The sequence below is a fragment of the Antechinus flavipes genome, chromosome 6 (genome assembly GCF_016432865.1).
Source record: "Antechinus flavipes isolate AdamAnt ecotype Samford, QLD, Australia chromosome 6, AdamAnt_v2, whole genome shotgun sequence".
NCBI classification, from domain to species: domain Eukaryota; kingdom Metazoa; phylum Chordata; class Mammalia; order Dasyuromorphia; family Dasyuridae; genus Antechinus; species Antechinus flavipes.
This window is the reverse complement of record NC_067403.1, coordinates 212333642-212405730: the sequence shown is the minus strand read 5'-3', so window position 1 is coordinate 212405730 and position 72089 is coordinate 212333642. Positions and strand designations below refer to the sequence as shown.

Below are 72089 nucleotides of genomic sequence, written 5' to 3'. Positions count from 1 at the left end.
CTCTCTCTCTCTTTCTCTGTCTGTCTCTCTCTTTCTTTCTCTCTCTCTCTCTCCTCTGTGTTTTCCTCTCTGTCTTTTTGTCTCTCTCTCTTTCTTCCCATCCTTTTTTCTTGTTCTTTCCCTACCCCATCTGTTGGTCAATCTCTCTCTCTCTCTCTCTCTCTCTCTCTCTCTCTCTCTCTCTCTCTCTCTCTCTCTCTTTCTCTCTCTCTCTCTCTCTCTCTCTCTCTCTCTCTTTGTATGTCCGTCTCTTTCTCTGTCTCTCTATCTGTCTCTCTTTGTCTCTCTCTCCTCGCTTTCTCCTCCCCACATGACCCAGCTTCTCCACAATGCAGCCCTCCTGGGACTGTAATTATTGATAATCAGAAGTAATTATTGGTGAGAGTCAAGGTTATGCAGGAAACATAATATTGTCTCATAATCAAGTTCCCATCCTGATTTCTACCCTAGGCTCTTTTCAAGCTTTGTTACAAGCACTTGAAGAGCCAAGAAGTTGTTTTTTAACTGTCAGAATAAGCTTTTTTTCTGCCCCCCTCTGCTGTTGATTTTCTCTAGAGGATTTAGCATTGAATAAATTGGAGCCTCAAGTTCCAGGTTGAGTTCTTCCCTCTACAAAGTAATTTGCAGTGATCTTCCTGATAGTCCAGTATTTTGGTTTGCTTTGAACTGAAAGCACAATACCTTCCTTTACTGATCCTTTATAGCAATGGGATGGGGTTGAGCAAATTATCTTGGTTCCAGGATAAAATGCCTTCCATAACTTGGGCAGGGGGGAGGAAAGGAGGAGTGATATGGAGCAATTCTCTGGAAAATTCTCTCAAAAGCAACTTAAAAGTTTGGGTTTTGTAATCTGTCAGGTTCTCACCACAGTCATAGGGCTGATATTTTCCTTGAGCTACATTTTCCCACACTTGGAAGGGAAGTCACTGGGGGACTTGTATTTTTCCATTCTCCCAGGAGCTGTTGCAAGGCCACTGAGTTTATTTGAGTAGAAAGGAGGAGCTTCAAAATCCTAGCCATAGAGACAAGATATCATGGCTGAGACATCTAAGCTTGCAAAGAGCAGTAAAGGATAAGTGAGGACACGTTTTGGGTTACTTAGAATAGGGTTATAAAAGGTGGGTCTTGTTAATTTGGATTGGGTTACTTAGAATAGGGTTATGAAGGGTGAATGTTCTTAATTTGGGTTGGGTTATTTAGAATAGGGTTATGAAAGGTGGATCTTGTTAATTTGGATTGTTACTTAGAATAGGGTTAAGACAAGCGGATCTTGTTAAATTGGTTGGATGAATTAAATTGTTAATTAAAATAATCCTGACCTATAAGAGGAAAGTCCCTCCTCCTTTCCTATCCTTCCATCCAGACTTTGATAGGAAATAAACCTACTCTTGCCACACAAGTGTAATTAGCCACCAACTACCAGGTACCCTAGGTCTGAGGAAGCATGAGTTGCAAACTCATGGAAGAAGATGAGTGATGGCTGAGACAGCAGAGTTAGATTTTGTTGTTGAAAGTTTATTTGCCATTGCCAAGAAGAGGAACACTTGTTGGCTAGTCTGCAGAAGCCAGCATTAGTAATGTTTCTGATTCTGGTGGTCTGAATCTGGTTGTTTATATAAATGTCACTGAGATAAAACTCTTGTAAGGGAAACTCAGCATGGGTTTATCGGTTAGACAGTCTGATCTACGATATCACTCATAGTGTTTTACAACTTACTCCTTCTTGTTATTAGATATGTATTCATATGTCTCTCTCTTGGGATGTACCTTTCTGTGATTGGCCCTTGAGCAGTGCTGGGAGGATGGGGATCTCTTATTAGAGCTCCCATTGGTTTATAGGATTTGAACTGGAAGAGATCATCTCCTCTAACCTCCTTGGTTCATAGATGAGGGCCTAAAAAAGTTAAAAGACTTTATCAAGGTCATTTGTCAAGGTCACAGCTGGTACAGCTATAGAGTTGGGATTTGAACTGAGCGTCTCTGAATGTAATACCTGCTCAAACTCTCAGCCAAGGCAGTCTAGGCTGGGGAGGTCCTAGTCTGGTTATTCTTTGCCCTAGCCTGGTCACCTCTCAAAGATTGTGCCTAATTCTGGCATACTCATTTAAGACAAAATTGTGCAGATCTTTAACATTTTTAGTGATGTCTTAAATGAAGGCGTACATAGATAGCATATTCATTGAATTGGAATAAGATGGAAAGGATATCTGATTACTCCTGAAAGTCTTGACAGCCTAGAACATTTGATTGAATCTATGAAGATGAAATACAGGAAAGACAAAAGTAAAGTCTTATATTTAGGTTTTAAAAAATCAACTCCACAAATACTGGGTGGAGGAGACATTATAAAGTATTAGTTTGCTGAAAAAAAGGCCTGGGAGTTTGGAGCTTAATAGAAATCAGTAGTGTTCTCTGGTAACCAAAATAAATTAATGTGATTTTGGACTGTGTTAAGAAAGGTGTAACTTCTAGGAATGAGGGGTGATTATCCCATTAATTTGGTCAGAACATATGTGGATTTTTGTGCTCAGTTTTGGAGATCACGGTTTAAAATGGATTTTGATAAAATGGAAAACTGTCTTATGAAGGACACCACCAGGATGGTGAAAGATGATGGTTAAAGTAGCTAGAGAAGATTATGCTATGTAGGGAAAGCTCAGGGAAGATGTCATAGTCATTTTCGAGGATTTGAGGAGGTATCACATGGAGGAGAGATTAAATTTTTCCAGTTTGTCCTGAAAGAAGTTGTAAAGAGATCAATTTGAACTTGATATTTAGTGGAAAGCTTCCCAACAATTAAAGCTGTTTAAAGTGGGAGTGGGCTGGCTTGGGAAGCACAGAGTTACCTTTCCCTAAAAGTACTCGAGCGAAGGCTAGCAGATTGTTATTGGGGCACATCATAGAAGAAATTCTGCTTCATATCTGGATTGGATTGCATGAACTCTGAGATCCCCTCTGTATCTGTGATTCTGGGTTTCCATGACTCCAAAATCTAGTGTTTTTTCTTTGTCATGATGCTAACTCTTAAATCTAGCCTCTATTTTAAGACCTAGATAGAAATAAAAAGCTCAGATGAATTCAGTTTATATTTTAGCAATTTCTTCCCTTCCAAATCTGTATACTAATGCAGCTTCTGATGAAGGGGAATGTCTGACCTGTTTTGTCTAGAGGGTTATAACTTTCCCTTGAATATATCTCAGACTAAAGAAATGGGTACTGGCCATAAATATAATCCAACCTTCTTCTATCTTTCCTCTTGGTCCATGCCTGATTACTCTTAGAAAATACCATAATCCTACTATGGGGCTATAGTCTTTTCTACTTATCCACGGAAACCTCTGGAGTCTGACAACATTTTTGGGTTAAGTCAGAGCAGGTACATTTTCTAATCTCTAGAGGAAGAGTGAGTGACTGAGTAAGGGTGCTATTATAAAGGCTGTCATCTTCAAAATGATTTGTGGACCGGGCTCTAGAAATGCTGCAACTTGATGGATGGAATAATTGGGAGCGGCTTTTTGTTGGTATGTCATCTTAAAAAGTTTGCTTTACATAAAAAGAAAACAAAATAACAACCACCACTAAAGAGAAAGCAATGATTAGCCTTCATAGCACATACGGTTTACAATGAGATAAACAACAGTCAATCAATAGGCATTTACTAAGCAACTGTTATGTGCCAAACCCTCTACCAAGCATCAGGGATGCAAAGACAAATATCTTAGACTCTCTCCCCAAAGAGATACACACACACACACACACACACACACACATTTATTTTGCCAGAACAAAGGTCATTTATCCATAAGGGTTTGTCATCTCTTTTAGACAAGTCAGTCCACTAGATTTTGTGTTCTCCTCCAAACTAGAATATATATATATATATATGTATATAGATAGATATATACATACATATAGAAATATGTATACATATATATATATTCTAGTTTGGAGGACTATATCTATATCTATATCTAGTTACAGTTATTTTATGTTTTCAATTAACAAAAATTAATTTTTTTCTCTTCCTTTCCCCAATTGGGAGCAGTGGAAACTCTTATCAAATACACACAATTGAGCAAAATAAGTTCTAGCCTTGGCCATGCCCAGTCTCTGTCTCATTCTGTATCCTGAGTTCATTACCTTTCTGCTAGGAGGTAGGTAGCATGTTTCATAATTGGTGCCCTGGAGTTGTGGTTAGTCATTGCACTGATCAGAGATCTTAAGTCTTTCAAAGTTGTTGGTCATTATACTGTTGTTATTGGAAAACTGTTCTCCTGGGTTCTAAAGAATTTACATTCAAAGAAGAGAGAAGATATTATACATAAATATATGTAGAATATCAACTATGCTGCTGTTATAATTCAGCAGGGTTAAAGGTTATTTGGAAGGGAAAGAGACTGAGACATTGAAAAACTTTGAACTCAAAGAAAACATTACACACATTAGAAAGAATCTGAGACCTGAAGAACTCAAATGCACACGGTAGGGCCAGTGATATTTTGCCTAGACTATTGATTATCTGTCTGATAATCAGTAATGCTTGTAGGAGACAGACAGATTGTTAGAACTATAGCACTCTAAGGTCAGAGGACCTCAGGATCCCTGCTACATCTTCCTTAAAATCTAGGGGAAGAAATATTATTATATTCCTAAGGCCAGAAGAGTTTTAGAATCATTGACAAACTGTTAGAACTATAGCACTCTAAGGTCAGAGGACCTAAGGATCCCTGCTATATGATTCTTAAAATCTAGGGAAAGAAATATTATTATATTTCTAAGGCCAGAAGAGTTTTAGAATCATTGACAGACTGTTAGAACTATAGCACTCTAAGGTCAGAGGACCTAAGAATCCCTGCTATATCTTCCTTAAAATCTAGGGGAAGAAATATTATTATATTCCTAAGGCCAGAAGACTTTTGGAGTCATTGACAGACTGTTAGAACAGCAGCCCTTTGTAGTCAGAGGGCCTCAGGATCCCTGCTATATTTCCCCTAGAGGCTGCACCCCATCAACAAGATGACTCAGAAATTCCAGCTGAAAAGACTGATGTCAAGCCTCCTGAAGCCAGAGGTTGGAGGGGTCAAAGCTGCAGCTGTCTGTTGTAGAAATGGCCCTAGAGAATCCAGCTCACTGACTTGTCCAAAAGAGATGACAAACCCTTATGGACAAATGGCCTGTCTGGCCTTGTCTGGCAGCAGCAGCTAGCCACAGCATGGCCGGCCTGGTTTAATCCAGCAGCAGCTCAGTGGCCCAAGAGCCTGCTTGGCCCAGACTCCGAATAACCCATCAGGCGGAAGCCCTTGGTGGTGGTGAGAATCAGCTCCAAAACTGGCCGAGTGCCTGACCAGCCTAGTGTACCGGCCCACCAGCTGGGCTGTGAGGAGTGCAGTCTAGCTGAGAAGTGGGGCCATCCATCCGTTCCTGAGAGCTCTCCACTTAGCCACTTTTAGAAGACGCCTCCCTCCCTCCCAGAGAATGAAAAGAGACCTGAGCCAGGTAGTTCTGAAGTGTCTTGGCCACAATAATAACAGGAGGATATGGTGCTCACGGTGAGTCACTTAAGGTGCTAAGCACTTAGAGTTATTAGTTCTTTTGATCCTCACAACAACCCTGGGAGAGAGGGATTGTTAGTCTCCATTTTACAGTTGAGGAAACTGAGTGAATGAGGGGAGTCCGTAAGTGGGCATAGATCTTTACATTATTGTCTATTAGGGTTATGGACACTTCCCCCCCTTTCCCCTGGACTACGTGTATTTGTTTGCTGAAATTTGGGCAAAATGCTTTTTAACTTCGTCTTTGTTATATCATTTAAGTCAATGCCCTTATAAAGAACTGTATGACTATTATATACGGGATGTATATTGGTGATTGTTATGGGAAAACATGCAGGCAGGGGTTACAGTATTTGAAGATCAGTCACCCTCAGTGATGCTGGAACTCTGAGAGCAGTAGGGAAGAGGGGTATCAGATACATGAAATAAATGCAGGATAGTTTTGGGGAGAAGGCACATGTGTGTACATGTGTGGGGAAGGAGCAAGAAAACCTTTTCTAGAAGGCTGAATCTTGAATGAAACCGAAGGTTTTCAGAGATGGAGGAGTGGAGTATGTTCCAGATATGGAATAGTTCATTATGGAGAAAGCTCTAGACTTGGAGTCACAAGAAGAGACCTAGATTCAAATCCTACTTCATATATCTGCAAACTATATGATTTACTGGCTGTGACTGTTAGTTTTCTCAACTATAAAATGGGAATGATAAAGCCCACAGAACCCACGTCATAAGGCTGTCAGGATAACTAAATGAGATAATGTCTCTAAAGCACTTTTTCTACATTAAAGTACTCTGTAAATGTCAGCCACTATACAGGAAGAATGTCTTGAAGAAATCTGAAAAAAAGAGGAAGGATTATATTTCCAAATGTGCCAGTCTCTGAAAATGAAATTGTCTAAGGACCAGAATGATTCATGCTGGTTTGGAGATCTCAGGCAGCAGCAGGTTCTTGTAAAAGATAATGGATATTTTTTAACCCTTTTCTTTCTTTCTTTCTTTCTTTCTTTCTTTCTTTCTTTCTTTCTTTCTTTCTTTCTTTCTTTCTTCTTTCTTTCTTTCTTTCTTTCTCTTTCTTCTCTCCCTTCCCTCCCTCCCTCCTTCCTTCCTTCCTTCCCTCTCTCCCTCCCTCCCTCCTTTCTTCCTTCCCTCTCTCTCTCCCTCCTTCCTTCCTCCTTCCTTCCTCCCTCTCTCCCTGCCTCCCCTTCCTTCCTCCCTTCCCCCCTCCTTCCCTTTCCCCTCTCCCTCCTTCCTTCCTTCCTTCCTTCCTTCCTTCCTTCCTTCCTTCCTTCCTTCCTTCCTTCCTTCCTTCCTTCCTTCCTTCCTTCCCTCCCTCTCTCCCTCCTTCCTTCCTTCCTCCTTTCCTTCTTTATTTCCTTTCTTTTCTCCTCTATTTTCTTGTTCTCCTTCTCTTCCTTTTCCTTCTCTTCCTCATTTTCTTCCTCCTTCTACTCCAAACTAGAAGTTTCCTTTTTCTTTTTGGGTCTAAAAGAATTCCCTTCAGATGTCAATGCAATTGTTAAAGACAGGGGTTTATGCCTGAAGAAAGCACTACTAGATATACATGCTAGCTGAAATCTACAACACTGATATTTCTCTTTAAGGCAATTTGCTCTCATAAGAAACAATAATAACAATGACAATAATTCAATTGATAAAACATTTTAGAATTTCCAAACAGCATTCCTTACAACCATCCTGTGAGTTGGGCAGTGCACTTTATTTCAAAGTAAATGACTTGTTCAAGGTCACAAAACACACAACCAGAACTTAAACTTTGGACAGGTTAGTCCATTTTTTGTGATTCAGTTTCTTCATCTATAAAATCAGGAGGTTGGACTATATATAGCTCCAGCTTCTAATCCCATGAGATTGGACAAACTCTTTCCTTCATCTTTCTGGTATTGAAGTTTCCTTGAAAAATGAGAGTTGGACAAGATGAGCTCTTTGACCTCTAAATCTATGATCCTGTGATACAAATCTTCTGACTTTAAACCTGGTACTCTTCTCCCTACATCATATTGGTAAGGTATGTGTATGCAAATGGAGCAGGGGTAGTGGAGGAAGGGGAGGATGGGATAGATAAGAATGACTGGCACTGAAGATTATCTGAAACAAAAAAAAGAGTTAACCTTGCCTCAGTAGGACTAATCATAGCACCTGGTCTGCTGGCAGGAATTCTCTGAACTGAACTGGTTAATTATACTTTTTTTTTTTTCCAAAGCATTTGGCTGATATTTGAAATTCTATTCTTATCTTGCCCAGGCTGCTATCATTTATTAATGAAGTTTTCGGCAGCAGGAACATTTCTGATGAGGTAAGAGTTTAGAGTCCAATAGTGAGGGTGTGCATTGGTCTGAAACACAATTTCAGTCACTAATTCAACATAGGTCAGTTGACACTCCGGTGGCAAGCATGATGATTTCCCATCTTGCCTTCCTTGCCAAGGGCCTAACCTCTAAATTAGCGGAACTGTCCACAAGGCATGGTGCTTAAGTGGTTCGAAGGCTTAGCATTTTCCAGAGAAGTCACTGAGTTTCCAACAATTCTGTAGTTCTGTTGTGATTACACAATTTGTGGAAATTTCTTTTCTGAGATGGGTACCTGGGGGAGGTATTTGTGGACAATCCAATTGGAAGAAAATGCCTCTGCAGATATAGTTGCAGGGTAAAGGGTAAATCTGAAGCATTAAATGTATGACATAAGCGGAGAAGAACTGGTTGTAAGTCATTGTGTTAGAAAGAATGGGTCATGTTGAAACTAACCCAATCAAGCAAAGTGAATCTGGACTGTTCAGAGTCATGCGATCCTCTTCAGGATCCCATGGGATCTCTTCAGAAAGCCCCAGAGGAAGCTGGGAAAGCAGGGTGACGGGGGTTCCAACTGTGAGCCAAGTGGTCCACTCATGGTGTTCAGTTAGCAGGCCTAGAGTCAGAAAGACTTCCTGAGTTCAAATCCAGCCTCAGACACTTACTAAATGTGTCCTCCTGGTCAAGTCACTTCATCCTGTTTTCCTCATCTGTAAAATTAACTGGAGAAGGTAATGTATAAACCATTGCAGTATCTTTGCCAACAAAACTCCAAATGGAGTCATGAAGAGTAGGACACAATTGAAAATAATTGAATAAGAGATGTATACATATTCTTTTGACTCTGTTTCTGGACCATTATCCCTAGAGCTTGCAAATTGTAAAATGTAAATTGCCTGCTATGTCTGAAACAGGGTGATCAGGGTGGTATTACAAAAATTTGATGGACTTTTTTCTTTTTTTTTTTTTTCAGAGTCACCTTTATTTATTGCTTTTATTTTTTATTATTAAGGTTTTTATTTTCAAAACATATGTGTAGATAATTTTCAATATTCATCCTTGCAAAACCTTGTGTGGCAAATTTTTTCCCTCCCTTTCCCCCACTCCTCCCCTAGATGGTAAGTAATTCAACATAAGTTAAATGTGCAATTCTTCTAGACATATTTCCACAATTATCTTGTTGCACAAGAATATCAGATCCAAAAGGAAAAAAATGAGAAAGAAAACAAAATGCAAGCAAACAACAACAAAAAGTGAAAATACTATATTGTGATCCACATTCAGTTCCCACAGTGTTCTTCCTGGATGCAGATAGCTCTCTCCATCACAAGACTATTGGAACTGGTCTGAATCACCTGATTGCTAAGAAGAGTCATGTCTATCAGAATTGATCATTGTACAATCTTTCTGTTGCCATGTACAATGTTCTCCTGGTTCTACTCCTTTCACTTAACATCAGTTTATGTAAGTCTCTCCAAGCCTTTCTGAAATCATCCTGCTGGTCATTTCTTATAGAACAATAATATTCCATTACATTCATATACCATAACTTATTTAGCCATTCTCCAACTGACGGGCATCCACTCAGTTTTCAGTTTTTTACCACTACAAAAAGGACTGCCACAAACATTTTTGCACATGTGGGTCCCTTTCCCTCCTTGATGGGCTTATTTCAAAGGATTTATTGAACGTTTTTGATAACATGAAGTTCTAGAATGACACAGTGGAGAGTGCAGAATAGATCTGGAGCAAGGAAAAACATTTCAATCCTGCCTCTAATATTTACTGACTCTCTGAGCCTCAATTTCCTAATCCATAAAGCAAGAGTGTTAAATTAGATGGACTTTGAGGTCACTTCCAGCTTTAAATCTCTGATCCTAAATCTCCCAAGGCATATTTACTGATCTTATTGATGCAACCATAATGCCTATTATCTGAAGGCTTTGGCACTAGTAAAAAAAGATAGTGACAAGGATAGAACTTAACAAACTGTGCTGAATCCTTTCTTCCCTTTTCCTTCTGCCTTTTTCCAAGAGGAGCCCTCATGCCCAAAGTGTTCTGATTATTGAAAGGAGCTGATGCTATACCTTTGGGCTCTAGGGATGATAGTCCAGAAGCAGGAAAAACTGAGGTCTCCAGAAGAGAGGTAATGGAGGGAACTGCTCTTAGAATGGTCTAAATTTCAGAGAAGATATCTTTGAGATTAGGTAAAGAAGAGAGGACTGGGGATTAGGAGCCTCATACTGCAATTGCATCTGACAAAGGATGCTACATCGCCAACCCAGGGTCTCCCTTCCTCCTGAAAGGAAGGAGAATTTCAAAGATGGAACTTGGTCATTACAATTAATCAGCATTCAGCCACCTTTTAGCATTTTTCATTTACATTATTGTTATCATTCTAATCAGTATTTTTGCCCTTTCCTTTCCCCTGCTTTGCTTTTCATAATTTTGTGAGAAAATATTGTTTATGATTGCCTGCCTGGAATACATTACAAACAACTTATACTTTGATTTTATATTAGTATTGATTGAAGATATGCATTTTTGATTGGCAAGGAAATCAATGATATCTGGGCTCTTTTGAACTCGATGTTATAATGACTGCTTTACCTCAGTTATACTTCTCTAAGAAAGGGTGGTAAGGACAGTCAATGTGTTTACTTCGATCTGTTTCCCATTTTCAAAGTCAACAGCTGGCTTATATAGATTGGCTCAGAGATTTTATAATTGTAGTAATTTCTTCTAATTTAGTGTTGATTTTGACTTTGCTAAAAGTAGTCCATGATGCACAATGAACACAGTAGATGATTCAGAAAGAATGCTTATGTTAGTAAGCAATTATTTCCTGTCTGTTGTAGTCAATTTTATGTTTTATGTGTTTATCATTTTAAATTCAATTCATTGAATATATTAAGCCCTACTGTGTGCAAAGTACTGGCTAGGTGCTGTGATGCACAGAAAAAAAATGGTTTCTGATCTCAAGGAAATTATATTCTCCTGATGAGGCAGGGGTTACAACATTTACAAAGTTATGTTTATAACCGAATAATTTGAGGAGTGAGAGAGGACTAACAACTTAGCAGTCAGAGGGAATTAGGAAATGGTGGTAAGCTAGATAATAACTTATTGGAAACCAGGGAAAATGACATAAATGATAGTAATAATGGTCTTTTCAAAAATTCTATGGATTTTTAAATTCTGAATTATCAAATACCAAATAACATTAGCATTTCCATATATATTTTAGAACAGAAAGAAGACATTGTGAAATGGTGAATCTCTTTTGTGAAGATTTTGTTTTTCTTTTAAAGCATTTAATAGTTTTATTTAATTAATAATTTATTGATCCACAATGTTCGATATGATAATGTTTTTAGTTGTGTCTTTGTGATCCCTTCTGACCTTTTTTCTGTTCTCAGTCTTTGGGCAATTCTATCCTTATCCACCTTCTCCTTTCTACTTCTCTTCCAACTGAAAAGCAAATAAAATTCCTTGTAATAAATATGCATGGCCAGACAAAATAAATTACCACATTGACCATATAAAAAAGTATATCTCATTCTGCATCTTGAATCCCTCAGCTCTCTATAAGGAAGTGGATAGCCTGCTTCATTATTGGTACTCTAGAATTGTGGTGGTCATTACATTAACAATATTGTTCCTTTCAATTCTAAATCCATAAGTTATTAATTTCATTTAGCTGGAGTAGAGAAGGTATAAAGGGGAGTAATATGAAATAACTATGGAAATATGAATTGAAACCAGATTATAGAAGGCCTTCAATTCCAGGCTGAATTGATGTTTTATGTTAAATACATACATTAACATTTTAGAACATGGTCAGACCCACATCTTAAGGAAATTATTTCAAGACCTGTATTGGAGGATGAATTGGCAAGAAATCTGTGAAGGATGTTTCAAATTTGCCTTATCTAGCATCTTTTGTCTTGCTTCTGAAGAAAAGTAATTAGAATACATAAACATAAGGCTTCTTAGTAGTCCATAAGCCTTTGGCTTCTGCAGTTTTTAATTCATAATTATTTTTTTTCCAAAATAGTTTTCTTCTTCTTTCTCTGTGTTCACCTTCATATTGAAACCATCATCAATTGTGCATCATCTCTAAATATGTTGTCTTTCTACCAATAAAGATAAAAACTCCTTGAAGGCAAAGACCTTCTCCATGAAGATTGTATTTGTATCCATAGAACTTAGCAAACTACCTAGCACATAGTAGGTGCTTAATGAAATCTTGTTTGCTAACTGAGTTATAAAGTCTTGTCCAGTTCTTTAAAAACTTTATTCTTTTTCATCCTCCACAACAGATGGTATAAATCCTTCAATAATTATCTTTCCAGTGCTGTTTGCTTGGATTCTTGAGAAGCAATGCAAAGATGTCCTGTGAAATGACTTTTCTTATTTCTCTGGGCACAATATGAGACCAGCTCTGGTAAGTTTACTTGCCCCCAAGAAGAGAACTTATGAGTCTTCTGCTTTCATTTCTGGTGGGGAATCTCAATATGGTATGGTTCAATTTTTCTAGCAATATATTCATCCAATTATTAGACAGAGAATTTAAATCTAGAGACATTAAATTGTTTGCAGGTGACATAAAATGATATGATTCTTAGATCTCTCTATCCCTATATCATTGTCACTTATCACCATGGAAGCAGAAAGGGGCCACACCGTAGGCTATTTTGCATTTTTAAAAAATCCATTTAATCAATTGCTGACATCAAATAATTCCTCACTGATCATGAACCTTTCTACACTTTGTTAGCCTGGCTTAATTGTTAGACACCACTATTATTGGAATTTTTACTGAAATCTCTCCTGCTTCGTAGAAACTGCCAGAGCTTGTGTTCCACTGACATAGCCTTCAAAAGCAAGATCGTGACTGTGTGATGATGTGACATCATCTTTGATATTAATCTACAGTGCTAAGAACATGTCTGAAAACATCTTAGTTTCTTTTAGTTACCTGTTATAATCTGTCCTCCATGAATTTGTTCAAATCTCTTTGAATCCATATATATATGCATATATATATATATACAGCCTATATACCACTTCTTGACATGATGAATTTCATAAGTCAACAAGAATCTGTTGAGTCCTTATTGTCTTACCATTTCAGGGCCTATACTAAGCTCTGGGGTTACAAAGAAAAGCAAAAATAGTTCCTTACTCTAAAGGAGTTCAAGTAGGCGGATAATATGAAAATAATTAGGAACATATAGATAGAATGCGTGGAAGGAAGGTGGGAATCTTTAGAGGGAAGACACCAGTAGCTGGAGTGACTCTTGAAGAAAATTGGATTTGAACTGAATCATGAAAGAAGAAAGCAAAAATAAAATAGAGCTGAGGAAGAAAAATATTCCAGTCTTGGGGATAGAGCTAGTAGAAAGATGTGAAATAGGGAAATAGAATGATGTGTTTAAAAAAGAACAAGTCAGTCAGTGTTACTAGATCACAGAGGGCATGGTAAGGGGAATAAGGGCATGATATGGAAAGAACAGAACTCTGGAAAGGTCAAAAGGGATCAAGTTGGAAAGGGCTTTCCACGCCAAATAAAGAACTTTATGTTTGATCCTGGAAGTATTAAAGCAACTCAAGGTTTATTACTCTTGGCGTGAATTCAGTTTAATTTGGCAATTAGTGAGCATCTCCCATATGTTATGTTCCATGGGGAATATGGAGATGAATTAACCACTACAATCCAGCAGCAGGACACAAAATACACAAATAACTGGAATCACGAGACCACAGTGAGTGCATAAGAGAAAGGCACAGAAGATACTACGTGAGGTCCATGGAAGGTAGAATCATCTTGGAGTGTGGGGAAATTAGGGAAGGCTTCATGGAGGAAGTTGGGCCATGAAGATGAATATTGTCCAATAGAGATGAGCTGGTGGGAAGAGAGCATTACAGGTATAGAGACCAAGATGAGTATAGGCACAGAGGGGGAAATGCAAGGTAGATAAGAGTGACTGGCTCAGCTTTCCTGGAGTGTAGATAGTTTGGGATTGGGAAAACACTGTCCAGAAGGCCAGATCTCACTGTTTTCAAGCTCCTATTGATGTTCCCTCATTACATAATTTTGGGATTTTATGAATAATTAATAAATACTTATTAAGTGCCTGTTACATTCTAGGCACTGTGCAGTGCTGGAGACACAAAAGGAGGTAAAATGTGGTCCCTGCACGCAAAGAGTTTACAACCTAATAAAAGAGACAACAATGCAAACAAATATATACAAAGCAAATAATATATTAGATAAGTAGGAGATAATTAACAGAGGGAGAGCACTGGAATTCCTATAAAAAGTGGAATTTTACTTGGGACTCAAATGAAAGCATGGAGATGAGTAGTTGGAACAGAGAAGGGAAAACATTCCCGGCATGGGGGGCAACCAGGGAAAATGCCAGGAACCGAGAGACGTAATGTCTTATTTGTGGAACGGTTAGGAGATTTATATCATTGGAATGAGGAGTACATATTAGGGAATAAGGTGAAGATGACTGGAAAAGTAGGAGGACATTGAGATCCTGAAGAGCTTTGAATGACAAACAGAGAATTTTTCATTTGTTCCTGGAGGCAATAGGGAACCACTGGAGGTTATTGAGTAGAGGGGATGGGTGACATGATCAGACCTGTGTTTTAGGAAAATCACTTTAATGACTGAATGGAGAATAGATTGGAATGGGGAGAGAGTTGAGGCAGTCAGATCCATCAACAATTATTGCAGTGGTTCAGCTGTGAGGGTTTAAGGGCTTACACTAGAATGGAGGCAGTGTCAGAGAAGAGAGAAGATATATTCAAGAAATGTTACAAAGGGGAAGTTAAGGTGACTTTGGCAATATGTTACCTATGGGAGGAGGAAGGGGGAGAGATGGGGAGGAATCCAGGATGGCTCCTCAGGTTCAAACCTGAGGGACTGGAAGAATGCTGTTGCTTTCTACATGAATAAGGAAAGTAAGAGGGGAGAGAAGGTTTAGAGGGAAAGATAGTGAGTTCTATTTTAAACATATTAAGTTTAAGATGTCTTCTGGACATCCATGTGAGATGTATGAAATGCAGTTTGAGATGCGAGATTGGAGGTCATCAGAGGGATTGGAGCAGGACAGGTAGATTTAAGATCATCAGCATAGAGAAGAGAGTAGAGAATATAAAGGAGGAAAGAATGATCAGCATCATCAAAAGCTGCAGAGAGTAAAGAAAATGGGAATTAAGAAAAGGCCTTTGAATTTGGCAACTCAATAAATAATTAGTAACTTTGGAGAAAACAGTTTTGGGGGAATGATAAGGTTGGAAGTCAATTTTTCAGGGGTTAAGAGGAAGAGGAGAGGAAACAGAAGTATTTATTGTAGATGGTTTTCAAGGAGCTTAGTTACAGAGATATAAGACAGTAGGGATGGAAGGATCAAGAGAGGGTTTTTTCAGGATAAGGAGAGACATGGAATTATAGAGGAGCCAATAGAGAGGGAGAGATTGAAAATAAGTGAGAGGCTGGAGATGACAGAGGGAGAAAACTGCTAGAGGAGATGGAATGGAATGGAATCACTTGAACAAGTAGAGGGATTAACTTTAGTAGGGTTATCATAAGTACAGGAGGAGAAAGCAGCAGAAGGCAAGAGAAATAGGAGATGAAGAAGATGGGGAGAAGAGGGAGCTCATGGCAAATGGCCTCAATGTTTTTTATAAAATGTATAATGCTGAGAAAGTGGGGAGAGAGGACATCATGGGAGATTTGAAAGGGACAGAATGAATGGTTTGGAGAACAACTGTGAGTTGATAAGGAAAGTGCAGTGGGTTACCTCACAACAGCGAGAGCCCAGTTGAGGTTATTTGGCATAAATTTGTTGTGCCCCCAGGCAGAATGGTTCTGTGACTTTGTCCATTTTGATTCAGCAGCATATGTGTAAGTACAAGGCTGAGGCTGGGCTGGATGTAATTGGAGCTATAACAAGGATATTAGAGATTCAAGGGAGGGAATTATAGAGTTGAATTGGTTTACCAAAGAGTGAATCAAGATGTGGAAAAGAGGAAAAGAGCGGATAAAGCTCGAGCACCCTGACATCTTCGTTCTGCCCCAGAATTCAGAGGAGAAAGTGGCTAATACAGGGGAAATGGCCTGGGTTAGAATTTAGGGGTTAAGAGATTGGACAAGTATTGATTCTTTTGGAGAAAACAAACCATAAGAAGTCACAAGCATGGGGTAGGAAAAGAGTGGGGGGGCAAGAATATCACTTAGAATGAACTCTAGTCAGAGTTAGTTAGGAATACTGAGAAATGGGAAACCTCTTCATGAAATCTCCCTCTAAATGAAAAGACTTCTCAGCTGCACCATATGCAGAGTTGTAACTCACTCAAAATTGTATTGAGGCTATAAACTGTGAGAGCTCCTCTTGAAGAATTTATGAGAGTGCTGAGAGCCATATATTTACTCTGGAGACATCTATTGTTTGTTTATAATGTGTGCATGTTTAATTTGCAATAAAACCAGGAGGCAGTACTGTACAACTGGCAACGCATCCACCCTCAAGTGCAGATTTGGAAGACAGAAGGTAAGAAAGGGAAAGTCAAAAGAAAATTGATAACTCTACCCCCAAAAAGACCTGAGCAATTTCCCCACGGTGGATCAGATCGAGCCTAGCCTTACCCTTGCGGGAGCTAGGAGACCACCTGCAAAGGTCCAAGGAAGGACACTTCTTCAAATACATTGACTGGAGTCAGAGAGCCTGAATTCAAATTTTGATTTTGACATTTACTTCCTATGTGGTCTTGGGCAACTCACTTAATCTCAGTGACCTCAGTTTCCTCATCTATGAAGTGAAATGACTGGTCTAGGGGGACACTGAAATCCTTTTCAGTTGCCTATAATCTCATTAATTATAGTCGCAGTTAGCATTTATATAGCAATTTAAAATATTTTATCATCGACATAACATTGGGAGATGGTTGCTTTTATTAATCACCATTTTATAGGTAAAGAACCTGAGATAGAGAGAAGTTCAGTACCTTACTTGGGATTGCACTGTTAAGTGCATGAATCTAGGTTATAAAATCAAGTTTTCCCAACTTTAGTCTGTTCGCTGTTGCACCTAACTCCCTCCATGATATGTATCATACATCAATAATCTTAGGGATGGACACTGGATCTGTGAACCTCTCCCAATGTAGGTTGGCAACTTATATTCATAGAACAGGAATTCTTAACCTGGAGGCCCACGAACTTTAAAAAAATTATTATTATTTTGATAATTGTATTTCAATGTGTTTGTTTGGGGCCTGGAGTCAGGAAAACCCGAGTTCAAATCCAATCTCAGACACTTACTAATTGTGTGATCTTGGACAAGTCATTTAACTCTTGTCCACTTAAGTTTCCTCATCTGTAAATGAGCTGGAGAAGGAAATGGCCAATCAGTCCAGTATCTTCACCAAGAAAATTCCCAAATGGGGTCACAAAGAGCTAAAAAACGACAGAAAAATGACTGAGCAACAACAATGGAATCAGGATGATGGGGAGGTTGAGTCACTGGGGCTGGGGGGTGGGCTCTGTGGCAAACCTAGGACTCCTCGATGCAGGAAGGAGAGCAGGACCAGGGAGAGGAGGACAGATGCTGCAGATGTAGCCTGCTGGCTGGCCCTTGGGCTTTTTTGAGTAGGGTTTCATTCCCCAAAGCAAATAACAATAACAACTAGGGTTTTTATGGGCTTCAAGGTTTGCAAAGTTTATTTCTTTCCTTTATATCATTTCCTTTTATGTCATTTTATTTTTTTATTTTTGTTTTTATCAGTTTGTATCATCTTCTTTAATACTAATTGCAACTCCTTGGGGTAACTGTTATCATTCTCCTCATTTTAAAGATGAGGAAATTGTGAGTTAGGTTCAGAGATTTGCCTCTAATTCACATTTGAGGGAGGATTTGAACTCAGCTCTATTCTGACTAATATCTGCCTTCTATCCATTATGCCATTTAACTGCCTCTGTTATTCCAAAGTAATGGAAACAATTATTAAGCATCTAGTGGGGTCATTTGGTATTGTACACTTGTGATACCTAGCCCTGATCTTTTTTTTTTTTTTTTTGCTGAGGCAATTGGGGTTAAGTGACTTGCCCAGGATCACACAGCTAGGAAGTGTTAAGTGTCTGAGGCCAGATTTGAACTCAGGTCCTCCTGACTTCAGGGCTGGTGCTCTATCCATTGTACCACCTAGCTGCCCCCCCCCAAGCTCCTGATCTTAAAAGCAAAAAATGTAGTAGTAGATGAATAAACCATATACACAGTTATAATGCAAATTAGAAAATTATTAAGTGTATTTATTGTTGAATCACTTCTTGGGATTTTCTTGGCAAAAATACTGGAGTGGTTTGCTATGTCCTTCTCCAGCTCATTTTACAGATGAGGAAACTGAGACAAAAAAGATTAAGTGACTTGGCCAGGGTCACATAGCTAGTAAGTATCTGAGGTTAGATTTTAACTCAGGTCCTCCTGACTCCAAGCTTAGCTCTCTATCCTAGTTGTCCTAGAAAACAGATAGCCTGTGAGAGATTTATTTTCATTTTCATTTTTAAATTTATTTTTTTATTATAAATTAAAACAAAAGAAAAACAGAAAAGGAATATAAAACAAAAGAGAATGTTGTCATGTGCCCAGCAGATCATCAGGGAGGATTCAAAATATATAACAATGAATTACCAGATCACGAAAGTATATATTAACAAAACAAAGTATATTCACGAATATCCATTTTTTCTTTATTTCCTTGTAAACTGATTTTTTGTTCTCTGCTGCACACCTTATTTACTTAATTTCACCCCCTCTTTTATTCCCCCCAAGCCAACTATAGTTAAGAAAAGATATATTTATGTATACATATATAGATATATAGATATATACAGACACACACATCTTTCCTATCCCTGCTCACTCTTTGCTTTAATTATGCTCTATAATTTGCTTTGCTATTACTTAACCTCTCCCAACCCTTGTCTTTTTTTCTCATCCTTTACTTCCCCAACCATTCCCAATGTGAGTAGGTTTTCAGAACTATGACCCCTCCTCTCTCTAATGTTTCTGTGTCTATTCTTCCTCTGTACCTCATTTGTATGATATGATTACTATTTTTACCTTAACTCTGTCAATTTTTCTTTGGAGCTACCCTATTGTTGATTTTAATCTTAAACATATAGTATACATTTCCCATGTTAAAAAAATAACTTGTCCATGTTGATTTCCTTGAAATTAATCTTTGATATTGGCTCCTATGTATTAAATTTTCTGTTAACTTCTGGTTTGGTTGACAGAAAGTCCTGAAAATCTGCAAGTTTGTTGAATTTTTCTCATTTAAACTTTTAGATAATTTTGTTGGATATGATGTTTTTGGCCACAGGCCTAGTTCTTTTGATTGTCTGTAGATATGATTCCAGGACCTGCAGTATTTTATTATAGATGCTAATGAGTACTGTACAATTCTAACTATAGCTCCAGTGTATTTAAATCATTTTTTTCTTGTTTCTTGCAGATTTTTTTCTTTGATCTGGGGGTTTCAAAATTTGGCAATAATATTCCTCTGTGTTTTCCACAAAGGATCTTTTTGAGGTGGTGATTGAGAGATTTTTTTTCTCTTTCTACTTTCCCTTCATGTTCTATCACTCCAGGACAATTTTCTTGGATTATTTCCTGCATTATTATGTCCAGATTCTCTTTTTTGGTCATAACTTTCAGGCCACCCAATTATTCTTATATTTTCTCTTCTTGATCTATTTTCCAGATTTGTTGTTTTTCTTATAAAATGTTTCACATTCTATTCTATTTTGTCATTCTTTATAATATGTTTTGTTATTTCTTGGTCTCTTACTTCACTGGCTTCCCCTTGTCCAATTCTAATTTTCAAATAATTATTTTCATCTTTGAGACTCTGTACTTCCTTGTCTAGTTGGTTAACATTTTCCCCATAATCTTATTTTTCTTGTGTTTTTTTTTTTTTTTTTTTTAGTTTTTCCTTGGTGTCTCTCATTTAGTTTTTAAATTCTTTTTTTGAGTTCTATAAATTCTCTCTGGTCAGGGAGCCATTTCACATTTGTGACAGAAGAACCTTTTTTTTTTTAATTTCAGTGTCCTTCTCTGATGATGAACCCCGGTCTTACCTGTTCTTATAGAATGTTTCAGTGGTGGGGTTCTTTCTTCTTTGCTGGCTCATTTTTGTTTTTTAAATAAGTGATAGTAGTGTAAGCATGTCTAATCATAAGGTAAGGGAATGGTACCTCTGGCTTCACCTCAGCTTCCCCTCCTAAGCACAAGAGCTCCACTCTCCTGCAAGTGCCATCAGCCAGTAGTAACCCTACCCCACTGCACTCTGCACTCACCAGGTTCTGATTCCTTCTCAGGGCCATGTCCTTCAATACAACTGGGCCAGCCTTCCCAATCAGCTGAAGTTCCCTCAGACTGACTCCACAAAGGTCCAGAAGATGAAAGTCTCTATGGTTCCTGCAGAGGCTCCAGCCAATCACAGCTAGCCCAAGGAGTCCCACCTGGTGTCTCAGAGCTAGCCTGCAGGTGTTTGCATCTCACACAAGTTAATGTCCCACCTGGAGTTTTTCTTCAGATTGTCTTGGATTGTACCTGGAGGACTCCTGTTCTGCCCCAAATCTTGATTTTTCACCAGTTTATGTTTACCTTGAGATACAATTTTGTTTTATTTGTGGAGGAAATCTGGAGACTTGTAATTTATCAACCTTCTCCACTGTCTTCCCAGAATCCTTCCTATTTCAAGATTTTTTAAAGTTCAAAGACTAGGTGAGGATAATATTGCTTGCTATCGCCAGATATATGAAAAATAAAGAGAGCCACTGTCCAAGCATCTCTTGATAGTGTCATTAAAAAGTTGCCCAACCACCAGTGAGAAAAGCTAGGTGCAATGGCTAGTGAAGACAACATATTGTGCACTGACGAGAATTTTACTGTACAATAGTGTATGCACTTCACATCATTAACTTTACCTTTCATTTCATAACTCTGTTTTTAATCACAGTACAGTATTTTATATGTCTGCATTTTAGTGTATTTTATGACTTGCATAAAGGTATTATTTTGTGTATTCCTTTTTTTTACATAGGCTAAGTAAAGTGGGTGAGTAGGGACAAGTAAATATTATATAAAAATTGCTTTACGTAGAGGTTTGTCGAACAATCCACTTATGTAGAGTGAGAACTGTCTATATTTGTTCATTGATTGATTCATTTATTGCTGCTTCTCAGGAAAAAAAATTGCACATTGGCAAGATTCCTTTGACATCTGGGTAAAGGATGAATTGGAGAATGGAAAGACTATTGGGAGAGAGAGATCATTGAGGGGGTCAATACAATAGCCCAGGGCACGAGGTGATGATGGATGAGGGAAAGGTGCAAGAGACATTGGGAAGGGTGAATCTATAGAATTTGGCAGCAGACTGGAGTTGAGGAGGGAGACAGACAAAAGGGTCATAAAAGCTTCAGCTTAACTTGCAGTCCATTTTTATATTCTAAATCAATTAAAACCCATGTTTTTCAACTTGCCCCACTATTCTTTTTCATCCTCTGCCAAATTATTTAAAAAAAAAATCTTGAAGAAATGTAGCTCTTATGATGAGACATAAATATATAAAGAATACTAAGTGGAGCTCCCACTACTGTTACTGCTAGTAGGGCTGTTGCAAAAAATCTTAAAATTGTGAGAAAATTTGCAGGTCCAGAAATGGAAAATGGGAAGAAGTCATGAAAAGCAGGATTATTTTAAAGAGATGAACATGAAACAGCTTCCAGGCAGGACAAATTGCCTCAGTGATCTTTGCTCCCCATCAGTCCACAAATGTTGCTTTTCTCTAAAAGTATCTATTGCTTTATACGATAATCAATTCTGATGGATGTGGCACTTCTCAATAATGAGATTCAGGCCAATTCCAATGATCTTGTGATGAAGAGAGCCATCTGCACCCAAAGAGAGGGCTGTGGGAACTGAGTGTAGATCACAACATAGCATTTTCCCTCTTTTTTATTGTTTGCTTGCATTTTGTTTTCTTTCTCATTTTTTTCCTTTTGATCTGATTTTTCTTGTGCAGCAAGATAATTGTATAAATATATTGGATTTAACATACATTTTACCATGTTTAACATATTTTGGATTACTTGCTAAATAGGGCAGAGGGTGAGGAGAAGAGGGAGAAATCAGAACATAAGGTTTTGCGAGGGTTAATATTGATAAATTATCCATGAATATCTTTTCAAAATTAAAAAAAGCTTTAATAAAAATATTAAAGTAAAATTTACAAAAAAAGTATCTATTGCTGCCATATTTCATGTCAGTCTTTCAACTTTATCTCATGACCTTCTTTTGTTGGCTGAGTGACCATAGGTTGGTCACGAGACCTCCACAAGCCTCAGTTTGCTCTTTTATAAAAAGGGGGGTGTTGACCTTGATGGACTCTGAGATGACTTCCAGTTCTAGATAATATTTATAAAGCAGGTGCAGAGTCAAGCTGGCCGAGTAGCTGATAGAAGGTCGGAGGCTCCCTTCCCCTGCCTCCAAAGAGAGCTAGCAAATGCATCATACTGACTCCTCATTGAAATATCCAAGAAAAAAATTACAGTGAGTCATTTTTTCAGGCCAGGTCAATACAAGGAGACAGACAGAAAAGTATGTAGATGCTGGGGATGGGATTGGTCCAGAAAGATATATAAAAGCAAAAAATTTACATGATAATTTTGTTGTATATTTGAAGGGAACAACATTTGCACTGTAGTGCATTGTAGTGCATTGTAGATTTGCACTTTCATGTGCAGTCATCTCTTATACAATGCTATGGAAATGCTAGTTTTATTCCATAAATTAAAAATAAAACTTAATAATTAAAAAAGGAAATAGTTAGGTATAGATACTTCCCTTGGATCCTTAGACCTGGTGTAGAGCATGGGATGCAGAGGTCTTGATGCTCTGATTAAGGGGGTGCTTTGGAGCAGGATCAAGAGTATAGAATGCAAAAAGAGATGATTTTGATGTTATTTGACTGTAAATAGAGGTATTGCTTACAGTAGCACTGGTACTTTGAACATGGCTGTCCCTTGTTCATCTTTCTTGACATCTTTCCTGGAGTAAATACGGGCCTTTCCTGGATGGCAGAGTAGTGACTGGCAGGATCTTCACTGGGCACAGGCCAAGCCATATACAACTTTTTTCTCTTGTTCTCCTTTCTGATTCATCCCCTCTCTTCCCTTCCCCTTAACCATATGCTTAATTTAGAGCTGGGCATCTACATGATCTGGTGACCAAGTAAGCTTCTCTGGGCTGGGAGAGGTAGTCTAGTTCCATCCTATTTCCAGGAATGCTTGTATATTTGCATCTTTAAAGTTAATTTTTAAGGATATATTCTTATTTTATAAAAGACATTATTTTGAAGGATTTGTATGTTTGCTACCAACCTAGAAATTTTTTTTTTGGTAGTTTACAAAAGGCAAATTTAATAAGATTATTAAAATCTATTTTTAAGTTATTACAAAGATGTAGCATTTTAACACATAAACATATAATAGCCAAAATAAGCATTTCTCATTGACATAAATGAAATTATTTTTAATTTCTTAAGCATCACATTAACCTTTCTTGGGTATCACTGCTTCATCTATAAGACAAAGAAACTGGATGAGATGACGTCCATGTCGTAAAAATATTTTTATTTTTATTTGTGAAAATTGTTTATTGCTCAAAATGTACTAACAAGAATAACCATGTAACAAAAATATGTATTATATCTAAATCTTATGATTTAGAGTAATAGGAATTTTTCTGAATGTCCAGATACTTGCCTATTCTTATTAATATTCCTTTCTCCTTTTTTCTCTTTTCTTTAGCAACAATGATTGTTTATTCCATGAGATTTGATTCTTCAGATATTCTTTTGCCCATTATCAAATATATCTTTGGTTAAAGATAGCATTGCCCTCTAAAAGATTTGAGGGTAGAATAAAGGCATAGAGATTTAAAGAGAGATTTGGGCTTAGCAGGAGGGGAGATAAGCTATATGGCTAGGGACTCTATGAGAGTAGTGAGTAATTTGGGACTGGCATGAGGTCACTTACAGAATGGGAAGAAGAGCACAGACAAGAAAATAGGACAATGCTAAAAACAGATGCCTTTAGTTCTGAAGACTTAGAATTCAAGCTAGTAATAGAAATGCTGCAAGTCTGCAGTCCCATGAGTTATTGTTGTTATTATAGGTTGTCTTTCATTCTCTCTCTTTTTCATTAAAACTTTTTATTTTCTTTTTTTTAAATTAAAGCTTTTTATTTTCAAATTATATGCATGGATAATTTTTCAACACTGATCCTTGCAAAACCTTGTGCTATAATTTTTTTCTCTCTCTTCTCCTCCCCCTCCCCTAAACAACAAGTGATCTAAAATATGCTAAACATGTGCAATTCTTCTATACATATTTCTACAATTATCATGCTACACTAGAAAAATCAGATCAAAAACGCAAAAAGTGAGAAAGGAAAAAAAAGCAAGGAAACAACAAAGAGTGAGAATGCGCTATTGTGGTCCACCCTCAATTCCCACAGCCCTCTCTCTGAGTGCAGATGGCTCTCTTCATCACAAGATCATTGGAAATGGCTTGAATCATCTCTTTGTTGGAAAGAGCCACATCCATCAGAATTGATTATTGTATAATCTTCTTGTTGCCATGTATGATGATCTCCTGCTTCTGCTCATTTCAATCAGCATTGGTTCATGTAAGTCTCTCCAGGCCTCTCTGAAATCATCCTGCTGGTCATTTCTTACAGAACAATAATATTCAATAACATTCATATACTATAACTTAGTCATTCCCCAACTGATGGGCATCCGCTCAGTTTTCAGTTTCTAGCCACTAAAAAAAGGACTGTCACAAACATTTTTGCACATGTGGGTCCCTTTAAGATCTCTTTGGGACATAAATCCAGTAGAAACACTGCTGGGTAAAGGGTATGCACAGTTTATGCCCTTTAGCCTATTAGTATTAGTGTCCCAGTTTTCCCACATCCCTTCCAACATTTGTCATTATATTTTCCTGTCATTTTAGCCAATCTGACAGGTGTGTAGTGATATCTCAGAGTTGTCTTAATTTGCATTTCTTTGATTAATAGTGATTTAGAGCACCTTTACATATGACTAGAAATGGGATTTAAATTTCTTCATCTGAAAATTGCCTGTTCATATCCTTTGACCATTTATCAACTGGAGAATGGCTGAATTCTTATAAATTTGAGTAAATTCTCTATATAGTTTAGAAATGAGGCCTTTTTGAGAACCCTTGAATGTAAAATTTTCCCCCTAGTTTATTGCTTCCCATCTAATCTTGTCTGCATTAGTTTGTACAAAAACTTTTTAACTTAATATAATCAAAATTATCTATTTTGTGATCAAAAATGATCTCTAGTTCTTTTTTGGTCACAAATTCCTTCCTTCTCCACAGATCTATCCTTTATTCTTCTAATTTGTTTATAATATCACTCATCATGTCTAATTCATGAACCTATTTCAACCTTATCTTGGTATATGGTGTGAGGTGTGGGTTAATGCCTAGTTTCTACCATACTAATTTCCAATTTTCCACCAGTTTTTGTCAAATAATGAGTTCTTATCCTAAAAGCTAGGTCTTTAGGTTTGTCAAATACTAGATTACTATTGTAATTAACTGTTTTGTCCTATGAACCTAACCTAGTCTAATGATCAACACTTTTATTTCTTAACCAGTACCAATTTTTTTTTTTTTTTGATAATCACTGCTTTATAATCTAGTTCTAGGTCTGGCACAGCTGGGTCACCTTCATTTGCATTTTTCATTGATTCTCTTGAAATTCTTGACCTTTTGTTCTTCCAGATGAATTTTGTTATTATTTCTTCTACTTCTGTGAAGTAATTTATTAGGAGTTTGATTGGTATGACATTGAATAAGTAGATTAATTTAAGTAGTATTGTCTTTTTTATTATATTTGCTTGGCCTATACATGAGCACTTGATGATTTCCCAAGAGATTAGATTTGACTTTATTTGTGTGGAAAGTGTTTTGTAATTGTGTTCATATAGTCCCTAACTTTGTCTTGGCAGATAGACTCCCAAATATTTTATATTATCTACAGTTATTTTAAAAGGAATTTCTCTTTGTATCTCTTGCTGCTGGACTTTGTTGGTAATGTATAAAATGCTGATGATTTATGTGGATTTATTTTGTATCCTGGAACTCTGCTAAAATTGTGAATTGTTTCTAGTAGTTTTTTAGTTGATTCTCTAGGATTCTCTAAATATACCATCATATCATCTGCAAAGAATGAAAATTTGGTTTCCTCATTACCTAATCTAATTCCTTTAATCTCTTTTTCTTCTCTTATTGTGAAAGCTAACATTTCCAAATACAATATTGAATAGTAATGGTAATAGTGGGCAACTTTATTTCACCCCTGACCTCATTGGGAATCGTTCTAGTTTATCCCTATTATATCTGATACTTGCTGATGGCTTTCTATAGATGCTATTGATCATTTTAAGGAAAACTCCATTTTGTTTTTAACAAAATGTTAAAAACATTTTAAACATTTTAAATGTGTTTTAAAGTGCAAAACCATATTATCATTCTTTGCAGATGATAAGATGGTATACATAGAAAATCCTAGAGAATCAACTAAAAACTGCTAGAAACAAGCCAATGGGTTTTGGATTTTGTCAGATGCTTTTTCTGAATCTTTTGAGATAATCATATGATTTTTTTTAGTTTGATTATTGATATAGTCAATTATGCTGATAGTTTTCCTGATATTGAACCAATCTTGCATTCCTAGTGTAAATTCTACTTGGTCATGGTGTATTATCCTGGGGATAACTTGCTATAATCATTTTGCTAATATTTTATTTAAGATTTTTGCATTGATATTCATTAGGGAAATTGGCCTATAATTTTCTTTCTTTGTTTTGACCCCCCAGTTTAGGTATTAACACCATGTCTGTATCATAAAAAGAATTTGATAGGATTTCTTCTTTTCCTATTTTTCCAAATAGTTTGCATAATATTGGAATTAATTATTCTTTAAATGTTTGGTATAATTCACATGTAAATCCATCTGGCCCTGGAGATTTTTTTCTTAGGGAGTTGATTAATAACTTGTTTAATTTTTTTTCTAAAATGGGACTATTTAAACAATTTGTTTCTCTTCTGTTAATTTGGGAAAACCATATTTTTGTAAATATTCATCCGTTTCACTTAGATGATCATATTTATTGGCATACAGTTGGACAAAATAGCTCCTAATTATTGCTCCAATTCTTCATTGGTGGAAAGTTCACCCTTTCATTTTTGATACTAACAATTTGATTTTCTTCTTTCCTTTTTCTGATCAAATTAACTAAAGGTTTATCTATTTTGTTTTTTTTTTTTTTCATAAAACCAGCTCTTAGTTTTGTTTATTAGTTCAGTGGTTTTTTTTTTTTTTACTTTCAATTTTGTTACGCTCCCCTTTAGATATGATAATCATCATATCTAACTTTTTAAAAATTCTATTTACCTCCTTAACTTCTTGTTTATTTTGTGATTTGATTTATCTAGTTCTGAAAGAGCAAGATTGAGATTCCCCCACTAGTATAGTTTTGCTGTCTATTTCTTCTTGCAGCTCCCTTAACTTCTCCTCTAGGAATCTGGATGCTCTACCACTTGGTGCATATATGTTTAGTATTGATATTACTCCTATCTATGGTACTCTTTAACAAGATATAGTTTCCTTTTTATTGCTTTAAATTAGATCTATTTTTGCTTTTGCCTGATCTGAGATCATGATTGCTACCCCTGCTTTTTTTACTTCATTTGAAGCAAAATAGATTCTGTTCCAGTCTTTTACCTTTACTCTGTATGTATAACTCTGCTTTAAATATGTTTCTTGTGAACAATATATTATAGGATTCTGGCTTTTATTCCAATCTGCTATTCACTTCCATTTTATTGGAGAGTTCATCCTATTCACATTCACAGTTAAAATGACCAATTCTATATTTCCCAGTATCTTATTTTCCCCAAGTTATACTTTTCTCTTTCCCCCTTTCCCTCCTCCTCAGTATTTCAATTCTGAACACCACCTCCCTCAAACAGCTCTCCCCCTTTTTTATACCTTTCCCTCACTTTCTTTCCCTTTTTCCCTCCCACTTCTCTATAGGGTGAGACAAGTTTTTCTATGAAGCCAAATATGTCTGATATTTTCTCTTTGAGTCAAATCTGATGAGGGCAAGATTCACACAATGTTCATCCTCTTCTGTTGTTTTCCTCAGTTATAAAAGGTCTTCTTTTCTTCTTCATGAGTTGCAACTTAATTCATTTTACCTTCATTTTCCTTTTCTTCCAGTACAATCCATTTTCCACCTCTAGTTTTTTTTTATATATCATCACAATAAAATCAAATTTTACTTGTACCCTCTAGCTATAGACATAATAGAGATAGAGTACTCAAGAGCTCTTTACTTTTTACCTTTTTATGCTGAGTTCTGTATTTGGAGGTAAAATTTTCTATTCAACTCTGGTCTTTTTATAAGAAATAAATGAAATTCCCCTGTATCATTGAATGTTCATTTTCTTCCCTGAACAATAATGCTCGTTTTTGCTGGAATCATTTTGCTTCTTGGCTGCAATCCAAGTTCCTTTCCCTTTTGGAATATCAGATTCCAGGCCCTTCTATCCTTGAAGGTGGAAGCTGCTAGGTCCTGAGTAATTCTCATTGTGGTTCCTCAATATTTAAATTGTTTCTTTCTGGCTGCTTGCAATATTTTCTTCTTGATTTGATAATTCTGAAATTTAGCTATGATATTCCTTGGAATTTTCATTTTGGGATTTCTTTCAGAAGGTGATCAGTTAATAATGGCTATTTTACCCTCTAGTTCTAGGACATCAGCACAGTTTTCCTTGATTTCCTGAAAGATGATATCTAAACTCTTTTTCATCATGGTTTTCAGGAAGTCCAATAATCCTTAGGTTGTCTCTCCAAGATCTATTTTTCAGGTCAGATATTTTTCCAATGAGATAGTTTACATCATCATCATCATCATCATCATCTTCTTCTTCTTCTTCTTTTTGGTTTTGTTTGATTGATTCTTGATGTCTCTTTGAGACATCACATTCATTTTCATTTGTTCAATTCCAATTTTTAGTGAATTATTTTTAGTTACCTTTTTAAGTTCCTTTTGTATTTGGTCATTTGAATTTTTTTTCTTTTGGTCATTTGAATTTTTAAATGAGTTGTTTTGTTCAATGAATTTTTTTCCATTTCACAAATTCTGTTTTTCAAGGGGTTGTTTTCTTTTTCCATTTTGTCAAATTTATTTTCTAAGGAGCTATATGCTTTTTCCATTTCACTTGCACCACACAGCTAGTAAGTATTAAGTTTCTGAGGTCACATTTGAACTCGGATCTTCCTGACTTCAGAGCTGCTACTCTATCCACTGTGCCATCTAGCTGTCCCACTATTTGCAACTTTAAAAAATGATACTATTGATATTTTTTTGAACAGCATTGTTACTTTCCTGTACTGTTCTCCACCTTCCTTCTACCCCAATCCTTCCTTGTAACAAAACAAAACAAGCAAATGAAACCCATTAACCATCTCACAATATATGCATCTTTATATATCTGAAGTCCACTATTTCTGAGAGCAAGGAATTATCAGGCCTCTGATGTCCACTAATTCAATTTCTCTTTGAGTTGCTTCCCTTTATATTATTGTACTCATTACATGTCCTGTTCTTCCCAAGGTTCTCTGAATTTCTCAAATTTATTGTTTCTTATTTTACATAAATATTACATTACATTTCCATGCCACAATCTGTTCAGCCATCCTTCAGTTGATGGGCATGAACTTAGTTTTTTGCTTTGTTTTGTTGCTGCTACAAAAGTGCCACTGTGAATATTACTTTATCATAAATATGGAGCTGAAAGAGACCTCCCTTCATTTTTACAGGTAAGGAAATGGAATCTCAGAGAGGTGAATAAGGTATTCAAGATCACATAAGCAGTGAATGTCAGAGGTGACATTTTATTACAGATTCTCTGACAGCAAAGTCAAGGCTATTTTTACTATAAGGGGACTTTTCTGAGTCTTTGCCCTCTTTGTGAAATATGTGGGATTTCATGGGAATCACTAAGTCAAATTATCCAAACAGTTTATCCTTAGTCTCACATAATTCTAAATTGTGGAATTAAGAATTGTTAGATTAATTCTCAGCTCTACTAAAACAGTATCAGTGTGCCATTTTGTCCTATAGTTCTACCAAACATTGCTTATTTCTATCATTTATCATCTTTCTCAATCTTAGTTTAGAGTTCATAAAATACTTTCACATATACCATGTCATTTGATTCTCACAAAATTTGGTACTCACAACAACCTCATGAAATAGGCAAGATAAATCTCTCCATTTTGTAGATGAGGAAATAGAAACTCAAAGGGGCTAAAATCACACATTTAGTGGGTAGTAAAGAAAGGATGTGAAATTTGGTCTTTTAATTCCAAATGCAGTGTTCTTTCCATTATGCCATACTATGAGAAAATATGTTTCAAGTACCAAATGACTGACTTGCAACACGGGCATAACTCAGAGAAATTCCAAGTTCAGTTCCAGACCACTGCAATAAAGTGTCATATGAATTTTTTGATTTTCCAATGCATAGAAAAGTTATATTTACACTATACTATTGTCTATTTAGTGTGCAACAGTATAATGCTTAAAAAAACCAATGCACATGACTTAATAAAAAGGTACTTTTAGGATAAAAAGATGCTAATTGTAATCTGAGCATCAGAGAATCATAATCCTTTTGGTGGTGGAGGATCTTGCCTTGATGTTGAGGCTGTTGATTGATCAGGGTAGTGGTAGCTATGACAATAATATTATTATATTATTATTAAAATTAATTAAAATATTAAATTATGACAACAATAAAGAATGCTCCTCCATTAATACTTCCTTTCACAAAAGATTTCTCTGTAGTATATGATGTTCTTTGATGTAATTTTATCCATTAGGTTGGAATTCTTTCAGAATTGGTGTTAGTCTTTTCAAACCCTGCCACTATTTATCAACTAAAATTATGTAATATTTTTCAATATTGTTGTGTCTCATGGAAGAGGGAGATCCAAAGAGAGGGAGAGAGATGGGGAATGGCTAGTCAGTGGAGCAGTCAGAATATATATTGCATTTATCAGTTAAGTTTTCAATGGAAAGAATTATATTAATATATGGATATGGATATAGATACAATTCATGGCTTCACAAAACAATTTTGATACTCACTGCAAAGATCACTAATCATAGATCATCATAGTAGATGTAAAAATAATGAAAAAGTTTGAAATATTGAGAGAATGATCAAAATGTGACACAGAGACATGATGTGAACACATGCTGTTAGAAAAGTTGTACCTATAGATTTGCTTGACACAGGGTTGCTGCAGACCTTCAGTTTGTAAAATAAACAAACAACCCTTCCCTCTTCACAATTTTTATAAAGTACAATAAAATGAAATATGCCTGTATATTTTGCCCATTCATAAGATGAGGGCAGACTTGACTTATTATCTCTTCCTAGCAGAAAGCCCTAAATGTCCCATCCTTTCATGCAATTAAAACAAGTTTATCAATTTCTTTTGTATTTACAGTATTTGTATAACAACAAAAATGTAGTTCAACAAAAGCCATTTATAGCAGGGCTTCTTAAAATCTTTCTACTTGAGATTCCTTTTCACTCAAAAAAATTTTGATGTCACTCTGAGTATATGGATATATAAATTAAACATTTACTGATAATAAATGATAATTTTTCCACCTCCACATTCAGTTACCAGACCCCACATGGATTCGCAAATCACAGTCTAAGAAACTGGGGTCTATTTTATCTCATAATGTCTATATTCTGGCCCTGTGAAACCTCTGGGCCTCTCTGCCTAGAGGAAGGAGGTGTGTTTCATTAATTTTTCTCCAAGAGCAAGGCTGGTTATTACAGTCACTCAGTCTTTGGCTTCCTCTTAGCTTTATTTTAATTGATATTCTTGTTGTCATTGTGGATATTGTTTTTTCTGGTTTTGTTCAATTCTCTCATCATCAGTCATTCACAGTTTTCCATGTTTTTCTGAATCCATCATCATCATTGCTAATTGTACAATCATGCTTCATTATATCCACATGCTATGATTTGTTCGGTCATTCCTTATTTGATGGGTGCTCACTTTATTCCTTGAGCCTTACTACCACAAAATGTGCTGCTATATTTTGTTGTCACTTGGACATTTCATTTTGTCTTTGACCTTTTTGTGGGCACATGTTGCTTTTATATAAAGATTTCTAAAAAGGGAATTAGTCTTTCAGGGTGAGCAAAATCTAGCAAAAAATAGGTAGATGTAGAGAAAAGCAATTTCTAGATAAGAAAGAGTATTGAATTTGGAGACAGAGGATCTGGGTTTGCATTTTGCTTCTGCCTTTTACTATCCACTTACTTTGGACAAATAACTTTAATCTTCTGAGTCTCTATTTACTTATCTAGAAAATGAGGGGGTTGGAGTAGATTATATCTGAGGTCACTTCTTCACAGAGGTCTACAATCCTATGAATCTACCTTGTTCAGTCACTTAAATTAATGAACAGTCTCCAGGCCTGGGAACAGCCAACTGGTTTCCTTTTTCCATCTCTTTATTCAGGAATTTCAGACTTGCCACTTCACTTCTTGGGTCTAAGTTTCCTCATCTGTAGACTGAGGAGGTTGGCTTAAACGGCCCCTGGGATTCCTTCTAGTTCTATAGCTGAAATGCTTGGAGGGCAAGATCCTTTGTTTCCTGTTTTTGCTCAAAGCCCTTTCTAGGAGGGTTAGTTTTCCCTGGCACGATTTAGGACTTGAATTAAATGAGATCAAAAAGTGAAGTTTTCATGAGTAGAGGTTTTATAGCTGATATTGGGGTCATTTCAAGATTTTATGACTTTGGGTGAGTAAATTCCTCTCTTTGAACTTCAGTTTTCTCTCCTCTAAAGCAAGGAATAGAAAATATTCAAAGGCCCTTTTAGCTCAAACAATTGTGTTGGATGGAATATAATTATAGATACCATCAGAAATCCCTTTCAATACTGGAATAGAAAAATGGAAAAACCACTGAAGAGTGGAGATTAAACTGTTTTGGAGCAGAGGATCCTAGAAATTGTTTCAGAGTTAGAAAGAATGGTAGATATCGGGGATCCAACACTGTCTTTCAGGAGATTATAAGTCACACACAGAGCACAGATTCAAGTTTAATACTTCTGACTTAAAATCTAACTCTATTGCATCATTATTGGATCTCGGGTTTGATTATTTTCTCTCCTTAAAGTATGATTTCTCCTTTGTTTTTGAATCTGGAATCCCGCAGTATTTGAATCTGGAAGGGACTTAGAGGTACTTTAGTCAAATATCTTCAAATGACATGTTAGGGAACTGAATTACTGGGAAGGGAGATGACTTATCTATAGTCACACAACTGGCAAATTATAGATACAGAATCAGAGACTCTAAGAATTTGAAGGGATCTCATTCTATCTACACCTGCCAAAGATTCTCTCCTGCAACATAATTAGCTTGTTTTGTTGTAGTGCAGTTGTGTTCTACTCTTTGTGACCCTATTTGGGCTTTTCTGGGCAAAGATACTAGAGTGGTTTGCCATTTCTTTCTCCAGATCATTTTACAGGTAAGGAAACTGAGGCAAGGGGTAAGTGACTTGCCCAGGGTCACACAGCCACTAAGTGTTTGAGGTTGGATTTAAACTCAAGAAGATGAGTCTTCCTGATTTCAAGCCCAGTGCTCTATCCATGGGCTGCCAAGCTGTCCACACAAAAATTTTGCTTGAAGTCTCTAGTGACAGGAAACTCATTTCTTCCCAAGGCATTCTACTTTGGGATAATGCTACTTGTTATCAAGTATTTCTAATTTTTTTCCCCAATAATACTTTATTTTTCCAAATATATACAAAGATAGTTTTCAGTATTCACCATTACAAAATCCTGTGTTCTAAATTTTTCCCTTCCCTCCCCCAAACAACAAGCAATACAATATAGGTGAAACATGTGCAAGAAAAATAAGATCAAAAGGGAAAAAGCATGAGAAAGAAAATAAACAAACACAACAACGACAAAAGGTGATAATACTATTCTTTGACCCATGCTCATTCTTCATAGTTCTCTCTCTGGATATGGATGACACTTTCCATTACAAGTTTATTGGAATTATCTTGGATCAGTGATTTGCTGAGAAAAGTCAAGTCTATCAGTTGATCATCACATAATCTTGTACTGTGTACAATGTTCTCTTGGTTCTGCTCATTTCACTCAGCCTCAATTCATGTAATCTTTCCAGGTTTTTCTTGAAATCAGCCTGCCCATCATTTATTATCAATAATATTCTATTACATTTATATACTATAACTTATTCAGCTATTTCCCAACTGATGGACATCCACTGAGGTTCCAGTTCCTTTTAGCAAGTATTTCTTAATGTGATATTGAACTGCTTCTTTGCAATGTCTACCCATGACTCTGTCTCTAGTGGCTAAGACCCTAACAAGTATGATCCCTCTTTCACATGACAGTCCTTCAAATACTTGAAGGTAGCAATCATGCACCCGTTCAATCTTTTCTTTTCCAGGTTAAACATTGCCAACTGCTCTTCATATGGTATGAATGTGAAATACTGAGCTATTTTAGAAATGAATAACCTTTAGATGTTCTCTGGCTTATAAATATTCTTCCTGAAATATTTTGCCCAACTGAACACAATACTACAGTTGTGCCCTGAGTAGGGCACAGTACAATAGGAATCTTATATCCCAAATAATGGAATTCAGGTCTTCTGATTTTAAATTCAGTAGCAGATGGTTACTGAAAGTGTATCAAGTTAAAACCCAGACCAGATATGTGATAACTGTATGAAGCTAAATTTTGTAAGCTTTTTTGTCAATAACCCAGCCTGAGAATTTTGAGGATTGGAAGAATGGGTACAGAACTGGAACAAGGTAGTTCACTCAGTAGTATATTAACCTGAATATTAGAAATTAGAAATACTAGAAAATTAGAAAGTAGGTATGACCTTATACCTCTCAGGTTCCTTCCAACTGAGATCCTATGAAGTTATGATACTTCTCTTAATTCCCATGATAAATAAAGATGGAGTTGGAATGTGAACATTAAAAAGGGAAGGAAATAAATGTCCTTTTTAAAAGCAATAATTCATTGATGCTATTTGAAGACTTGAAAGGACCCATTGAGGCTGCTTTAGAATAAGGATTATTTCCAGTGGAAACCACTTGTGAAAAATGTGTACCCTCACTCCAGACAACTGTCTCTAGAAGGTTGGAAGGATAAAAGGATTTTGCATGTAAGGAAAACAAAGTGTATTTTTGACAGACAGGTAAATGTCCCTTTGTGAAGGCAGTAATAACACGTTTGTTGGCAAGAAAAGACATCTCTAACTTATTTTTGATACAGATCCAATTGCTTTTGCCAATAACCATTCCATTACAGTATGAAATGGAGCAGCCCTAAAGATAATTGTTAAAATGTGCAGGAGGTGAGCCCCCTCCTCCAATGCTGACAGGACTGAACGCTCTTTTGGAAAGTGTTGTTCACAAGAACAGCTTGTAAAATGGTTCACAACCAGTCTCATTCCTCCTCCGCCTCCCTCAGATACTGAAATCCAAATGTAATTGGCCATTTATCATGTGGAAAAGAGTACAAAGAGTCCTGTTTTTTCATCATCTCAATTTCCTCTCCTACCCTCAACAAAGGGCACATATTATGATATCACAAATTCATAGAATAATAGATATTCGTGATGGAAAAAAGTTCATTGGGGTCACAAGCTAGTCTGATGGCCTAGGCAACAGAAACAATTATTTTCTTGCATATGACTTTTCTGTATGGTTACATCTTGAAGCTAGAGAGGAAATAGATTATGAAAACATAAAGTGCTTTACTATTTATTTATTTTTGGAGGGATGAAGTTTTTATACTCTACTTACATATTTCCTTCTTTCTTTCTACATTTCTCCCTCTAACCTAGTGTTTTGCGATTCTCATAGGTTCCTATTCATTTAGCAATATTTACTGAATACTTTTACTCAAGTACAATTCTTTGTGATCCCATTTTGAGTTTTCTTGGCTAAGATACTGGAGTGGTTGGCTATTTCCTTCTCCAGCTCATTTTACAGATGAGGCAAACAGGGTTAAGTGCCTGAAGTCAGATTTGAACTCATGAAGAAGAATCTTCCTGATTTCAGACCTGACATTCTATCCACTGTACCATCCAGCTACCTTCTAGCTGGTAAAGAAAGCTAAGAACAATGGGAATCCAAGTTGTAAAGAGGTAAATTCAAACTTGATGTCAGCAAAGACATCTTTAAATTGAGAGTAAAGTAGCCCTGTTGGGTATGTTATAGTTGGGGGTTAATTTTGTGTATTTCCTCAGTATTTTGCATTTCCTCAGTGATGGTCTGTCTCAAATTCTGTGATTCTTGTGGGGGCAGGGAGAAGAGTATATTTCTCCTTCTTCTCACTTTTGTGGCAGAAGTATATGGAAGTATACTTCTCTCTCTCTCTCTCTCTCTCTTCTCTCTCTCTCTCTCTTTCTCTCTTTCTTTCTCTCTCTCTCTCATCTAATCTTTGTGTCCTTCTGAAAATCTATTTTCATGATAGAAGTCCTGTGAAGAAATATTTGTAGTATATACCTAAATAACTAGAGAAGGGAAATAAATCTTCCTTCTCTTGATCTCTAACCTCCCTTTTATATTACCAACCCCAGCTGGCTTCCTTCAGTCTTACACAGCTTTATTTAAAATGACTTTAGGGAGACTAAAGTTATCAAACTATGCTTGGTAGCTGTTCTAGGTCTTGGCTAAACTTGTGCCATAAGTGCTCCTGGAGAAGACAGAGTGGGTCTGAGGTTGGGATCAAGTCAGAATAATAGCATAGATCTCATGATATGGAAGTCATAAATTGACCAGCTTTGCAAATGAGATTTATTTCTTTCATATTATTAAGCATTTGAAAAACCATGAAGAGTGGTTGAATTTCCAAAATTCCTGTGTTCATTTAATTGAAGATGTTCAACTAGACAATTAAAAGTGACAAAGCTGCTGGTTCTTTGTGTACTTAACGGTATATACTATATCAATATTTGGGTACTCCCAGACTGGTTCTGTTCCTCACAAGGGAATGTTTTTTTTAATCAGACTCATTCACTGAGTAAAATCAATTTGATGCTTAGCCAAGTAAAGTAGGAATCATTAAACCCAGTTGGTGAGCCTAGGGTTTTAGTTTACTTCTGCCAAGCAGACATTAGCAATAGGTTCCAAAACACAGAATTGATTACTAGATCACTCTATGGTCTAAGAAGAAAAGGCTCTGGGATGGGGGTGGCTATTTTTGGACTTTAACCCTTCTTCAAGGTCATATCTCAGTGATGTCTCAACTGATTCCTGCTTCCTGTTGGAAATGACCTTTTTCTTTCCCCATCTTGTATTGAACTCTGTACCCCTTATTTTGTGCCACCTCACTCTGTCTCTTTGGGAAGCAGCCCTAATTCTGTGTCATGATTGCTAGTATAATAATTTCTAGCACTTATATAGCACTTGAAAGTTGACAAAATGCTTTACAAATATGATCTCATTTTATCCTTGTGATCACCCTGGGTACTATTATTATTTGTTTTACAAAACCAAGGCAGACAACTTAAGTGACTTGCTTAGGGTCATATTACACGTCCGAGTTGAAATTTGAAGTCAGGTTTTCCTTGACCCCAGATCCAATGCTTTTGACCATCTATACTACTACATACACCACCTAGCGACTCAACTTAGGGTAAGAAGGTCTTGGTTCATGTTCTGCCTTTGACACATATTAGTTATGGGATCCTAGGCTGCTCCCTGTCCTAAACACTTTAGAAATGTTATCACACTCTCAATCCCAGTCTCCTCATCTCTACAACTGGAATACTAATAGCACCTACCTCACTGGGTTGTAGTGAGGATCAAATGAAAGGATACATGAAAAGTACTTCACAAATCTCAGATTGCTGTGTAAATGTGAACTCCTATTTTTCATCTATCCTAGTCTTTCTTCTAATTATTGCAATAAATTTTGTGTAAATTTTATTGCATAAAATTGCATACATGAGTTTATATCCTATCTTTTTATGTCCTTACCACCCCTACCATTTTCTCAGAATGTAAACTTCATGAAGATAGAGACCATGTCAACTATTCTTGTATCTTTCTCAATATTAAGTATAAGGATCTACATTAAAAACTTGATAAATGTTGTTGAATGAATGAAGAATAAGCTTATTAATGGAAACTTATTACTTCAGAATTGGGATGAAATTGAGCTTCACTTACAGAGGGACAGTTCCAATCCTCAGACCATCTAGCCTCATATTTAATATTCCCATTACATCAATCAAGTTATAGTCATCTTTCAAATAACAGAAATCACTTTCCTCTACTTGGTTTCTTGTTCATTTGTATTCTATGTCCGTTTTATTGATGCCTTTTGTCTTTTCAACACTGCAATTTCAGTAACCTCTTCAGACTGAATCCTCTCTCTTTTTTTAAAAAAGACATTTTTATTGATATTTTTGGTTTTTATATCACCTTTACTTCCAACTATATCCTTCTCCCTTCCCTGCCCAGAAAGCCATGTCGTAACAAAGGATAAAAAAAGGAAAAGAAAAAAGCAATTCAGCAGAACTAACCAAACCATCAACCAACTCTGACAATATACATAATGTTCTGTACCTATAGTCCTCTTATGCAAAGAAAGGATGGGAAGGGTTATTCTTCATCTTTTCCCTGAGATCCAACATGGTCTTGTAATTACAGAATTTAGCCTTTTTTTGAGGGGGGCTTTATTCTTTCATTCACTTTGTACTGATAGCATATATTGTTTCCCAAGTTCTGTTGTTTTAATTTCAATCTATTTTTGCCTTTTTTTGCATTCCAAGGGCCTGGTACATTGCCTGGTACAGAGTGAGCACGTACAAGTCTCATGCTTGTCTCAATGAATCATGTTCATTGTTTCTTATAAAGCTGTGATATGCCCTTACATTCATGGATCATGATTTCTTTAGCCATGCTCCAGTCTGTGGGCAACTATGGTCCTTTGTCATGAAACCATTCCAAGACAATGGAGCATCTTATCTTGGGAGAGGTCATAGAGTTGTAGATCATTAGAGTCAAAAGAAACCTTAGTAACCATCTCATCTGAATCCCTGATTATAGATTTGAAATGACCGAGGTCTTCAGAAATGAAATTACTGTGACCTGAGGTCACAGTTAGCTCATGGCAAAGGTTTGGGTGATATTAATGTGATATATATAGTGAATATATAGTGAATTAGTGATATATATATATTATACATATATAATATATAAAATCTGTAACTCTCAATATTTTATTTTTTTGCTAAGGCAATTGTTCAGGGTCACACAGCCAGGAAGTGTTAAGTGTCTGAGATTAGATTTGAACTCAGGTCCTCCTGACTTCAGGGCCAGTGCTCTATCCACTGCACCATCTAGCTGCCCCATGCCCTCAATATTCTGATCTCCTTTCAGACACTGAGATGGAGATATCAGTATTGGACCCTTGTTATCCCTCCAAAAGAGGTCATGGAAGACAAAACCCCTCCCTCATTTATACATTTGCTTTAGGGAAAAAAAACCAAAACCCCTGAACTTCAGATATCAAGGACATCTGTAAGTCTGATATCTGAACATATTTTCTTAAAATCCTTTGTTTGTGAATGTGGCTGCTTCTGGTTTGTTACAGAGCAATCAGTGAATGCCAAAGCTTTCCAGGACCCAGTCTGGTGATTAAGAAATCCATCATTAGTATGTAAATCTGAGAGCTGTGGGCAAATTGAATATTAATTACTTGCTTCATAAGCTGATGCTGCTCAACAGTATGAAAATAGTTCAGGATAATTAGGATTTAACAACCTTCAAAAATAAAGAAAATAAATATGGGATTATTGATGAGTGACTTTGTTTTTATTTCATTACAGTGTAATAAGTGGTCCCAGGATGGGGTTCATTTGCCCAGATCAAGAAGAAAGGAGGGTCCCTGAATTGACTACATGTGTCAAGGTGACAAGAAGCAACACTACAGAACTTTGTGGTGTTTCGGCAGATCTCAGCAAGGCTTACAATGGGAGAAGCCAAGGTTTTGTATTATGCAACTTTCACTGCATGCTCACCCATTTTAAAGTGAGTGAATTGATTCACAGAGTGTTTAGGTTGCTTTATTCTGTGCTCACTCTGACCCACTTCTCTGCTCTTTTTCAGTGATTTCTTCAGCTCCCATGGGTTCAGCTATCATCTCTATGAAGATAATTCTTAGCTTTATATATCCAGCCCTGCTCTCTCTTTTGAGCCGTAGTCCTCCATCATCAATTACTTACTGGATATTTTTTTTAAAACAAAGTATTTTTTATCTATATAAACAAGTACTTTAAAAAAAGTCAATAGTATTTTATTTTTCCAAATAGATATATAGTTTTCAACATTCATTTTTATAAGACTTTGTTTTCCAAATTTTTCTCCTTCCCTTCCTTCCCTTCACCAAGACAGCAAACAATCTGATATACATTAAATATGTACAATTCTTTTAAACATATTTGTGTATTTGTCATATTGTGCAAGAAAAATCATATCAAAAGGGAAAAAAACCATGAGAAAGAAACAAACAAATAAACAAAAAGGTGAAAATACTACATTTTAATCCACATTCAGTCTCCACAGTTCTTTCTCTAGATGAAGATGGCATTTTTCATCCCCAGTCTATAGTGATTGCTGTGAATCTCCACATTGTTGAGCCAAGTCCATGATAGCTGATTATCATACAATCTTCTTGTTGTTCTCTACACTGTTCTCTTGATTCTGCTGACTTTGCTCAGCATCAGTTCATGTACGTCTTTCCAGGTTTTTCTGAAATCAGCCTGTTCATCATGTCTTACATCCATTATATTCATATAATATACTTTATTCAGCTATTCTTCAACTGATGGGCATCCCCTCAATTTCCTACTGACCATTTTGAACCAGATGTTCTGTAGGCATTATAAGCCCAGCATGCCAAAATAAAACTCATCATTTTTACTCTGAAATCAGTCATTTTGAGGATAGTGGAAAAATACAGGATTTGGAGTTAGAAGACCTGGGCTCAAATCTCACCTCTCCTATTTACTCCCCTTGTGACCCTGAGGAAGTTAGTGAATCTCTAAGTTTCTTCATCTATTAAGTGAGGATTCAGTGACCTTTGTGTGGTTATAAACTTATGATAAGTCTTAATCTTTCTTACATAGTCTTTTCTGTGCTCCTAATCACCTGCCAGTTCAGGCATATGGGAAATATAAATTCATAGTCCATCAGTCCTTGTTCTAGCAGACAAGGCACACTCAAGATCATTGTTGGTTGGGATAGTGATATATTAAAGCTAAATTAAATCCCAGTTTAGTTTCCCTCTCATTATTCCTCAAGGAGTATGAGCAATGTGTCCTTGGAGCTGCAGAAGGGGAGAAACATTGCCTGCATATTTCCTTCTGTTTAAAGAATCGGACTGGTAATTCTTCTTATCAATCAGTTGTCAATCAATCAGTCAGTCAGTCAGCCATAGCCATTAGAGCAGTATCCAGGAACATCCACAAATCATTCAGGCTTATGCACTCAAGAAAAGAAAAGACTGCAGGAAGATGAAAGGAAAAGTTTTGTGAGATCTTCACTTTTGATAAATTATTTAAAAAGGAATCTTATCTAAAGGTATCTCTTTAATTACTTGTTTAAAAAGGGAAAAGTTGAAAAATACTTTACATGGATTATTTATGGAGAGGATGACCACAAAAAATGAAGAAATGATCAGAGATGCAGAATTATGGAGAAAAATGAAACCAGTATAAAAGAAAAAAAAAGAAGAAAGAAGAGGAGAGGGAGAAGAGAGGTCATAGTCAACATTCTCGACAAATGCTCATCGAGCCTTTGCTTAAATGTGAATGGAATGGGAGGCTGTATAAAGCAGTGAGCCCCTTGTCACGGAACACCCAGATTTATGACAGTGGGTTCATTTTTTTATAAAGCACCCTGATCCATTATTGAATAGCTCCAACTGTTAGGGAGTTCTTCCTTATTTTTAGTGGATATCAGCTTTGCTGGATCTTATCCCCACCTGATTCTTGTTCTGCCCTTTGGGACTAATAAGAAGGTTCAATCAATCGAGAAACATTCTTTTTTTTTTTTTTTTTTCTTGCTACACATGTAATAGGGAGATATATAATTATTTTTTATGTTAATGTATATGTTAAATGCAATATACAAAAATAAATGCAGTATTCATATTTATACAGTTATCTTGCTGTATAGGAAAAAATGGATTTAGAAATAAGGTAAAAATAACCTGAGAAGGAAAACAAAAATGCAAGCGGACAATAATAGAAGGAATTGAAATGCTATTTTGCCGTCCACACTCATAAGAAACACTTATTAAGTGCTTACTATATGCTAAAAATAGTGATAGACATTGGAGAATTGAAGATAAAAAGATCTTAAGGAGTTTACATTCTACTAAGTTTTTTGACCATAGCATCCCCTCAGATATAGTAAGACTGACTGTTATTTCTAGATTTCTTACTTCTGCTCCCAGAATAAAGTTCACTGCTGGATCTTTCTCCCATATCTTAGATCCCTACTCCTCTCTTGGTTTGGCGTCCTTTTTGAATACTCTCCAGTTTACCCCCGCAAAAAATAGAGTATTTAGGGGATGAACCTGGGAATCTTCCAGGCACATTCAGAATGAGATAGAAAGTCAGCCTTGCTTCCCCTCTATTGACAAATACTTCTAGCCAAGAACCTCATGCTGTGTGAAATTAAACTGCATTAGTATTGATGGCTTTGCTATAGCTGGTGGGCTAATCTCAAAGTAAGCCAACATTGGAGAGCAATTTTTCTCCCCCTTTTAGCACAGTGCCTGGCGCGAGGAGGCACCTAATAAATACTAGATGACTGACTGATCTGATAAACTGAATTCCATATTCATTCAAAATCAGTAGATCTGGTTATCTATATAGCAAAAAACAAAGCACATTAAAAAAAAAAAACATGTAATCCAGATTACAGAGTCTTTTGAGTAAATATCAGTGCTCATATTTCATGAGAAGCTTTTCATAAACACTGATATGGACCCATAATTATAGAATAGGGGAGAAGAATGGCTGCACTAAGGAAAATGGGCAGCTCTTTCAAAGTCTCAAGCAGCACTCTGCCCATCTCTAAAAGCCCATTTTTAATAGGTGTGTGTTTGTGTGTGTATTACCTTGAAGACTATACGTACACACATATAGATGTATCTATATCTGTATGTGTATGTCTATACACAATTTATTCAAATTAGTTAATTTTAGTCAGAGTATCTAAATGTTGTCAATCTTATATTGTGAAAATATTAAGTACATGTTAATTTATTTAACAAATCTTTACTTGTACAAATATTTAATACATACTTGTGGGGAGAGAGAAAAAGAGAGAGACAGAGAGACAGAGAGACAGAGACAGAGACAAGAGAAGAGAAGAAAGAAGAGAGGAAAAAGAAAACTCATTCATAAAAACCAACTCATTAACAAAATCTGCCAATATAAAAATATCTCAGATCCATAAGCTCCTACCTCTGCAAAGAAAGAAAAAAATCCTTTTGATGTCAATGTTATTTCAAAGAAAGTTATGAAGACTCCAAATTCCAGGTAAACAGAAAGTCAATCGTGAGCATAAACTGGCGGTAGCCAATTGATTACTAAAAATGACTTGTATGTGGCAAATGATTTAAGAGACAACATCAAGGATGCATTTAACTTTTAAAGAATATAATCAGTGACATCAAAAATGATGGATAGCCTGATTGTGCACTGATATTAATAAAATACCTTATTTTTTCCTTGATTTTTATTGACACCTTTTATTTTTATGTTACTTATATTTTCCAATATATTCTACTCTCTTTATTTCACCACTTTTTATAAGAAAGAATTTTTAAAAAGTGGGGGAAAATCAGTTCAGTAAAGCTAACCAACATATTGAAAAAGTCTGAAATTATATACATTGTTCCATACTCCTGGTTCCCCAACTCAGCAAGGAAGCATATCTCGCCTTTGTATTTAAGATTAGTCATTAAAATTTTAGAACATTAAATTTCTTTTAATTTTTCTGTCCAAGATTTTTTTAATTTTAATTTTTCCTTTATACTTAATATAAAATAAAATTAGTATTTCTTTACACATGATATAACAGAATAACAGAAAACTGCACATCTGTTACATACATATTGCATTTATTTTAAAATATGTAAAAATTCTAAATGTAACTTTAAAAACTGTCTCACTCATCTGTGATTCTTTTTTCTTTTTCTTATCGCCTTTTCTATAATCATGATGGCTATTTTGGATTCATATGAAATATAATAGATTTCTTTCCCACCCATAATTTTAACTCTTTTTGAAACTTTATGTTTCAAAAAATTTTCTCATGAACAACATAGTGTTGGATTTTCCTTTCTAATTCATTCTATTATCACCACCCATTTTATGGCTGACTTTATTCCATTCACATTCATGATTATGATTGTTAATTGTCTACTTCCTCCATCTTTTTCTCTTGTACTTTTCCCTATTTTTGCCCCTTCTTTCCCCTTTAAAAAAAGATGTAGTTTCTTCCCTCCTCCCCAGAGGAAGATTTTAATTCCAATTAGTCAGAAAAGCAGAAGCTTGGAACCAGAAATTGACCACTTTGCTCACCTCAGAGAAAGGAGAGGACCAGTCATATCTTTTCTCTTAAATATTGTTAGTCTAGGGTGAAATACATTTTAGTTTCAAGTTATGCTCCTAATCATTACCTATTAATAGGGAAGGAGTGTTCTGAAATATATATTTAAGGCTTGACTCCTTTCCTACCAAATGTCCACAATAAACATATGTAGTAATTAGGAAATAAATTTTTTTTCTTAAAGTCAACAACAAAAAAGAAATCATAAAATGAAAAAGGGAGAACATATATATTGGACAATACATAGAATAAATGTCTTTTTTCATTTTGAGCAAGATAAATTAATTTTAGTTAATTTTAGTCAGAGTATCTAAATGTTATCAATCTTATATTGTGAAAATATTAAGTACATGTTAATTCACTTAACAAATATTTATTTGTACAAATATTTAACAAATACTTGTGGAGAGAGAAAGAGAGAAAGAGAGAGAGACAGAGAGACAGTTCTAATCAAGACAAGAGTATGAGTCTCAGATCTCATGCAAGAGGAAATTCCCTAAAATCTTTAGTATAATAAGTTGGGAAGAGGGACATGATTAAAGGTTCAGCAACTCCATTTGTGGTCTCTTTCTAGAGTCTTTCTCTCCCTTCAGAAACTTGAAGAGACACTGGAATTGTGCTTTCTCAAAGCTGGAAGCTAGGATACCAGGATCTCTCTTTTAGCTTTCCCTATTTCTCTCCCTTATACAGGTATGGAATACTGAGCAATCAATATTCACTAACAACACTAACAAGGATAATCCCATGCAAATGGCCCATTGAGCCAATAGTTATAATGGAAAGTACTAATAGATATTATATGTATATGTATATCTATCTATCTTTGGGATCTTCAACAATTTTTTTAGAGCATAAAGGGGTCTTGAGACTCAAATAGTTTAAGAACTGCTGCACTATACAATCAATGGAAATCTACTTTTTTCTCTTCTAATTTTTTCTTACTGAAAAAAAAAATGCTGCTATAAGGAAGCCATAAAATATTAAAAGACCTCAACGAAAGTTTCCAGTACCTCTTGGGTACCTTTGTAAATATTTTAAGGGAAACATATACAATGAAAAAACGGGGTACAAGGGTGTGATCTACAACTTATAGTGGCAGGGTCCAAGTCAATGAGATTGCAGACCATCACACCTACCAAAGTGAAACATGGCAAATGCAGGTGCAGTGATGGAAGATGGAAGGGAAGTGAGGCCATATAATTTGTATAAACATTTCACATTAACCAGTTCATTTTCTCTTCCCTCTCCCGCTTCAATAGTCAACAACTCTTTGCTGATTTTTTAACATAACATGGGCCAAATGCTCGCTCCCCTGAATGTTCTCTAATCACTCACAAATGATGTAGGAAGTTATGATTGTGTACCCTAGGGATGCTCTGGCTGTAAATCTCTAAGCCATTCAGAGCAAGACCACTAGAGCGTCTCCAGTAGCTCTCTGTGGGGCTGTATGCTTTAGGAGGATAGTTTAGTACAGATCAGAATGAATTGAAACAAGACCCCAATCTAGGCTGGGGTCATGCTGAGTAATTTAAAATATGAATTGACACATCAGTTGAAGACAGTATCGATGTATCTCACCTCTTGTTTGGGCTTCATTGTGCATATTATCTCATGCAGAAAATTAACTGGTGAATTAACATTCTGTGTGACTCCTGAAAGAGGGGCAATCAGCATCTTCTAAAGACAGAGCATTCAAGCAGAGACCTTTTCAGCAAGATGAAGAGGACACATGTGCTGGGAGACAGTTTGTAATCAGGGAATCTGTTTTTTGCAGAATGACCTTGAAATTGCACCTAGACTGTCATCCAAGGAAGCTCCTGAAAGGCAAAGTCAATCAAAATTGACTCCCTTTGATCCTCTTCCCCCTCCCCTCTTCTCCATACATTTTTCCTTTTCTCTTCTTCTTTTCTATCTCATTTCCTTCCTCTGGGATATGCTAGAGAGATTCAGATCCAGTATTGGATGAAAGACCATTAATTAAAGAAAAAACCTTTCACAGATATTAGCCAGAGCTATAGAGAAGAGTCACTCTCTCCAATGTAGATAAATGTCCATTCCCATTTGACTCTGTTTTTATACTACATTAAACAGTCATATTCATGAAAGAAAACAAAACATTTAGAGAAAGCTATTGGCGTGTCGTGGACAAACTATTGAGATAATGACAGAATTTTTGATTGATCTGACAGATATTTTGATGGATGTGTAGATAGAGTCTCACGGGGACTGGGTCTTGTTTGCTTATCAAAGAGAGTGCAGACAGAAAAGTCTCTAATGAAAAATCATCTGAATTAGCTTACTGGATGGTCTGTTGTCAGGAGAGGGACTGGATGAAAGATAAATGCCATAACAAAGGTGGACACTTCTATGATCTCATGGCTCCAGGGACTACTTCTGTGTTGATGACTCCCTAAACTATTTCTCCTGCTTTGACCCTTCTCTGAACTATCAGACCTGTTTCTCCAAATACCTGTTAGATTTTTCTACTTGGATACTTAACTATCTACCCCAAGCTCAACCTATGTTGAAAACAGAATTAATTACTTATGTACTATTCTCCTTCCTTCCACTTCTTTCTTTCTTTAAAAAAAATCAATTATATGGGGCAACTAGTTGGTATAGTAGATAGTAGATAAAGTAGATAGGAAGACCTGAGTTCAAATCTGTCCTCAGACACTTAACACTTTCTGGCTATGTCACTTAATCCCAACTGCCTTTCAGCAGAAAAAAAAATTAATTATATCACCATTTCTAGGTTTTTTTTTTTTTTAAAAACTCCCAGTATTAGACTTAACTTTAATTCTTCTGTATTCTAATTCTCTTTACGTACTTTGAACCAATATAAAATCAGTTTTTTTTTAGTTCTGTAGTTTCTTTGTCAATTAAATTCAGTTCAACAAACACTTTTTTATTTTCTAAGTACTCCGAAGCATTGGAGATATTCAAATATTTAAATGGATCTGTGATATTGATTTGGGAATTTTTTTCAACAATGTAGATTACAATTTATTTATGTCTGTTCATGTCCTTCTGTAAGTTCATCATAAAGGATTCACCCAGTGTGCTGGAGGCCTTTCTTGTTTTCATCTAGTTTCTGTGGAACACTTTGGCTATCCATCTGTCATCCTGTATCTTCACTACATTACTATCCTGTTTTTTTCTTCCTATCATACATTTATTTCTTGGATGACATCCAACTTGTTGCCCTTCTGTACTATCTGTCTCAGATATACATACCCACGGACAAGTTTTATAGGTTTTTCTATTAGAAGACACTGGGGTAATAAAGACAAAAATGAAAACAGTTCTTGTCTTTAAGTAATCTGTAGTCTATTGGAGGAAACAACGTACATTCAGATTGAGTCAATGTGAAATGTATATCAAGTATATACAAAGTCATTTGGGGAGGAGGGGTTGGTGAGGATCAGGGAAGGACTCCTGGGGGGTCCAGAACTTGAACTAAGTCTAGAATGAAACTAAGAATCCTGAGAGATGGAAAAGAGAAGGGAAACCATTATAAGCCTAAAAAACAAAGAAATATGTATATATGCATTGAAACAGAAGAGAAATTTTTTTTTCACATTTGTGACTGCCAGTGGGTCAGTTTCACTAGAATGCAAACTGTATGAAAAGGAATAATGTGAAATCAGCCTGGCACAATAAAATGGGAACCAGATTGTGAAAAGACTTTTAAACTTAAGAACTTATAAAATTGGAAAATATATACTTGCCAAGTGTGAACACTAGTGTCATAATAGGCTGAAGAGCTTGGATTTTTTTTTTCTGATAAAGAGTAAGAGGTTATTGAAGTTTCTTGAGTGGAGGAGCAACATGGCCAGAATGCTTTTTTCCATGATTATTTCATATAATTGGATAGGGAGCCCCCAAAAGTGGTTCATTAGTACAAGTTCCTTTGACAGACAGTGCTAATAGACAATGAATGGGTTTCAAAATTGAAAAAGAGGGAGAAAGCTGGTTGGATTATGTTTCGGAATTTGTGCAATGCTATTGATGATCCCAAAGAACTCCCTGCCCCCAAACCCCCTTTTTTTTAAATACCAAGATCCTCAAACTGATGCTCTATGGCTGTGATTCATAGAACATCGCTATCTCAAAAGAAACAAAAGTGCAGCTGATTCAGATGGCAAAGGGAAGATGCATGGTGGGTGTAAGCAGGCTGCAGTATATTACCAATGATGACTTGTCACAAGAAATGGCATAAAAGATATCTTCAAGGACATGTCTGATCATAAAAGTAGGTGAACTGCTCATGCAGTGAGATTAAGGGATAACAGATGGACAGCCTGAGTACTGCACTACTAGCCATGAAATATTAATTAAAAGACCCATAGGAGGGCCTCCAAATCTTCAGATAACTCCTCTCTGGAGAATTTGTGAAAAAGAATATACAATAATCAAATAGGAAGATAATTAACATACCACAATAGATAAAATTCTTGACTTGGAGCCAGGAAGAGCTGAGTTTTAATCCTGCCTGAGATTTAACTGTGGGAGGTTGGGCAAGTCACTTATCCCCTTTTAGCTTTAGTTTTCTTATCTATAAAAAGATCAGATCATCCATGTCATAGGCTTGTTGTGAGCATCAAATGAAATATTGTACGTAGAATACTTTGTAAAGGTTAAAGTGCTAAATAAATGTGGCCCATTATTATTATGAGCAGGAATGGATGGGTAAATGATCTGCACCAATGGAGGAAATAGCCATACAGACGTGATTGACCATCAAAGTAAAGTGATGTAAATGGAAGGCACTAGGTCAAGTGATGGAAAGGATGCATAAGTGAAATATGATATTGTCCCAGGCCTTATAGAGCTTATAACCAAGTAAGAGGAAATAGAGCTGTGGAAAAGACATTAGACTTGGAGTGAAAAGAGCAGATTTTGAATCCTGATTCTGTGATGGATTATCAGTGTGATCTTTGGTAAGTCACTTAACTACACTGGGCAACATTTTCCTTGTCTGTTAAATAAGACCTAGCTGATCTCTGATCCAGCTTTAGATCTATAATCTTCTGATCCATTTCCAGATATACTCAAGCAGATCTGCAATCTTTTCAACATTGCAGATCTCAGTCTATTCACACCAACCTATCTTGTGTGACTTTCATTCATATTCTACCAAAAGTTTGTCACCTGATAATCTATTTTCACATTTTTTCCTGATCTTTTTGGTATACCAATGAAACATTATGGTTGTCTCTTTGTCATTTCTTACTCTTGCTATGTGACCAGTTATCTTCTCTTCCTTTCATATAATTCTTAGATGATGTGTTTTATTCTTGTTTTTCAGAGTTCTTGGTTTGTTATGCAAATTCCTAGTATGTGATTGTCATCTCCATTGCACTCTGTGTGATATTCTTTTTTAGTTATTTGAATATTTAGTTATCTTAATAGTTCTACATCTCTCTGCCATTTAGCCACTTCAGTAAAATGCTAGCGTTGAAAATATAGATTTTCATGTCACAGATGGTTAAGAGTCAGTATAAGCACTTTGAAATTTCAAGGTCATTCCAGACCATTTTTCTCCTTCCTTTCATTCTTCATATGTAATACCTATCCCAAATATACATACTATCGGGCAAGCTTTATAGGGTGTCTGTCTATCCAACTTTATGTTGTCACTAGACATTCATAATCCACTTTGTCTTCCCTGTGTGGATGAACAAGTCAGATTCTTTTGAGAGATTACATATCTCTTCTAGCAGGTTGTGCAATACTCTAAGGCAGTAGTTCTCAAACTTTTGTTTTCAGTATCTTTATCCTATTAAAAATTACTGAGGATCTCTCCAAAGCGTTTATATCTGGGTTATATTTATAGACATTTACCATATTGGAAATAAAAACTATTTTTGAATTTGTAGACCTTCTAAATGGGTTTCAGAGATCTCCAGGATTCTCTAGATTATACTTTGAGAACCACTGCTCTAAGGCTTAATGCAACCAGCACAATTATCTTCATAAACAGGAACACTTGGAAGACTTCACTCAGAGAATTCTTTTTTGATCTGGGCTCTATGTTGTATCTCCTTCATGTTTTATGTATTGTCTAGTGTTTATTACAAGAGAATATCGAATAGAGTTGTTTCTATTGTTATATCTTTCAAGGAATTTGGAAAGATTTTTATATGGGATAGTAATAACAACTACTTCACAAAAGTTGTTGTGAGGATCTAATGAGTTAAATACAGTACCTTATAAACTTTAGAGTGTTATATAGCTGGGTATTATACATGGGTGAGATGGCGGTTTTTTCTATTGAATCAAATGCATTTTATAGAAGCAAAGTGGAAAGTCTTTACTTTATTATTTTTACATCTTGTATGATGTGGATCATTGTTGAATATAACTTGGAGAATCTATTTGTTCCCTATTAATGACTTCATTGAAAATGTCCTTGATTTGTATATAAATTAGTCATACAATTGTGTAGGAATTGCAAAGAAGTCATCTAAGTCAGATTTATTGCTTACTCATCTTTTTCTGTATTATTAAGTTCAAGATTTTCATATGTCCTTGGTATCTCTCCCTTCAGATATTTGTATACCAGTCTCTCAATGCCCTCAAAATTATATTAATTCAGCACAGATATCCTTGATATACTAGGAGTCTTTTTCTGATTTCTTCCCATATTTGTTCTCTTTAGTTCCATCTCTACTTATGACCCACATACCAATCAATCACACACACAATCCATTTTATAATAAGTATATAATAAGGCGCTCGTTACTAACTAGGAAAATGGGTTAGAAGTTCTGTGGAGGAGACTCTTTACCTGCCTTGGATGATAGGCAAGAATTCAATTGACTGAGGAAGGTGGAACTATAGGACTAGAGAATATAATGAGCAAAAGAATGAAAATGTGCAAGTGCAAATCAGGTTCAGGAGATATCTAACAATCAGTTTGGCAGAAACATAAAGTATCTGGAGAAAATAAAGAGAAATAAAGTAGGGGAAATAGGGTACTGTAAGATTATGAAAGCCCATTAATGCTTGCCTAAGGTTTTGGGATTTTACTTGATAGGCTGTAGAGAGGGCAGTTAGATGTCTTAGAGGATAGAGTGATGGGTCTGGAGTCTGGAAAATTCATCTTCCTGTGTTTAAATCTGGCTTCAGACACTTACTAACTGTGCAACCCTGGGCAAATCATTTAACCCTGTTTGCCTTAGTTTCCTCACTTGTCAAATAAGTAGGAGAAGGAAACAGCAAACCACTCTATTTTCTTTGCTAAGAAAATGCCAAATCAGATACTGAAGAGTTGGATATGGATGGAAAAAATCACTGAATAACAACAAGAGCAACAAAAGAGAAAGAGGCAGTATTGCATGGTGGATAAAAGGGTATTCTTGTTTGGGTTCAAGACTTGGCTTCCAGACCTTGCCTTTTCCTCTGCTGCCTGTGACTTTCTGGGCAAATTATTTAGCCTCCTCAAACCTTCATTTTCTCTGCAAAATAATGCAAAAATGTTTTTACCCTGTTTATCTTACAAGATTATTCTGGGGATTGAATGTGATAGGTAATGGATATGATGCCCTTTCATATCCTCTAGGAATATTAACAGTTCTTAAAGAAGTATAGAATCAATAGGAAGGATGCTCTTCTAGACAAGTTTGGGTGAAAGATCCAGAGACAGGTGAATGAACATAGATTTCAAAGGGGTGGTTTGGACCATGAGAGAAGGGCCAGAGGCTAGCTTGCAATGTTGGGCAACTAGAGATTCCTTATCCTCTGCATCTCTTAATGTTAATAATCAAAGGATTGTTGTGCAGAGTTATATCTGTGGTTGTATCTATCAGGGAATCCTGTATGAGATATTCCATAGGAATCATTTGGAGTGTACTTTCTTCTACCAAAGAATCCACACTATTTATTTAATAATTAGTTGTCATTGTGAGTTTGATACAGGAAAAAGCAAGTAAGTAAAGCATGACTATTTCCTTGATCCTGACATACAATGGGGTGGGAAGCCCATTGAGACAGTTCACCAGTGTAAATCTCTTTGTGGGTACTGCTTTTAGACAAAGGGTAGGCTGGGGAAATAATAGAAATGCAGATATTTAAATGATGAGGAGGGCTATTGGGTATTTATGGGGAGCAGTGACATGATGGCCCTAGGTCATATCAATAAGGATTAAAAATGCTGTGGAATGGTGCCGTTAACAGTAATATTTTCTAGCTAAGAGCTCATTTTGATATACTTTATAATTTGCAAAGAGCTTTACATATATTATCTCATTTGATTTTATGTTAAGGCAAGAAAAGAGGGGATTATCATCTCTATTTACTAATGGGGTCACTGAAGCTAAACTAGGTTAACTGATTTGCTTAAAGTTACACAACTTGCTCCCAGGTTTGACTCAAAGTCCAGAGCTCTTTGAACAATGTTCTCATGTTTAAGGGGCATTAATTGCTATCTCTAGGAAACTCCTGTACTTTCTGAGGATTTTCAAGCACATAGGAATATTACGATTTCTCCCAGTACTGCAGACATATGTTGCTAATGTTGGCCCCTCTCCCTGTTTCTTGTGGGGTCCTTCAGTCTAGCATCAAGTAGTCTGTTTACTCCCAACTTAGGTTCTCTCCTTGGGTCTCTGCAGAGGGCGGGGAGAGCTCTTTGAAAGGAAGCCAAATGATGTCCCTTTGGACCGAATACACTTTCCTTGAAGGGACTCTGAAGGACTGTGAGGGAATATGTTGACTTCAAGCCCTGTGGCAACATGACTCAGAAATCAAGGTCCGTGGAAAACAAGGAATTGGAGTACTAGTGTTTTCCATTAAATAATGATGTCCCTAGTGGATCTCAGAGAAACATCATTCAATCAGCCAGCCCAACAGGGAGATATCTAAGCACCTACAAACTTCAGCAGCCAGAATGGATGCTGTTTCACAGAGCTCTGCCATCCTTGGTCCATTTCTACATCTCTTCCCTAGAGAGGAAATCTTTGGGGACTATTAACATTCCTTGGGGAACTAGGAAACTTTGAAGTACATTCTGCTGATAAATAAATATTTGGGTGTTTTTCCTTTTCCCCTTTTGTTACAGTGATTTTGAAAGAAATAGATTCTTAAGATTATGGGAGATCATAAAGAATAAACCTCTCAGTTTGCCAGTGAAGAAATTGTGAGACACAGTGAATTATTAGAAGAGTTAGGATTAAAATTTGGGTCTTCTGACTCCCAGATGAGTGCTCTTTTTCCTAAACCATGCTGCTTTTTCCTTTCCCTTAATTCACCTTCCTCAGGGAATCTTCCTATATTGAGCCAACCTATTCTGTACCATATCACAGTACCTTCAGGCATGCCATTCACCTTAAATTACCTTGAAATGTATTTTATATGTATTAGGGTCATGGAATAGATATTTTTCTAATGTGCAAATCTAACTATTCCCCTATTCAATAAACTCAAAGCTGTTCCCAGTTGCTTTGAGAATCAAATGGAAGTTGCTCTGTTTAGTTTATAATCTTAGAATAATATTGTCCAAACCAACATTTCCAATACTATTTCCCCTCCCATGCTCTATGATCCAGCCAAACTTACCTGCTCTTTGCACCTCACACCTGACCCCCCCATCTTCCATCTTCATGCTTTTGTGCCGGCTGTCTGGGGCCATCTCCAGTCTTCCTGCTCTACATCTTGCCACTGGACCTAGGTGGCTCTGGAGGACAAAGTAAGGCTGGCGACTTTGCACAGCTCTGTCTCACTTAAATCTAATCCACTTGCATAGGATGGGATCACCTTCCTGATGTCGTGGTACTTTTTGACAACAAAGGAAAAACAACCACAACAACTGTCCTCCGTACCTGGAATATAGTCTCTCTCTTCTTCTACCTCTAGAATCCCTCTCTTTCTTCAAGACATAATATCACCTAAAGTCTTTCTTGATTCCTTCAACTACGATTATCTTCCCTTCCAAACTACCTTATAATTAATTCCTCTTTTTCTACCTCTCTGTCTCTTTCTCTCTGCCTCTATGTCTGTCGGTCTCTGTCTCTCTTTTCTTTCTGTCTCCATATATTTATATATACACACATATTAATTAGACTATCAACTCCTTGAGAATAGGAAGCATATTTGGCTTTAGATGCACTAAAGGCAGTATTGGGCACCTAGTAGACAGTTACTCAATCTAGTTGACTTTTTGACATGACTTTTTATTCTATTAGAATGTAAACTCCTTAAAGAAAACGATAAATGTTGGAGGGGATGTAGGAAAACTGGGATACTGATGCATTGTTGATGGAGTTGTGAATTGATCCAACCATTCTGGAGAGCAATTTGGAACTATTTCCAAAGGGCTATTAAACAGTACGTACCCTTTGATCCAGCAGAGTCTCTACTAGGTCTGTATCCCAAAGAGAACATAAAAAAGGGAACAGGACCCACATGTGCAAAAATGTATCTAGCAATTCTTTTTGTTTTGGCAAGGAACTAGAAATTGAGTGGATGCCCATCAGTTGGAGAATGGCTGAATAAATTATAGTATACGAATGTTATGGAATATTATTGTTCTATAAGAAATGATGAGCAGGATGATTTCAAAAAAGCCTACAAAAATTTACATTAATTCATGCTAAGTGAACCAAAAGAACATTGTACACAACAACAACAAGATTATGTGATGATCAACTGTGATGAACTTGGCTCTTTTCAACATGAGGTGATTCAAAGCAATTCAAATAGACATGTCTCTGCATCCAGAGAGAGAACTATGGAGTTCTTTCCATGTGGATAAAAGCACATTATCTTTACCTTTTCATTATTGTTTGTTTGCTTGTGTTTTTTTCCTTTTTGATCTGATTTTTCTTGTGCAGCATGACAAATATGGAAATATGTTTAAAAGAATTGCAAGAGGTAGTTAGGTAGAACAGTAGATCGAGCATCAGCTCTGAAGTCAGAAGGACCTGAGTTCAAATACAGCTTCAGACACTGAACACTTCCTGTCTGTGTGATGATAGGCAAGTCGCTTAACCCCAATTGCCTCAGCAAAAAAAAAAAAATTGCATATATTTAACCTGTATTGGATTGCTTGCTGTCTTGGGGAGGGGAGAAGTGGGAGAAGAGGAAGAAAAATTTGGAACATAAGATTTTGCAAAGATGAATGTTGAAAATTATCTGCATTTATTTAGAAAAATAAAATACTATTAAAAATTTAAGAAGAAAGAAAGAAAGAAAAAGAATGTAAACTCCTTGTGAGCAGGGATGGTTTCATTCATTGTATTTGTATCCCTAGTACCTAGAACATCACTGGTACTAATAAATGCTTATGGATTGATTGATTGACCTTGTTATGTATGTTTCCATTGTGGGCTTATTTACATCACTAGGCCCAGTGCCTATTTGAAAGAGTCCTAATTGCCAGCTGTCCCAGGAAAATGAATTCCTGGATGAAAAACAATGAGCAATGGAGGTCCCTGGCTGCCTGACAAATACTCTAAACAACTGGCAGCAAAAATACAGGGATTCACCAGGAAAGCCTGTGGTTTAGATAGATCTAAGAACTGCTTGACAACTGATATGAACTTCTTCTGTTCCACCAGAGGAGTCCTAGAACCCTAGAGTGTCCCACTTGAAAAGAACTTAACAAATCATCTTGGATGTCTCTATGTCAATTGGAAATCTTCTCTATTGTATGTTTGACAAATGGTTTTCCCTCTTCTTGAAATCCTCCAGTGCTGGGGCAAAACCAGACTAGTGTGATTCAGGTCTCACATGATGGCTCTTCAAATATTTAGGTCCTCCTCGGGTTGTTTGTGTGTGTGACAATTGGGTTAAGTGACTTGCCCAGGGTCACACAGCCAGTAAGTGTTAAGTGTCTCAGGTTGTATTTGAATTCAGGTCCTCCTGACTCCAGAACCAGTGCTCTATCTGTTAGGCCATCTAACTGCTTCTTAAATATTTAAAGAGAGACTTTCAAACATGGATTTAGACCTAAAAGAGACTGAGATGCTTTTGAGTCCTATCTCCTCATTTTCATGAGGAAATTGAGGTTTAGGGAAGTTTTTGGAGCCATAGATTTAGAGCTGGGAGGGATCTTCAGGGTCAACAATTCCATTTCCTTTATTTTTCCAGATAAGGAACTTAGAAAGAACTGGGAATTTAAGTGCCATGTCTAGAATGATACAGCTGACAAGTGTTTTAAGTAGGAACCTAGCTTAATTCTCCTTTTCTCTAAGTCTCATGCTGTATCCAAAATGCCATATTGCCTCTCAGGTTAAGAGATTTTTATCACCATCACAAGCATCCCCTATCTCTAGAGCTAATACTTTCCCCACTCTATCATGCTCCTATTGTATCACTGAGTTTTTCCTTCTCTTGGCTAAATATTCCTGGTTCCTTTAGTGAATCTTCATGCGATATCATCTTCAGTCCTCCATTTATCTTGGGCACGAAGGGTTGAAAATGGTGCTGACTCGTCACTGATGAAACTTTTCCCTGGCTTTCTTTTCCATTCCCTGAATCCTCTGACCACTTGGGGAGAGGAGAGAGACAGGGAAAAGAGAAAAGGGAGGAAAATGAAGAGGAAAGGACAGGATGCTTTGGAGGTGCTAATAATAACTGGCATTTTTATAGTTCCTTAATATTTTTAAAGCCCTTTACATAAATTATCTCGCTCAAAAACCTGTAATAGAATTGATTATTTCTATTGTGTAGATGAGATAAGGAGGATGAGCCTTAGAAAAGTACGTGACTTATACAGGTTCACAAAGCTAGTAAGTGTTTGAGGCAGGATTTGAATCCACACCTACATGACTCCAAATCTACACTATATCCATTATAGCTGTCTTCCAAAAAGTGTTGAAAAGTGCTTTAAAAAGTATACAAAAATAAAAGTCAAGGTTGCACCCATCTTCGTGCCTATGAATGCGATTAACTAATAGTTTATCAGAATGATCTATTTTTCCACATGATCCCATTGCTACTAAGCGCATTGCAAATGCTAAATGAATGCAAAAGCACTTACAATATGTCCAACATTTTATTAATTAATGGAGATATAAACACAAAAGTGAAGACAGTCTTTGTTTTCTGTTGTTTTAATAGAGAGAAACATCACATAGAGAAGAGTGACCAAGAAAATCTTGATTTTAAACATTTTAAGTATAGGGTCTAATCATAGGGAAGCAGGATTAGATATTTTTGTCAATAACAATGGCAGTATTGATTTGATTATCATCCTGGATCTGGAAAGTGGTGATGGTGGTAGGGAATGCTGTTGGAAGGTACATTCATGGAGGCAAAGACATTAGTTAGAAGATGGGTAGGGAGTTCAGGGAAATGTGGCTGGTGCTGATCTAGACTACTTTCCCCCTCTTTCTATATGGAGGTCTTCTAAAAGGTTTACCCTGCCTAAGGCTTCCCACCCAACCTTCTGGTTGGCAAAAGAATCCCAGTGGTTCTGTAATCATCCAACCAGCAGGCAAAGCACCAAGAAAGCATTAACTATGCCTTACGATACCATTGTAAATCAGAATATAGAAATTATAAAATTTTATTTTATAGGATTATTGAAAAAATAATAGAAATTTATATTATAGAAAATTATAGAATTAGATTATATAATGATAGAATCTACATAGATTCTATTATAGAAAAAAAGATATTTTTGAGGAGAGACTTAAAATTTAATTTGATTTAATTAATTTAAAATTTAAAATGATTGTTTATTTTATTGTAACAGAGGGAGCTAATCCATACAAGAAAACAATGAATATACTGAACAAGAAGCGAGAAAATTCTTTCATTGGTGTAAGTAATAAAACAAGGTCCTCAGTTGGATTTTCTCTGACATTTTGGCTAGTGGGCTTCACTTCAATTTAACAAAAATTGTTTAAAGACCTACTGTGTGTAAAGTGTGATGCTAGATGCTAGGGATATAAAGACAAAATGAAATATTCTCTTTTGTGGGAATATAACATATACACAGAAAATATGTAAATAGAAAACAATATAAAATAATATTAAGAGGTTGGTGTATTGACAACTAGGGGAATCAGTAAAGGTAGAAGTGGTCCTAGAGGTTTATTTTTAAGGAAGATGGAGGCTTTATAAGAGAAGAGGGAGGACATCTGCAAAAGATTTGGAGTGCCATGTATAAACAACAGATATAGATCATCCACTTAGAGTTGGACGTGACATATGCCATTTAGTACAACCCTTTTATTTTACAGATAAGGAAAGTGAGGCCCACAAAAGTCTAGTGAATTAGGTTCCAAGAACATAGACTAAGAGAAAGCGAATGTAAGATTTTTGAATAAAAGGGATAATGTATCATTTGCTTGTTGATTGACTGAATAGCAAACAGGTCAATTTGATAAGAATAGAGAGTGTAGGAAGATGAGTAAAATTTATTGTACTGGAAAGGTAGGTGGAGCATCTTCAATGTTAGGCTAATGATTTTATATTTTAATCCAGGAACAACATGGAATCATTAAAGTTTTTCTTTCATTTGTTTTTTTCTTTTTGGAATGGGAACAGCTTACCCAGTCAGGTTTGTGTTTTAAGAATGTCAGTTTGGTAACCACATGGATTGGAGAAGGAAGAGACTAGAGATGTGGATTGGTGGAGAGTCCAGTTAGAAAGCTATTTTATGGTCAAAGGATATGAACAGACAATTTTCAGATGATGAAATTGAAACTATTACCACTCATATGAAAGAGTGTTCCAAATCACTATTGATCAGATAAATGCAAATTAAGACAACTCTGAGATACCACTACACACCTCTCAGATTGGCTAAGATGACAGGAAAAAATAATGATGAATGTTGGAGGGGATGCGGGAAAACTGGGACACTGATGCATTGTTGGTGGAGTTGTGAACGAATCCAACCATTCTGGAGAGCAATCTGGAATTATGCCCAAAAAATTATCAAACTGTGCATACCCTTTGATCCAGCAGTGTTTCTACTGGGCTTATACCCCAAAGAGATACTAAAGAAGAGAAAGGGACCTGTATATGCCAAAATGTTTGTGGCAGCCCTGTTTGTAGTGGCTAGAAACTGGAAAATGAATGGATGCCCATCAATTGGAGAATGGCTGGGTAAATTGTGGTATATGAATGTTATGGGATATTATTGTTCTGTAAGAAATGACCAGCAGGATGAATACAGAGAGGCCTGGAGAGACTTACATGAACTGATGCTAAGTGAAATGAGCAGAACCAGGAGATCATTATACACTTCGACAACGATATTGTATGAGGATGTATTCTGATGGAAGTGGATTTCTTTGACAAAGAGACCTAACTGAGTTTCAATGGATAAATGACGGACAGAAACAGCTACACCCAAAGAAGGAACACTGGGAAACGAATATGAACTTTTTTGATTTTTGATTTTTGCATTTTTGTTTTTCTTCCCAGGTTATTTTTACCTTCTGAATTCAATTCTCCCTGTGCAACAAGAGAACTGTTTGGTTCTGCAAACATATATTGTATCTAGGATATACTGCAACATATCCAACATATATAGGACTGCTTGCCATCTAGGGGAGGGGGTGGAGGGAGGGAGGGGAAAAATCGGAACAGAAGCAAGTGCAAGGGATAATGTTGTAAAAAATTACCCTGGCATGGATTCTGTCAATATAAAGTTATTATTAAATAAAATAAAATTTTTTAAAAAAGAAAGCTATTTTAATAATCTAGATGAGAGGTGATGCGGATCTGAGCTGAGGTTGGAGAGACTGTGAGTAGAGAGAAAGGAACAGTTGTGAAAAATATTTTGGAAAGAGAATTGGCAAGACTGTAATTTAGAGGACATGGTAATGTGTGGTGAGGGAAGAAAGAATCAAAGATTTAAGAATTAGGATTGAGAACTGTAATGATAGTTCCTATCCCTACCAGAAAAAAAATGATAGATATGAAGAATTTTTTAAAAATTGGAATTATATTTTCCTAGTGAATTCAACTAAATTTGAACTTATTGTTGCCAAAGTTGTCTTCTCTATTATTTGCCACTTCTTCTAAAGGCAAAACAGAAAGTACATGTTGTTATCCAAGAGGCTGGACCACAAGTCAAAAAGATCAAAATTGCTGCCAATTGCCCCAAGAAAAGTATGAAGTACATTTCTCCCCTGAGAGTCTTCTGACAGGTGGTATATAAAAATAGAAAGAATCTAGACTTTTAGATTATTGTTGTAGTCTTATAATGCAATTGTAGAATTCTGTGTATTGGAAAGAGAGAAGAACAAGAGCAATAAGGGAGATCTTTTTATGGGAAAATAGTGTTTGTTATTGGGGAAAGGGAAAGATATTCCTTGGTCTTTCTGGATTGGTGTTTGTATGTATTCATGGAAGAATTTTTTGTGTTAGGCTATTCATGAACTGCCTGAGGTTTGTGGCCTGGAAAACCTTGAAGGTTTTGAGTGATAATGATTCTGTGTCATAATTATATTTTTGACAAGACAAAGGTACATTTTGAGAGGCTTCTTTTTCCTTAGGAGGCACAGAAACTCAGAGTACTTGAATTGGCATTTAGGATCTTAACTCATAAAGACTCAGGAGGTCATACATAGTGCTCCAGGTTCTAAGGAACCCTCTTTAAACCATCCCTACAAATGATCATATGACTTCTCCTTGAACACTTCGATTCCTGGATATCTCACTGCTTCATGAGGTAGTTCTTTTCCTTTAGTAAGTAGCTTAGCTTCACATCATCCACCAGGTAAAGGTAGGTTGGTATTAAGAATGTCAGTACTCTGATTTTAACCTACCTTTCCATATTTCTATTGCATCATACCCCTTTACTAGTCATATAATGTGATCAAACCTAATTGCTTTGCATTTGTTGAACATATTGTATCATTTCTTATCTTTATGATTTTATTCACATTATTTTCCATTCTTGGATTGCCCTTCCCATAAATCACCTCTAGGTGATCCTTTCCATGTCTCAGTATCCAGGTCTGAATGTTAATACCATGATACTTGGCTCGTTCCCACCAGCAAAAGCAATACCTCACGCTTTTGAATTCTCATCTCAGTTTGGCTATACCTCCCTTAGGCGTATTCACTTTATTTTGTATCATAGATACTTTTATTACTTTTTGTTAGACCATAAATAACTCGAATCATTTCATATTTTGCCCTCAGTAGCTAACATAGACCCCTGTAAAGAGTAAGCACTCAATATACTTTTGTTGAACTGAATTAAGAAGTTCTTTCTCATATTGAGCTGAAATCTGCCTTCTTATAACTTTCCCTCAGTTATCCTGTTTTTGTCCTCTGGAGTCATACAGAAGTCTAATAAGTCTTCTCCATGACATTCCTCTGGCTATTTATTTTATATCAACAATCTCCTCTCCTGTAACCTTACTAACAGGTAGAACCTTGATACAAATAACTCCAAAGAGCCAATAATACAGAAAGAATCCTTGGGTGACATTGTAATAATACTTTATAGGAGTCCTCCTCACAGATTACTTTCTTCAATTCTATATTGGACAGATTAATATTAAGATGAATGTACATTCTCTGAGTATAGAACTGCTGATAAATATTTTACAAACCATAAAGTTCTACAGAAATCTTTACTATTGGTATTAATATTATTGTAGTGCTCCCTTCTAGTCTACTTCCCCAGTTCCCATTTGAATTGATGGGTTGAGTTCCCAGAAGGAGACTGAATACTTCTTCCCTTGGAGTTTTAAAGGTAACTCTGAAAGTCACTGAAATTCATTTTACTTTTGCTAGTGATCCCTTATTTGGGAGATCACAAGTTCCATCATCTATCAACTAGTAAAATTTTTATTAGATTTTAGAAACTTTGTTTACTGAGGAAATATAGCAAAAACAGTACACAAATACTCCCATATCGAGGGGGTATTCTTCTCTCTAGAAGGTTTCTCTAGATGGAGAATGGGCTCAAACTTTAAGTTAAAACATAACAAGATACAGGTGTAGAGAGTACCAAAGGAGAAACTCACAACTCTTGGTTACTGGAAATCCTTTCCTTCCTTGTAGAATTTTAATGAAGTTTCTCTTATAAATATTTTTTTCTATTGAACTTTAAGTATCAGTACCTTTCTAGAAGACCTAGTTAGACTTCTCTCTATTACAAAGGACCACATTCTCTAAATCTTTTGCCCTTATTTGATGATTGTCTTTCTACATCTGTCTGTAGGCAATTTTTTTTCTATCATTGGCCTTGGGTTACTGCCATAATAATAATAATAATATCAAAGTATTTCATCTTATTGATGAAATACTTTATATAAATTAATTTCTTTGATTATTACATCAACTTTGGTAAGTAGGTGCTCTTATCTCAATTTTGTCGGCGAGTAAATTGAGGCAGAAGAGTTACATGACTCAATTATCTAATTTAATTTCAGGTCTTCCTGACTATTTCTGCTATTGGTGGCACTTCTAATGAATCTTCAGACCCTTTAACATCAAAGGGACAACCTGATCAAGAATGTATGGGTTCTCATTTGCCATGGATGTAGCTCTGGGATCCATCTGCATAGGAATAACTGAATCCATGGGATTAGAGGAGATCATCAAGGAGAGATTGGAAGCTTCCTTGGGACACATCTGTAGTAAAAAAAAGAAATGAGGTTTGTTTGCCATGAAGCCATGATCTGTTTATGATGAAGCCATATGATAAACTATCTGATCACTGCTTCTTTTTTTTCTTTGTTGTTTGCAAACCATTTCTTTAGTAATTTGTTCTAGAATTTTGACAGAAATAGAAGTAAGTACATGTGGGTAGATGGAAGGGGAAAGGAACAAATATTAAGTGCTTACTCTATGCCAGGTACTCTACTAATCAGTTTACAAATATTATCTAATTTGATTGCCCTATATTTAGCAGAATGTACTCTTTCTACTTTTGACAGTTTTGCATTTTCCCATCTCATGCAGATGGATCCCAGAACTAGATGTTAATTTCTAGTTTCTCTCTTGAGTTACAGTCCAACATCAACAATTTATTGCCTTTTGGGCATCTCAGACTGGATGGCTGTAAGTCTCTCAAATCCAACATGTCCAAAATAGAACTCATTATCTTTCCCACAAAACCCTCCCTTCTTCCAGATTTCTGATTCAGCACATCCTGAGTTATTGATTCTTCTGACTTAATGACCATTTTAAAGACCTTTGAATATTACAACTCAAGCACTTCAGTCACATGTAAATGAAAACAATAATATAAAATTTAAAATTTCCATTCATGGTTTTAGAAGTAGGTAGGAAATAGAAGCACATGCTCTGTGAACCACATCTGGAAGGACAAATCTGAGAATTCTTTAAAGGTTGGGCTCTCCTTTGCTAGACTACCCTTTCTATTGTTATTGTTACTGACAGATCGCAATATATTGAGTGCCAGGAGAAAGAAATGCTGGCATCTAATAGTTGATTTGTTTAATCCTCAAAGTGGCTGATTCCTATGTGAATAAATTGAGTGCTTTCTGTCCATCTTTACATTATTAATCAATGCAAAGAAGAGAGACTTCAAGGCTATATATTAATGAATGGTGAATAGATTTGGGATAGACAGGAAAAAATGACTTGCTGTATTTGGCACCTAAATACTATTACCATTCAAAAGCACTTGGGCACAGCATAGGGAATTCCTAACCAAGGGAAGAACTTTGGTTTCAATAACAATTTCTGTTTTCTCCCAAATTATTACAATGCTGAATGGGTTTGTGATAGTCTCTGAGCATATTCTGCTATCCAGTAACTAAATATCTGTTCACATCATTTGCAAAGGACATGGTTATCAAAGCAGGAGACCTTATCCAATAGAATATAAATTTATTGATGTCAGGAGTTATGTCATTTTTTTCTTTGTGTCTTCAGCATGACTGAACAGGACTCTTCCATCCTTCTCTCCTCATCTTCATTATATGCCTTTGTATCATGAAAGAGTTTATAGGGGAGTTAGTCTGATGTTTCGCAGTGAGAAAATTTGTGAGCTATTGATTGTCAAGCACTGAAGTGAAGAAACTTTAAAGCTACACCAGCAGAAGTGAAGTCAGCCAATGGAATCAGAGGCTATATCTCATCACTAACTCTCATATCTCATCACTAACTCTCATATTTCATCAGTAACTCTCATATTTCATGATCTGACTGTCCTGAAGTTTCCTGGTTCCTTTCTTTTGCCTGCAGACAAATCTGTCTAAGTGATGTTTCTGGTGTTAGATCTTTACCCTCTTGGTAATACAAACAGAATCAGCCTCCCTGAGGATGAACCCAGAAAAGGAAAATCAATCAATCAGCAAACTTTAATAATTGCTTACTATGTGCTAGGCATTATGCTTAGCTGCTATTGGACAAAGAAAGGCAAAAACCTTGCCCTTAAAGAGCTTACATTCTAATGGAAAAAAAGTAAGTAACTTAATACATGCAAAATATATGTAGTAAATAGGACATGGTCTCAAAGGGAAGCCTCACTAACACTGGGAGTGATGGAAATGGAAGAAATCTCTTGAAAAAGGTTAAATTTTAGCTGAGGCTTGTAGGAAGTCCTTCTGAAAAGTAGGATATTTTTTCTTTCCCAACATGACTAATATGGGAATATGTTAAAAATGATTGTAAATCAAATAACTAAGATTGCTTGTTATCTTGGGAAGGGGGAAGATAAGGGAGATTTGAGAAAAAAATTGGAACTCAAAATCTTACAAAAATGAATCTTTATATGTAATTGGAAAAACAGTACACTATTAAAATGAAAAAGGAGACTAAAACATAGAGATCGTGAGGAAAGAGAAAGAGCACATAAAATGTTATGGACATTCAGTGCAGGAAGTCGGAGATAGATTATAGTTTGTAAAAACAGTGAAACCAGTGGATCTGTGTTGTAGAGTACATAATAGGGGCAAAATCTAAGTAGCCTGGACTTGTAGGATGAGGTCAGATGACTAAGAGTATTAAGTGTCACATATAGGACTTTATATTTCATCCCAGAGATAATAGGGAGTCACTGGTGTAGGGGGTCATGGAGACATAATCAGAGCTCATGGTTTATCATATGGCACTTGAGGGAAATAATTTTGATAAAAAAGTAGAGGGTGGATTAGGGTGGGGAGACTAACCAGAAGTCTATTGTAATAATCCAGGAAAGAGGTAATGAGGACCTGAACAAGGGTAATGGTTGTGTGAGTGAAGAGAGGTTGTGAAGGTAGAAAAGAACAAGTATGGGAACACATTGACTAATGTTCATTGATGAGAATAGGATTTAAAGACAGCACCAGTTATAAACTCAAGTGATTGAGGGTAGTAGGTGGTAATAGTCCTAATAATTGGGAAATATAGAAGAGAGGACAGTTTTGTGGGAAAGATAATGAGTTCTGTTTTGGAAACATTGAATTTGAGAGACAGGGCATCTGGTTCAAGATATCCAAAAGGCAATTAATTGGGGTTGTAGGACGGTAGCTTAAAGAATTTTTTTTTTTTAAATTTTTTATTTAATAATTACATTATATTGACACTCATTTCTGTTCCGATTTTTTTCCCCTCCCTCCCTCCACCCCCTCCCCTAGATGGCAAGCAGTCCTTTATATGTTGGATATGTTGCAGTATATCCTAGATACAATATATGTTTGCAGAACCGAACAGTTCTCTTGTTGCGTAGGGAGAATTGGATTCAGAAGGTATAAATAATCCGGGAAGAAAAACAAAAATGCAGATAGTTCACATTCGTTTCCCAGTGTTCTTTCTTTGGGTGTAGCTGCTTTTGTCCATCATTTATCAATTGAAACTCAGGTCTCTTTGTCAAAGAAATCCACTTCCATCAAAATATGTCCTCATACAATATCGTTGTCGAAGTGTATAATGATCTCCTGGTTCTGCTCATTTCACTTAGCATCAGTTCATGTAGGTCTCTCCAAGCCTCTCTGTATTCATCCTGCTGGTCATTTCTTACAGAACAATAATATTCCATAACATTCATATACCACAATTTACCCAGCCATTCTCCAATTGATGGGCATCCATTCATTTTCCAGTTTCTAGCCACTACAAACAGGGCTGCTACAAACATTTTGGCACATACAGGTCCCTTTCCCTTCTTTAGTATTTCTTTGGGATATAAGCCCAATAGAAACACTGCTGGATCAAAGGATATGCACATTTTGATAATTTTTTGGGCATAATTCCAGATTGCTCTCCAGAATGGTTGGATTCGTTCACAACTCCACCAACAATGCATTAGTGTCCCAGTTTTCCCGCATCCCCTCCAACATTCATCATTATTTTTTCCTGTCATCTTAGCCAATCTGACAGGTGTGTAGTGATATCTCAGAGTTGTCTTAATTTGCATTTCTCTGATCAATAATGATTTGGAACACTCTTTCATATGAGTGGTAATAGTTTCAATCTCATCCTCTGAAAATTGTCTGTTCATATCCTTTGACCATTTATCAATTGGAGAATGGCTTGATTTCTTATAAATTTGAGTCAGTTCTCTATATATTTTGGAAATGAGGCCTTTATCAGAACCTTTAACTGTGAAAATGTTTTCCCAGTTTGTTGCTTCCCTTCTAATCTTGTTTGCATTAGTTTTATTTGTACAAAGGCTTTTTAATTTGATGTAATCGAAATTTTCTATTCTGTGATCAGTAATGGTCTCTAGTTCATCTTTGGTCACAAATTTCTTTCTCCTCCACAAGTCTGAGAGATAAACTATTCTATGTTCCTCTAATTTATTTATAATCTCGTTCTTTATGCCTAGGTCATAGACCCATTTTGATCTTATCTTGGTATATGGTGTTAAGTGTGGGTCCATGCCTAATTTCTGCCATACTAATTTCCAATTATCCCAGCAGTTTTTATCAAATAATGAATTCTTTTCCCAGAAGTTAGGGGCTTTGGGTTTGTCAAACACTAGATTGCTATAATTGACTATTCTGTCTTGTGAGCCTAGCCTTTTCCACTGATCCACTAATCTATTTCTTAGCCAATACCAAATGGTTTTGGTGACTGCTGCTTTATAATATAATTTTAGATCAGGTACAGCTAGGCCACCTTCATTTGATTTTTTTTTCATTAGTTCCCTTGAGATTCTCGACTTTTTATTGTTCCATATGAATTTTGTTGTTATTTTTTCTAGATCAATAAAATATTTTCTTGGAAGTCTGATTGGTATAGCACTAAATAAATAGATTAGTTTAGGGAGTATTGTCATCTTTATTATGTTCGCTCGGCCGATCCAAGAGCACTTAATATTTTTCCAATTATTTAAGTCTGACTTTATTTGTGTGGAGACTTTTTTATAATTTTGCTCATATAATTCCTGACTTTCCTTTGGTAGATAGATTCCCAAATATTTTATGGTATCAACAGTTATTCTGAATGGAATTTCTCTTTGTATCTCTTGCTGTTGGGTTTTGTTGGTGATGTATAAAAATGCTGAGGATTTATGGGGATTTATTTTGTAGCCAGCTACTTTGCTAAAATTATGAATTATTTCCAATAGCTTTTTGGTAGAATCTCTGGGGTTCTCTAGGTATACCATCATATCATCTGCAAAGAGTGATAGTTTGGTTTCCTCATTGCCTACTCTAATTCCTTTTATATCTTTCTCGACTCTTATTGCCGAGGCTAGTGTTTCTAATACGATATTAAATAATAATGGTGATAGTGGGCAACCTTGCTTCACTCCAGATCTTACTGGGAAAGGTTCCAGTTTTTCCCCATTGCATATGATGCTTACTGATGGTTTTAAATATATGCTCCTGACTATTTTAAGGAAAAGTCCATTTATTCCTATGCTCTCAAGTGTTTTTATTAGGAATGGATGTTGGATTTTATCAAATGCTTTTTCTGCATCTATTGAGATGATCATGTGGTTTTTGTTTGTTTGGTTATTGATATAGTCAATTATGCTAATAGTTTTCCTAATATTGAACCAGCCTGGTATAAATCCTACTTGGTCATAGTGTATTATCCTGGTGACAATTTTCTGTAATCTTTTTGCTAATATTTTATTTAAGATTTTAGCATCAATATTCATTAGGGAGATTGGTCTATAATTTTCTTTCTCTGTTTTCAGCCTACCTGGTTTAGGTATCAGTACCATATCTGTGTCATAAAAGGAGTTTGGTAGGACTCCTTCAATCCCTATTTTTTCAAATAGTTTATATAACATTGGGGTTAATTGTTCTTTAAATGTTTGGTAGAATTCACATGTAAATCCATCTGGTCCTGGGGATTTTTTCTTAGGGAGTTGATTGATAGTTTGTTCTATTTCTTTTTCTGAGATGGGACTGTTTAGGATATTTACTTCTTCCTCTGTTAGTTTGGGCAAGCTGTATTTTTGGAGGTATTTTTCTATTTCATTTAAGTTGTCGAATTTATTGGCATAAAGTTGGGCAAAGTAACTCCTAATTATTGCTCTAATTTCCTCTTCGTTAGTGGTGAGTTCTCCCTTTTCATTTTTAAGACTAACAATTTGATTTTCCTCTTTCCTTTTTTTAATCAGATTTACTAAGGGTTTGTCTATTTTGTTGGTTTTTTCATAGAACCAACTCTTAGTTTTATTAATCAATTCAATAGTTTTTTTACTTTCAATTTTATTGATCTCACCTTTTACTTTTAGAATTTCAAGTTTAGTGTTTGACTGGGGGTTTTTAATTTGTTCCTTTTCTAGCCTTTTTAATTGCAAACCCAATTCATTGACCTTCTCTTTCTCTATTTTATACAAATAGGCCTCTAGAGATATGAAATTTCCCCTTATTACCGCTTTGGCTGCATCCCATACATTTTGGTATGATGTCTCATTATTATCGTTTTCTTGGGTGAAGTTATTAATTATGTCTATGATTTGCTGTTTTACCCAATCATTCTTTAGTATGAGATTATTTAGTTTCCAATTATTTTTTGGTCTACTTCCCCCTGGTTTTTTGTTGAATGTAATTTTCATTGCATCGTGGTCTGAAAAGGATGCATTTACTATTTCTGCCTTACTGCATTTGAGTTTGAGGTTTTTATGTCCTAATATATGGTCAATTTTTGTATAGGTTCCATGAACTGCTGAAAAGAAAGTGTATTCCTTTCTGTCTCCATTACATTTTCTCCAGAGATCTATCATATCTAGCTTTTCTAGTATTCTGTTTACCTCTTTGACTTCTTTCTTATTTATTTTCTGGTTTGATTTATCTAATTCTGAGAGTGCAAGGTTAAGATCTCCCACTATTATAGTTTTACTGTCTATTTCTTCTTGCAGCTCTCTTAGTTTCTCTTTTAAGAATTTAGATGCTACCCCACTTGGTGCATATATGTTTAATATAGATAGTGCTTCATTATCCATGCTACCCTTTAGCAAGATATAGTGTCCTTCCTTATCTCTTTTAATTAGGTCAATTTTTGCTTTAGCTTGATCTGAGATCAGGATGGCTACCCCTGCTTTTTTGACTTCACCTGAAGCATAGTAGATTTTGCTCCAACCTTTTACCTTTAACCTGCATGTATCTCCCCGCTTCAGGTGTGTTTCCTGTAAACAACATATTGTAGGATTCTGGCTTTTAATCCATTCTGCTAACCGCTTCCTCTTTATGGGGGAGTTTACCCCGTTCACATTTATGGTTAGAATGACCAATTCTGTATTACTTGCCATCTTGTTAACCCCGGTTTATGCTTTCCTCCCTTCTTTCCCCTTTCCCCCCTTCCAAGTATTAAGCTTGTGAGCACCCCTTGCTTCTCACAGCCCTCCCTTTTTAGTGTCCCTCCCCCCGCCTTAGAGTTCCTCCCCCTATCTTACCCCTTTCCCTCCCAGTTCCCGTATTCCCTTCCGCTTAGCTTATTCCTTCCCTTTCCACTTTTCCCTTCTCACTTTTCAATGAGATGGGAGAAGTTTCACCATAGATTGAATATGTCTTAAGATTTTTCACTTAAAGCCAATTCTGAAGGCAGTAAGATACCCACTATATTCATCCCCCTCCATTCTTTCTCTCAGATATAATAGGTTTCCTATGCCTCTTCATGTGATGTACTACCCCCACTTTACCCTTTTTCTGGTACAGTGTCCTTTCCACATCAATTTCTAGAACAAGGTATACATGTATTCTTTATACATCTATATAGTCAAAATATAATTCCCAAGATTAATCTTTACCTTTTTAGATTTCTCTTGAGTTCTATATTTGTAGATCAAACTTTTTGTTAAGTTCTGGTTTTTTCATCAGAAATAGATGAAATTCGCTTACTTCGTTGAATGTCCATCTTCTTCCCTGGAAAAAGATGCTCATTCTCGCTGGGTAAGTTATTTTTGGTTGCATACCAAGTTCCTTAGCCTTTCGGAATATCATATTCCAGGCCCTTCGATCTTTTAATGTGGATGCTGCCAGATCCTGGGTGATCCTTATCGTGGCTCCTTGATACTTGAATTGGGTTTTTCTAGCCGCTTGCAATATTTTTTCTTTCATCTGAGGGTTCTGGCATTTGGCCACTATATTCCTTGGTGTTTTGATTTTAGGATCCCTTTCAGTGGGTGATCGATGAATCCTTTCAATGTTTATTTTTTCCTCTGTTCCTATGACTTCTGGGCAGTTCTCTTTGATAATTTCCTGGAAGACAATGTCCAGGCTCTTTTTTTCATCATGTTTTTCTGGGAGTCCAATGATTCTCAGATTGTCTCTCCTAGATCTGTTTTCCAGGTCTGTTGTCTTCCCCAGAAGGTATTTCACATTTTTCTCCATTGTTTGATTTTTTTGGATTTGCTTGACTGATTCTTCTTGTCTCCTCGAGTCATTCAATTCCACTTGTTCAATTCTGATTTTCAGTGAAGTATTCTCTTCACTCACTTTTTTAAAATCTTTCTCTAATTGTCCAATTGAGTTCTTTTGTTCTGTGGAATTTTTTTCCATTTCGCCAATTTTGTTTTTTAGAGAGCTGTTTTCTGTTTCCAGTTCACTAATCCTATTTTTCAAGGATTTTACTTCTTTATCCACTCTCTCTTTAACTGACTTCTCCAGGCTCTTTTCCCACTTTTCTTCTAGCTCCCTTGTGAGAGCCTTTTTAATCACTTCTATGAGGTTCATCTGTGCTGAGGAACAGACGCTCTCCTCCTTTGGGGAATCACCTGGGGACTGCCTGTTTTTAGTCTCCTCAGGATTTAGAGTCTGCTCTCTATCTGTATAGAAGCTGTCAAGGGTTAAAGTCCTCTTCAGCTTCTTGCTCATTCTGTCTATTAATGAGAGACAAACTAGCAAAGAAAAACAGAAAAAACTGGAGTCTTTCTTTGGGGGGGGGCTGGGTGTGTTATCGAGCTTCCTCTACAGACTGCAGGGGGCAGCAGTGAGGCACTAGCAGGACTGTGCTGCGCCTGCGCTCTGAGATCCCAGAGCGTGCTGAGTC

At 36.2% G+C, this 72089-nt stretch overlaps 1 long non-coding RNA gene across 1 annotated transcript; it reads left to right on the top strand.

The window, feature by feature from the left end:
* Window positions 1-12186: 12186 nt before the first annotated feature.
* Window positions 12187-40636, top strand: LOC127540342 (uncharacterized). The gene is made up of 3 exons (XR_007948122.1): window positions 12187-12305; window positions 39974-40175; window positions 40254-40636. It is a non-coding gene; the product is annotated as an uncharacterized LOC127540342 (long non-coding RNA).
* The last annotated feature ends 31453 nt before the right edge of the window (window positions 40637-72089 follow it).